This window comes from Carcharodon carcharias, chromosome 18 (assembly GCF_017639515.1).
Source record: "Carcharodon carcharias isolate sCarCar2 chromosome 18, sCarCar2.pri, whole genome shotgun sequence".
Taxonomy (NCBI): Eukaryota; Metazoa; Chordata; class Chondrichthyes; order Lamniformes; family Lamnidae; genus Carcharodon; species Carcharodon carcharias.
In genome coordinates, this window is record NC_054484.1 from 58,207,452 (window position 1) to 58,279,540 (window position 72,089).

At 42.7% G+C, this 72,089-nt stretch overlaps 1 protein-coding gene across 1 annotated transcript; it reads right to left on the reverse strand.

The window, feature by feature from the left end:
* Positions 1-13,406: 13,406 nt before the first annotated feature.
* On the reverse strand, positions 13,407-53,581 carry LOC121290456 (organic solute transporter subunit alpha-like). The gene is made up of 8 exons (XM_041210894.1): positions 53,431-53,581; positions 30,659-30,813; positions 29,676-29,749; positions 28,138-28,296; positions 18,050-18,161; positions 15,685-15,831; positions 14,130-14,235; positions 13,407-13,585 (listed from the first exon to the last, which is right to left on the reverse strand). The coding sequence occupies exons 1-8, from the start codon at positions 53,579-53,581 to the stop codon at positions 13,407-13,409; spliced, it is 1,083 nt and encodes a 360-aa protein (XP_041066828.1).
* Between the last annotated feature and the right edge of the window lie 18,508 nt (positions 53,582-72,089).

A 72,089-nucleotide genomic window follows, 5' to 3' on the forward strand; every position in this document is an offset into this window, starting at 1 on the left:
GGGCTGTACTGGGGAAGGGAGGTATCCCAGGGTGTGTGTGGGGGCACACGTTGATCTGTGCAACTGGCCTCAATGTGGTGAGGGCTGAGGGGGCAGTCTCCAGAGGAGATGAGGCCAGATGGAGTTGAGAGGGTGTATGTGAGAGACTGAGTGGTGATGCCCCATGAGCTGGCAGTGAGTGAGATGCCAGTGAACGTGTGAAGGCCTTGTGAGTGTGTGAGATTAAAGTGTTGAGATGGTTGCCCCACCCTGGTGGCACAGATGAGATCATTCATCCCTTTTCTGCACTGGATGGCCGACCTCTTGTGGTGGCAGAGACCACCTTTGCCATCGCCTCCCAAGCTGGAGTGGTGAGACTAATGGGCCTCTTGCAGGCAGGGCAGGGGTAGAGGACATTGCAGCGGGCCTCCACAGCATCCAGAAGGCATCCCGGGGATAAGACCATAAGATCATAAGACACAGGAGCAGAAATTAGGCCATTCGGCCCATCGAGTCTGCTCTGCCATTCAATCATGGCTGATAAGTTTCTCAACCCCATTCTCCAGCCTTCTCCCCGTAACCTTTGATCCCCTTACCAATCAAGAAGCTATCTATCTTGGTCTTAAATACACTCAGTGACCTGGCCTCCACAGCCTTCTGTGGCAATGAATTCCATAGATTCACCACTCTCTGGCTAAAGAAGTTTCTCCTCATCTCTGTTCTAAAAGGTCTTCCCTTTACTCTGAGGCTGTGCCCTCGGGTCCTAGTCTCTGCTACTAATGGAAGCATCTTCCCCATGTCCACTCTATCTAGGCCTTTCAGTGTTCTGTAAGTTTCAATCAGATCCCCCCTCATCCTTCTAATCTCCATTTAGTATAGACCCAGAGTCCCCAAACATTTCTCATATGTTAAGCCTTTCATTCCTGGGACCATTCTCATGAACCTCCTCTGGACCCTCTCCAGGGCCAGCACATCCTTCCTGAGGTACGGGGCCCAAAATTGCTCACAGTATTCTAAATGTGTCACTGAATCGGGGGGGCTGCTATTTCCTTAGCTTTTGGGGACATGTCTTCACCGGATCAGTCCTGGGCTGCAAGCATTGAGAAGTGTGCACGCGGCAGCAGTTTAAATGCAGGGCCCTGCATGAGGATGTGGCAAGGTAACAAAGTGATGGGCAAATTGGAGGACGCCTGCCAGAGAGACGGTGTGTTTCCTGTGGCTGTATAATGAATGTGGTGGGTATGGAACGATATGGTGTGAAAAGCCGCCATTGCGACTGGCTGGTAAAACAAGGTTTTTCCCACCTGCTACCACACTTTGTGCAAATCTGGGACAATTCTGCCCCTTGTTTTTGCAATGTTAATAGTGCTATGCCACTTGTTGCTTTCAGCATTTTCTGTTTTAATTTTTAGATGAATATTTTATTTGGAATTTTAAAAAACATAAATGTTATGCTTGGACCAGAAATTCTGTGTAGCTGGAGTGAATGGGAAATGTTTTAGTTACATTGGAATTTGATGTTTGGACCATTACAATGCTTTAAGCAGCTACCTGGGGCAGAATTTTGTCCTTGTTAGGCGGGCTCGGCGGGGGTGGGTGGGGGCAGCCGGAAAGCCGACCACAGCCCACTTTCGAGGCCGGAAGGCAATTTCACACTGGCGGGCCAATTAAGGCCCGCCCAGCGTGAAGCATAAGCAGCAGCGCTCAGCGCTGCCTGTGAGGGCGGAGGGAGGAGGGCGAGTGGGCCAAGCGCGAGCTTTGCGCATGTGTGCGAGCGCACGCTTGAGAATCTCCCTGAGGCACAGAGCTGCCTCAGGGAGATGAAGAATTTTCAGAAAAAAAAACTCACGAAAAGTGTAATAAAACATGTCCCCTCATGTTACGACGTCACACGTGACTACGTCACATGAGCAGGGATATGTTATTAATTAAATTTTAAATTTGTTATTTTATTTTTATTTCCTTTAGGAAACCTCATCCCACCCGTGGATGAGGTTCCCTAAAAAGTTCAAAGGCCACTTGGCCTTTTCGCCTGCCCGCCAACCGTAAGGTTGGACCAGCAGCAAAGATTTCTTTTAATAAACTAGTTAAAGGCCTTAACAGGCCTTTTAATTGTCAGCGGTGTGCTACCAACTCTGGCACGTGCCTGCCAACTGAAATATTGTGTAACTGCATGTTGACGTAGAAACGCTCACCCGACGTCAATGAGTGCCATTTTACGCGTGCGCCTGCCCACTGAGCTAAATATTTTGTCCCTGTTTATTTGGTTTTCTTAATTCATTATAGTTAACATATTTCCTTGCATATATAAGGATTGCTCATGAGAAAATTGCTTTCCCTATCATTAAAATTACCATTTTATTTAATTCACTGCATGGAGTTTCTGTGTTGTGAATAGGCCTATTTTATCTGCCCAAAAGAGAAAAATATGTTGGCGTTTTGTATGGCTCAGCTTTTTGTGCTATATTTCAATGATTTGGACTTAAATAGAGAGGGCCTGATTGAGAAGTTTACGGATGATTGATCATGTGGCGGATAGTAAGGGAGAAAGCTGTAGCCTGCAGGAAGAAGGCAGAAAAATGGCAAATGAAATTCAACCCAAAGCAGTGTCAGGTGATGTATTTGGGAAGGGCAAACAAGACAGGGGATTACACAATAAATGGTAGGATACTGAGTTGTGTAGAGGAGCAAAGACATGTTGGAGTGCATGTCCACATATCGGGCGGGATTTTCCGCGCCCACCAGCCGCCAGGATCGTCCGGTCCCACCGCAAGTCAATGGACTTCTGGCTGGGCGCTGCCTCGCCCACGGCGAGTCCCGCCCGCAACAGGGCCAGAAAATCCCAGCCATCCCAGGAGATAGCAGGACAGGTATCAAGGTATGTCGGATACTTTCCTTTATTAGCCGAAGCATAGAATATAAGAGCAGGGAAGTTATGTAAGAATTTTATAGAACGCTACTTAGGTCACAGCTGGAATGCTGCCCATAGTTCTGGTTACTACATTACAGGATAAATGTGATCACACTAGAGAAGGTACAGAAGAGATTTATAAGGCTGCTTCCAGGTCCTTTAGATGTGAGGAAAGACTAGGATAAGCTGGGGTTGTTTTCCTTGTACCAGGAGAAGTTGAGTGGATATCTAATTTTGGTATATAAAATTATGAGGGCCTAGATGGAGTGAATAGGCAGACTGTATTTCTATTAACAGTGAAGTTAATAACCAGGGGTCATGGATTTAAAGTAATTGGTAGAAGGATTGGGGGGAGATCAAGAGAAATGTTTTCACTTAGAGGCTGGTGGGGGCTTGGAACTAACTGAAAGGATGGTTGAGGCAGAAAACCTCATTACATTTAAAAAGTACTTATATATGCTCTTGAAGTGCCGTAACCCACAGGGCTAATTATCAGGAGCTGGAAAGTGGGATTAAGCTGGATAGATATTTTTCAACCAGCACAGATGTGATAGGCTGAATGGCTTCCTCTGTGTCATAAATTGCTATGATTCCATATCGAAGGATAACAAAGATAACATTGTAGTTTATAATGTGCACCAATTGTACAAAGGTTTAAGGTGCGTCACTGTTAGTATTCATAGCCTGCTACATGAATTCAAATTATGTATTCAAATGATTTTTAGATTTTATTACCAGGTTAAAAATTAAAAGTGATAACTTTAATACCTTTCTTGTCCCTTTCAGTTGCTTCAAAATATTTTTGTTTAAAATGTGATTATTTATGTCATCAGTAGATACAATCATTTGGCTTAGGTCTGTCTGCCCAACTTCCCAATTTGTCGCATCTCTTGCGGGGGTGTGGGAGACTCCTGTTTGGCAGCAAGATGCCTTCCTAACCCCAAATGTATTTCCAGTCCTGGGGTCATTTAATACAAGAGTCAGATGCCCAACATTTTTCAGGAGAAAGAGTGGGTGACCAGCAACATGTTATTGAGCAAAAAAAGTGACCTGTTTGGGCAGCCTATGCTTGGTTCTGAAAGTAGCTGAACAGGCGACTATCCTCTTTTTGTCCCAGGTCCCCCTCCGTATGGCCTTGAACCTTATAGTGGTAGAGAAGTGGAATGCATTCAGCTGTAGCTCCACTTCATTCTTCAATGCAGCTTTCTTATAGGGTACATCTATCTCTACCTCCTGACTCCCAACAATTTATTTAATGATATAAAAAATGAGTTTTGGGACTGAAAACAAACAATTCCTTGGCTGAATTAAAATAATATATTCTCACGTGTCGGTGCAGACTCGTTGGGCTGAAGGGCCTCTTCTGCACTGCGATTCTGTGATTCTGTGATAATGAGGTTATTGCTTTTATAAAGAGGATGTAGAAAAATGAAAGTGGATTGGTTGGGTTAAAGAGGTAGTCAGCAAGTGAGTTTTAATATTACACAATTGTGTGTGTCACCATTAGTGGCCTGGTAATTAAATTATTACAAAGATAAAAGCAAAAAACTGCGGATGCTGGAAATCCAAAACAAAAATAAAAATAAAATTACCTGGAAAAACTCAGCAGGTCTGGCAGCATCTGCGGAGAGGAATACAGTTAACGTTTCGAGTCCGTATGACTATTATTATAACAGTCAAAAGATCTATGCTGAAAAAAAATAAACAGTCTGAATAGCAGCAGTGAATTGGCAGTGACTCTGCTGCAGTGCTAATCTTCCAGACTGGCAATATAGCTGTGCTTTGACTGAATTGACGATGCAACTTCTTTAATTGTTCTAGGAAGCGAGTCTGCTAATGAATTGCAGAGCTCCACAGCAACACTCCTTACTAAAAGCTAACTTCACATGTGTCAGACCCCCTGCGGGCTAAAAACAAATGTAAATTAGTTTAAGCTGTTCATCAAATTGCAAGCATAAATCAGTAAAGAGTCAAGAGGCCTGAGCTCTATCCCACTAAGAGGTTTCCTCAGTTAGTTGAGTCTCCACTGAAAGCAGAATAACTGCAGCCTCCGTGTTAAACTTTGTTACAAATTGTATTATTTCTTAATCACTATTAGCTGTAGAAATTCAGCCAGGTTAAACAGCATGTGTGGCGAAAGAAAAACAGAGTTTACAGGCTGAACTTTAGACCCCGAAAATAGGCGGGCTGGAGTTGGGTCAAATGTTAAAATTTTTAAAACCTGAAACCCGATCCCAAACCTCCTCCAATGCCTTCAAGGAAGAGAGGACTGGCAATTAAAAAAATTAGTGGGTCTGGCAGCCTTTACTTTAATCTACTTTGCAGGTTTAACAGTAGTTGGCTGGATTCCCCAGATCTTGAGAAATCCAGCACTTGAAGAGTGACCTTGAAGAAAGATGAGGACAGACTTTGGGAAAAGTTAAAAACAATAACAGAATTACCTGGAAAAACTCAGCAGGTCTGGCAGCATCGACGGAGAAGAGTTGACATTTCGAGTCCTCATGACCCTTCAACAGAACTGGGTGAATCCAAGGAGAGGGGTGAAATATAAGCTGGTTTAAGGGGGGTGGGGGGGGTGGTTGGGTGGGGGGAGAGAAGTGGAGGGGGTAGTATGGTTGTAGGGACAAGCAAGCAGTGATAGGAGCAGATAATCAAAAGATGTCACAGACAAAAGAACAAAAGAACACAGAGGTGTTGAAGTTGGTGATATTATCTAAATGAATGTGCTAATTAAGAATGGATGGTAGGACACTCAAGGTACAGCTCTAGTGGGGGTGGGGTGGAAAGGCTAGCAGGGCATAAAAGATTTAAAAATAATGGAAATTGGTGGGAAAAGAAAAATCTATATAAATTATTGGAAAAAACAAAAGGAAGGGGGAAGAAACAGAAAGGGGGTGGGGATGGAGGAGGGAGTTCAAGATCTAAAGTTGTTGAATTCAATATTCAGTCCGGAAGGCTGTAAAGTGCCTAGTCGGAAGATGAGGTGCTGTTCCTCCAGTTTGCGTTGGGCTTCACTGGAACAATGCAGCAAGCCAAGGACAGACATGTGGGCAAGAGAGCAGGGTGGAGTGTTAAAATGGCAAGTGACAGGGAGGTTTGGGTCATTCTTGCGAACAGACCGCAGGTGTTCTGCAAAGCGGTCACCCAGTTTATGTTTGGTCTCTCCAACGTAGAGGAGACCGCATTGGGAGCAACAAATGCAGTAGACTAAGTTGGGGGAAATGCAAGTGAAATGCTGCTTCACTTGAAAGGAGTGTTTGGGAAAAGTTAAGTGCATTTAGAGCACTGCTTGAGGGCCAGGAATGCTTCAGCCTGGTGCCCATACCCTCACTGTTCACCCACATCAGGCTCTCTTCCCACATATAAGGAACCATGGCGATGGGGATCGGAACCTCCCTTCCACCCCACCCTCCTGAGATCAGACCCCCAAAGTCATGGATTGGCTGTACCTATTCCTGCTGCTTCCCTAGAGCCCTCCCCACCTTACCAGAAGCTCAACCTGTAAATCAGGCTGACTTTCATGCATGGAGCTTGTAAAGGGCTAAAGATATATGCCATGTTAATTGTAAATTCTTTGGGCATTTAGTTGTATTCAAGTGATGAGCATTAAGTGGGGACTCAGCTACTTGAGTTGGTCCAAGTCAAGTGGAATGCCTGAGGTGGCAGCTGTGGCAAAGGGTGGTGCATCCCACAAGGCGTCGAAACAGTCACTGACTAAAGTCACCAAGAAGCCTAAGTCTAAGAACTGGAGAAAACCTCGCAAGCAGAGCTATTCCACTTACATGTACAGGATGCTGACCCTGGCCCACCCTTCCACCAGAATCTCGTCCAAGGCCATTAGTATTGTGAATTCCTTCATTGTCAACATTTTCGAGCATATCGCCTCCAAGGCTTCACACCTCATTCACTACAACAAGTGCCACACCATCTCAGTCAGGGAGATCCAGAGCGCCATCTGCCTCATGCTGCCAAGGGAATTGACCAAACACGCCATCTCCGAAGGCACCAAAGCGGTCACCAAATATACCAACTCCTTTTAGGTCGATCATTCTAAAGATTATATATAGGACCGCACTGAAACTTGGCTCTTTGTGTTGGAGGTGCACAATATGTATTGTGTGCCTCTATAAATAAAAGCTTGTAAGTGTACAGAAACTTGTTTCCAGTGGTCTATCCTTCACCACCTGGCTATCTGAATTCTAACAAAGCAAGAGGCGGTGGCATAGTGATTTTGTCACTGGATTAATATTCCAGAGATCCAGGGTAATGCTCTGGGGACCTGGGTTCAAGTCTCACATTGGCAGATAGTGAAATTCAAATTCAATAATAATCTGGAACTAAGTTCTGATGGTGTCCATGAAACCATTGCTGATTGTTGTAAAAATCCATCTGGTTCACTAATGCCCTTTTAGGGAAGGAAATCTTATTTGGTCTGGCCTACATGTGACTCCAGACCCATAGCAATGTGGTTGACTCTTAAATGCCTCTGAACAAGGGCAATTAGGGGGATGGGCAATAAATGCTGGCCTAGCCAGCGATGCCCACATCCCATGAACAAAAAAAAAATGGAGTCAAAATGTTCCAGCCTGCAGGAAAACATATACTCCTGGGCTTCCCATCTGAAATTTCATCCTGACCTATCTATGGAACCCACCCTGGTTAATATCTGGCCAACATTTCAGGCTGAGGATTCTCATCATCAGGTTTTACAAAGTACAGAGGCAAGGAAAGAGGGAAGGGGAAGAAAGAACAAAAGGAAAGACCTGTGATAGGGTAGAAGATAGAGAAAATTAAGTGGGAAAAGTAATGATGGTATAAGACAAAACAAGATGGTAAAGGGATAAGTAAAGAAACAATGGGTCTAGAGGAGGAGTAAATGGAAATAGCAGAATCAACTGCTGTCCTAAAAAAGGAAGCATATGACCTGAAAAAGTTGAACATGATTGCTGAATTGTTGAGTCCAGAAGGCTGTAAAGAGCATAATTGAAAGATAAGGTGCTGTTTCTTGAGCTTCAGTAGGACAGTGTGGGAGGCAAGAACAGAGATTTCAGAATGGGAGTGAGGTATAAAATTAAAAAAAACTAGTGACTGCAAGGTCGGGGTCATGCTTGCACACTGAATGGAAGTGTTACCCAAAGCAATCACCCAATCTGTGTCAAGGACCATGTCACCCACAGTACAAGTGCCTCCCAAGTTGAGCAGAAATAAAGCACTGGTATTATTATGATCCTTAGCCTGACCCTGGGATGTGGGGGAGATCTGGTTGGGGACAAATAATGTTTTGTTTAAAGTAGATAAAGTTTGAGAGTCAAGATTCTTACTAAACAAATAAAGCCACGAGCTTCCAAGGGTTTGGAACAAACAGAAATAAACTTTACTATACAAGTTCAGAAAGATAAAACAATTTACAATATGTACCTTATACTCTAATATTCAGGGTAAGTAAGAGGTACATGTGAATTAACAGGCAAACTGTGGTCAGACACACCACACTACACAATAGCTGACAGATGTGACCAAAGTAGATTTCATGGTTTCTCAACAACCCACCCAGACCTTTATCACATTGTGAGCCAACCAATCTTATTGAAACTTCATCTTTCTCATGAGGGTTTCCAATCTCCACATTTGAAGATCTTGCCTTGGGATTCTCTTGAAAAGTTGCTCTCGCTTGGATGGCTTCAACAATAACCCATCTCACAGGGTTTCAATTTTCACCTTCTGAGATTCTTTTCCCTTGGATCCCCAAGCACACCCAAGTTTCACTTTCCACGCACAATCTCAGATACTCGGCCATGCCAAGCAGAACACCACTTTGCCCCAGTAGGCCGCAGCATGGAGTCACTAACCTTCAGCTGCCCTTCTCAGATCTTCAGGGGTCCATTCATGCCCACCTTGCTCAAAGTCTGTTCTCTGCAGCTGTTTCTTGAATTCAGAGCCTATTATTCTACTCCTTTCTTTAACTTCACTTAAGGGGACCTATTCTTGTCCCCTGGGCTTATGCCTTGCCTGGGACTTCTTTTTGGGACCTTTCCTTGTCTGGCTCCCTGTTTTGGGACCTTGTCCCTGTCTTTTTCCCGTGTCCCACTCCCTGGGACACACTGTTACCATGGCATACCCTTCCAAGTCAATTGACCTGCTTCTTCACGCCATTCTGTTTCTTTTCTTTTGCACAGGCAAGCAGGACCAGTCACCAGCCTGCTAAGTTACAGGTTGACCAATAGGGATCAAGGACTATCCTCTCTGGACTTTGCTTATGACTCCAGTCAGAAACCCACAGACAGCTGCAGATCAGGCCTGGAGCACAAGCTATGCTACAATGAGAAACATCATTGAGCCATCTGTGCTGCCATGGAAGCTCTCAGCAAAGGCTCCATCATGGTGGGCAGCTCTGTGTTGTTAATGGAGCTGACCACTCAGTCCAGTTTGGACAGTCTGTTCTCCATACTCTGTGCTAAGCCTTGAGACAATTGGAGTTAGATTCCTCCATGCTCCACAACATTATGTGCAACTTCTGTGACAGGTCACTCAGAGCTGCTAACCTTTCATAATAGATGCTCATCAGCTTTCCTTAGTATCCTGGGCCCTGAAACTCAGTACTAGCAGAGCTAGTATGCAACATCACCCTTCAGCAAATGTGGAGTGCTCTCCCCCTGCCCTTGTTCATGGGTTCTTGTGCCTGGTAAAACAACACATGTAGGCACCTCCTTTAACTTAGCCTCTGAAGTACCTGGTTGCAATATCTGAGCAGATACTTTCAGGAATCAGATCGAATGACTGGCTTCTTCATTAGTGTTGTGCTGTTGTTTTCTGTCCCTCCTTGGGCCCCTTTGGCTGGGCAGGCAGCAGTTCTTGGGTGTCTGAAGGCAGGAAATCAAAAAGGAAATTTTGGTGTAAGGGAAGGTGGTGGGGAGAGGGGTGGGAAGCAAGTGATCAATGGTCACATCATCAGCAGTTTGCTCAGCAGGTTAGCTAGCAGGATGAGAATGTGTTGAGAGTTGAAAAGGGATTGTGAAGATGGATGGGTTTTTTGCGATATTTTGGGAATTATGGTGGTATTCCGTAAAGGCGGCTGTGTATGTCCATGATTGATTAAACTGGGGTGGGGCGGGGGGGGGGGGGGGGGGGGGGTGGGGTGGGGGGGTGGTGGTGTGAGGGGTGAAGTTTAGTAGAGACAGCTTGTCTGTGGAAATTGGGAGATGAAGGGGTAAAGGTTCTAGATGCATCCATTTGTAATGAAAGGCTATGGTGAAGTTAAAAGTAAATAGGTTGGGTTTTAAAATTTGCATTAGGTGATAGGTAGGTGCTGAAAAGCTTCAAAAGGTAGTTAAGAAGTGACAATGGACTTTTACAATTTACAAAGGTTTCATAAGTAAACAAGGGAAGGTTATTAAATTGTATTTGACCTCAAAGTGCAGGCTATAGGAAGACATGAAAGATTTATATATTTTGGAAAAGTTGAGCTCAAAGAGGTGCTGAGGGTAATGGAGTCTAAGATGAAAGGAAAAAAAAGATGTTTAAGGAAATAGGTTTAGTTGAGCTGTGGTGGCTAATGCCATGGGACCAGCTGTATGCTGAGAAAAGTTGTGAATTTGAAGCAGTCAACCAATTTCAAACCAGAAAAGACTTTGTTTTCAGAAAGCAGTCTACTTCTGAACTTTCTTGGATTTCCACAGCAGTGTGGAAGAGAGTGAGAAGTCATGTGGTATACTTTATTAAAGTAGCAGCAGTTTTTGCCTTGAGTAATATTACTGGACTTTTATGATTGTGTTCTGACCAAGTGAGGTTTTTTGGGGGGAATGTTTTGTAAGACTGTTTTAAATGTCATTTTAATCTAGTGTGCTTAAGTTATTTTTTCTTGTTAGTAAATCTTTTAATTTTAAAATCCTAAAGAAGTGTTCCTGCGATCCTATGTTTCTGGGATCAGTAGTTTTTCCTCCCTCATTTTACAAATACAAATTTAAAGGTTATGATCAGTAAGACAAGTTTCCCTCTGGGATTTGGCTTGCTCAGCAAATAACATTGGTTGTGGTCATAACAGGGCATAAGACAGGAACATTATATCATCCTCAATGTTCTCAGCAATGCTGGTGACATGGGCTCCGTCAAGCTTGCCCCATGATGTTGAGGTTCATCTGCTCCATGTGGCTCAAGAGATGCAGGCATTCTTGTGCCCTGATGGGTCTGCTCCCTTTTTTGAGTACCACTCCAATGAAGTACTGAAAGAGTGATGCACTGTTGGAGGTACTTTGTTTTGGAATGAAATGTTAAACTGAGGCTCCTACTTCACTGCCTGATGTGCATACAAGATCCTAAGGCACTATTTTAAGAAGAGCAGGGGAACTTTGCATGATCAATATTATTCCTCAATCAACTTCATGAAAGCAATTTATCTAGTCATTATCACATTGTTGTTTGTCCAACAACAGCAGCAATCTTGCTGTACACAATTTGGCTGGCAACTTTCCTGCATTACAAAAATGACTATAATTCATTGGCTATAAAGTGCTTTGGGATGTACTGAGCTTGTAAACATGCTATATAGTCTCTTTCAATCATTAGATTACCACAATTTAAAATAAATTAATTTTATTAACAGACACAAAACTAATGTACAAAGCACAAGTTAAAAAAGTATATATGTAAGGAATGTACGCAAATAATCAAAATATTATACAGTGAATTGGTTGACACTTTTTTCACACATTGTTTGCTCGTCTTTTATTTACAGCCATAGACGTGTTACCCACTTTAATTTGACATCACTTCTTTGCAGAAGACAGTCCTGTTTTGCAGTACATATTTATTTTGCATCAGATTTCAACAATTTGTTCTGTAAAACTGTTGTTGATTTTGATGAAAGCAAATAGATGTGATAATATCAGTTCCCATGATTAGGTACAGTACTACAAAATGGAAAAAAATTAACATTCAATTTTTGTATTAAAAGATCTAATTTTAACTAGCCTTAATATACAAATAATCAGCCTCAGTATGCTGCAATTTTCACATTGAATGAAAAATATGTTTTCAAAGTGCTACCCAATGACAATTATGGCATTTTCAGGTGGCTGAGTATAACATTTCATAGATTTTGCCTCTTACATGCTATTTTGCAGGTTTTTGACATTGGTTAATTATTTTATAAATGTTGCTTTTAGTGTCACAACTCCATAAAAGTAAAATCTCTCAGAACTTTTCCAAGGCTTGAATTTATCGGGTGACTTAGTCCCCACCAGCTCCAGCTATAAATTTGGGGGGTGGGGAGCCTGCATCATGATCCTGATGGCTGCCCACGGCCATTTATCACTGGGAGCAGTGTTAAGTGGCTGGAGGTAGTACTTCTGCCTCTTTCTGGAGGAAATCCCATCTTAGAGAGCTGCCAGCCAATCGGATGGCTACCAGCTCTGTAGGCCCAGCATTGCTGCCAGGAACGGTGGCCACAGTTGGGACTGCAGGCAGTTCACCATGTCGAGGAGCCCTGGCTGACAGTTAAGTCCTGGGTATTGCCAGGATCAAGTTGGCAGGCTTTGGTGAGGGGAGGGAGAGTGTGGTGGGTGGATGAGGGTGTGAGTGATGGGGCTTGAGAGCCAGGTGAAGGTTGTGGGGGTGGGGGGGGTGGGGCAGGGAAGTGGGCAAATGACCTTGTGGTGGATGCCTCAATGGGCCAAGGGGGCCTGTAAATGAGATCCTTCTCCCCATTGCCTCAAACTAGCCCGAGCAGCTAAAGCTGCTGGACTTCCTGACTGGCATCGGTCTCTCCCTGAGTTATGAGGCCCTTAAGTGGCCATAAGTTGGCCACTTAAGGGCCTCAATTATCCTAAAGATTGATGGGCTGCCCGATGGTTCCCTCTGTTCCCATTTAATTGCAGTGGGGGCAGGGGCAGTGTTGATGGAAGACACAGCACCTGCTGTGGATTTTACTTGCCACTGCCACCCACCCCCCCACTCCCCCTCCACACACACCACCACCACCCCCCCCTCCTCCCCCCCCACTCCACCAGCTGCCTTCAAACCCACTAGCAGGGGCACATATAATCCAGCCCTACGGACTACTGATTCATAAATTCCACAAATAACATCTCAAAAAATACTCAAAAGTGATCCGAGAACAAAGCAAAATGAATAAAGGGGCACAATTACTAGGGAAGGCCTACCATCACCTCATGACCTACTAAATATCCCTTCCCTGATCCCTGCTAATCAAAACACTCCTGCAAATATCAATGGCCTGACCGTGGTTCCGATTCCCGGCCTATTTCCCTCCCCTCTACTTCTTTTCTCAATGCTCCCTGATATTACCAGGTAGCAACAAGAACAGCCCCAAGAAGTTGCTAACGGAGACAAAGAGCTTAGTAGAGGCCTCCTGTGTAAGTGTTAATATTGCTGAGAATCAAAGCAAATATATTTGAGCTATTGGGTTGACAGGCTGGCAATTGGAAGAGGCCCAAACGATCACTGAGAAACTATGATATAACATGAATTCTTGCTGTGAAAAAGGTGTTTTATTATTGCTTTACACATGTGAGCTTTCACCTTCCTTTATGGTACCATTCACGTGGTTTTGAGCATCTTGTATTTTTACTGTGGGTTGCATTTCATTTATTTCTTGTAAATTGTATTTCCTCCTGTAGTAAATTTGTGATATCAAAGTGATAATAAACATCTCCATTATGAGAAGCTGCTGGTTCATATCTGGAAAAAATTGAACTGTAATTAGTTAGTTGAGTGGCTTGGCATTTAAGCAAAAGATCTCTATTAATTAGAATAGAGGTTACCTAGGCAATTTGTGCACAAGTTAAATAATTCTTAGCGCAATTTTGTGAGGCTCTGCTGGCATTGTGGAGGATTGCTAGTGGTGAGCACAGGTTGGAGAATAGGCTAGTGTTATAGCCCTATTTCTGACTTGACATTAAAGCTAGAGGAGTCTTGGCTAGTTAAAAAAAATACCCTGTTTGCACATTGAATATGTCAAAAAAATTTAATCTATTTATTTTCAAGCAGGGCTGCAACACATCAAATTACCATAACTATTTGTAAGGTATGTGTTTTTACTCTAACCACAATGAACCACTTAGGAATGTAAGAGTGCACAGGACCAATAAAGAGCATTGTTGTACATCTGTCTGATATCACAAATTAATACTCACAAATAATAACAAATCTAAATGATCTCTCCTCAAGCAAAAATTTAGTGTATTATAGATTAAAAATATAATAGCATCTTTAAATCACATACATGCTCCTCTGGCTGTGGGTGAAAATGGGGGTGCACAGGCTATACCGCCTGCCATTGCTGTTATGTTGATAATTAAAGCTTGGAGTTGATTAAGAATGAATGAAATCTGCAGAAAAAACAATAGAAAATTAAAATCACTGAGTATAATATCAACCATGATAATTAAACCTGTATGATACGCTTTAACAAATTGTAATTTCTCAAGCCAACCAATTATTTTTAACTGATCACTAAACAGCTCAGACAAATGCAGGGTGATCATTATAAGTTAAGTGTACCTTAAATATCCTCTGGGATACATCCTGATGGTCAATCCCGTATACAGACAGAGAGTCTTACATTGAGGAGTGCCTGTACAGCTCAAATTCTAATTATTCAATCAGGTTGCTTTGCAATCCAAATTGGATGTTGTGTACTTAACACTTGTCCTCATAAATGCTTTGCCAATCTTTGAAATGGGGGACTCAAACCTTTGGTGAGTCAAAACCAGATATGAATTGTTAAGCTGATTTATTCACAGACGGCATGTGAACATACAGCATGACAGTCTAAGAAAATTCCACTTAACTCAATCTTAATTGTTTCCTTGAAAAAATTGGAGAATAAGTAATAACCCTGTCCTTTCATGTTCCTTTTCTTTTTAGAATACTTTGAGTTGCAACAACTGGCCTCCTGCATTTCAGCATTCAGCTCTGGATCCTAGGCTTACACGAGGCGTTTACTTATTTTTAAAAACCTGCCCGTCTGTGATCCTTTGCAGGATCATTTGTTCTTTTCTTCTGTGGTCCCTACCAGGGAGAGGATAGACTTGCCAATTCTGGTTGGAGGCAGTCCTGGAGGTTTAGTGATGTGACATTTGACCACATGAACATCTACTTATAAAGATGTACAGAGCGTTATAGAGTCTGCCTTTGAAACCCAGGAGGTTTTGCTTTTCCCTTGTGTCTCCAATTCCTGGGTAGGAGTTGGTATTTCCATGTCAAGGTAGCAAATTGGCTCTGTGGACTTTTACCAGATAAAATTTCACAACAGAGTCAGTTGAAGGAAATTAGGATTTTGGATTCATTCTTTTGAACAATTTAAGTAATTCACTTAAATAAATAAATCATATTGATGGCTATGTAAATAAATTCAACTATTTGTTATAACAGTGTGCGATTTTCCACTTTTAGAAGTGCACAATAGAGCATGGTGGCAGCCTGGATAACCTCCAGTGCAACATAGTGAGGTTTCCATTAATGGTTCCCCTTTAGATATGTTAACCAGTTCCTGTTACGGAAGATTATTCATTTTAGTTTATAGGAAACAGATCTCCACAAATGGATAATGTATTTTTACAATAAACAAGAGTTTTAAAAAAATTGTATCAATCTTATTGTTTTATACACACGTTTTAAAAAGTTAATATTGTATAACTTTGTTTATTTTCTCCAATTATACCATATACATCATATCTAGTGAGGTTCTAATCAGCCTGGTAACTAACATTTGGTCTTTTTAAATAAGAAATAAAAAACGTTGCTTAAGTATCTGCAAGGTGCAGAGTACATTCTACCTTAAAAAGGATGAATTTGGGGATTATCTTCTGATTTCTAAGTTCACCTTTGACTTTGTTAAAAACAATCGAAACTGGCCACAGTGCAACTACTGTGGAGATACCAAGGAGAATGTTAATCCATATTGCAGGTCCACTAGGAGAAAACTGTAAAATAAGAAATCATATACTGTTACATTCAGTGAAAATACACCTAACTATTGTCAGTTCTATACCATAAGTTTGTTTTTATTTATTGCTTTTAATCAAGCATGAAATGGGCAGATTAGACCAGCCTACTATGGAGTAATGGCTAAGCTCCAGTTGGTATATAGACATTACTGCTACAGCGGAGATGGTAACCCATCATAGAGGTAAATGGACAACAGTTTTGAACACATACTGCTATGTATTGGACAATATTCCAAGGTGTGGTATGGTGAAGTTGAGAGTTATTTAGAGGTCTAAGCCAGTATACTGTCATTTTTTTTTCTTTATTCTTTCATGGAGTGCTGGTGTCGCTGGCCCTAAATGCCTTTGAGCTGAGTGGCTTGCTAGGGCATTTCAGAGCCACATGTAGGTCAGACCAGGTAAGGATGGCAGATTTCCTTCCCTAAAGGACATTAGTGAAACAGATGGGTTTTTATGACAATTGATGATAGTTTCAGGGTTACCATTACCGAGACTAGATTCATATTCCAGATAAAAGCAAAATACTACGTTTGCTGGAAATCTGAAACCAAAAACTGAAATAGCTGGAAAACCTCAACAGGTCTGACAGCATCTATGGAGAAAGAAACAGAGTTAACGTTGAGTCCGAATGACTCTTCTTCAGAAGAAGAGTAGAAATGTGATGGAATTTATATTGTTTAAGGTGGGTGGGGAGGGGTGTGGTGGGTGGAGCAGGTAAAGCTAGAAAGAAGGCCAGTGATAGGTGGGGGGGGGCTAAGGAGAGATTGACAAAGATGTCATGAACACAAGACAAAGGGAGTGTTAATGGTAGTGGTAAAGATTTAAAAATGTGCTGATAGTGGTATAAAGGTAAGAAAGCAGAGTGTGTTAATAGCAGAACAAGGGTCAGCACTCTGTGAAAGTATGACGTAGAACAAGTGACAGATGGTCTTTGGGAGGGTGGGTGGTCGTGGAGGGAGGGGGCAGTGGTTGAGAAAGGACAGAAGAAGCAATTAAAGGGATTTAAAAAGTGGGATTAAAAAGGGGATAAAACAATGAATAAAAATTAAAATTACTTTTTAAAAAAGGGATTTAAAAATGGGTGAAGATAAAGGACAGAGTTCATGGTCTGAAGTTGTTGAACTCAAAGTTAAGTCCAGAAGGCTGTAAAGTGCCTAGTCGGAAGATGAGGTGCTGTTCCTCCAGTTTGCGTTGAGCTTCACTAGAACATTGCAGCAGGCCAAGGACGGACATGTGGGCATGAGAGCAGGAAGGTGTGTTGAAATGGAAAGCGACTGGGAGGTCTGGGTCATGCTTGCAGAGGTGTTCTGCAAAGCGGTCATCCAGGCTGCGTTTGGTCTCCCCAGTGTAGGGGAGACCACAGTGGGAGTATCAAATGCAGTAGACTAAATTGGAGGAAGTGCAAGTGAAGTGCTGCTTCACCTGAAAGGAGTGTTTGGAGGCTTGGATGATGAGAGGGGAGGAGGTAAAGGAGCAGGTGTTACAACTTCTACGATTGCAAGGGAAGGTGCTGTGGGAAAGGGATGATGTGTTGGGGGTGATGGAGGAGTGGACCAGGGTGTTCCAGAGGGAATGGTCCCTACAGAATGCTGACAGTAGGGAAGTGTTTGGTGGTGGCATCATGCTGGAGTTGGCAGAAATGGTAGAGGATGATCCTTTGAATGCAGAGGCTGGTGGGGTGATAAGTGAGGACAAAGGGGACCCTATTGTGGTTCTGGGAGGGAGGGAAATGGGTGAGGGCAGAGGCCCAGGAGATGGGCCATGTTCTATGTGTTTTTTTTATTAACTGAATTCAAATTCCATGCTGCCATGGTAGGATTCAAACCCATGTCTCCAGAACATTAGCCTGGGTATCTGGATTACTAGTCCAGCAACATTACCACTACAACACCCTCTCCCCTGTCAGCACAATCCTTTCTTCAGAACACTCTTTACAGTCACTTTTTAATCATCATCACTGAATATGACACTATAGAGGCACCGAGAAATAGTAGTGCGTATTTTTCAAGAGAGAATGACAGCATTAACTCAAATGTGAACTTTTAAAAAATGAACTGCTTAGGCAGCAGCTCAAAAAAAGAGCAAAGTGTGTCAATTTCCATCCTGTAAATTAAAATATCAACTTATCACCAACATTTTTATTTATTCTATCCATGTATTAGCATCTAGCTCAATAGGGAAAAAAACAACATACATCATTCGGGCTGAACGTCCCATTCACCCAAAGGACTAACGTTAAGATCATTAGGACTGGCCGTAAGAAAGCGAGCTGAAATGTTCCCAATTTCAGCATAAACATCAGGCGCCTAAAAAGAAAGACATTAACATATTTAGGCATTAGTTTAAAATGGCAACTATAAGTTGTTAGTTTAGATCTTCATTTACTTTTAACACATTAATCTAACAAATGACTTAACTTGGAACACTCAGAAGCACCTTGTGATGCTTTTTGTAAAAAAAAGACTTGCATTTATATATTGCATTTCATGACCTCAGGACATTTCAAAGCACTTTACAGCTAATTAAGCATGTTCAAAGTGTGGCACTGTTGTAATATAGGAAACACTGCATCCAATTTGTACACAACAAGCTCCCACAAACAGAAATGTTATATTATTTGTAGTGATGTTGATTCAGGGATACAGATTGGGAAGGACACTGGGGATGACACCCCTGTTCTTCTTCAAAATAGTATTGGGAGCTTGTGCCCATTCGAGAGCAGATGGGGCCTTGATTTATTGGCTTGAATCTTGCGTTTTGAGGTCAGACACGTGCCTGACCCGAACCCACGTAAAATTGCGCGAAAAGACATCAGGCATGCATCCCGACGTCATCTCACATGGGTGCGATATTGAGATCGTCAGGTATGCACGGGAGCAGGAGCAGTGCCTGCTGACAATCAATGGGCCAACTAAGGTCATTAAAAAGCCTGCAGACCGCAACTTTACATTGCCCATGAGATTTTTAGCTCGTTGCATGGGCTGAACAGGTGGGCGGAATTCACGTTTCATTAAGTTCTTCATCCAAGGGCAGGATGAAATCTCCATTAGGATCTTAAATAAGAAAATAAATATCTGGGAACAGCATTTTTATGAGGTATGCTTTCAGGTGCTTGATTGTGCTGCATGGATATTTTTTGCGCTTTCTTCTATTATTTAGAGGTCTGCAGCTCCCTGAGCCATCTGTCTGCCTTCAGGGAGCTCAGTGGAAGTGCTCAACTAGACCTGCAGTGACATCAGCACCCACCCTCTTCTCACTCCCACCGGCAGTGCTGAGCCTTTCTCAGAGTGTATTTCACAATGGCTGGCCATTAATTGGCCAGCCAGCATGAAATCGCAGTCATGGGGCAATTGATGTCGAGAGCCTGTTTTCCATCCGCTCCCAGACCCTCCAATTGCGCGCGCCTGACGAGCACAAAATTCAGGCCTATATCTCAGTCGAAAGACGGTATTATTTTTGACATTTGCCTCCTGCCAAGGTAAAAGGATACCAACATACAAATTTGGTATAATATATATAGTTTCAATCACTTAAGCCAGTATTTACCAAAGAAGTACTAATGCCAACAATTCCATTTTTGTGGATTATTTCTTAGAAACATAGAAACATGGAAATGGAGTAGGTTTTTCAAGCCTGCTTCACCATTCCGTATGATCATGGCAGATCCCCTATCTCAATGCCATACTCCCACTCTCTCCCCATACCCCTTGTTGCCTTTAGAGTCTAGAAATCAATTTCCTTCTTAAGTATATTCAGTTACTTGGCCTTCACAGCCTTCTGGGGTAGAGAATTCCACAGGTGCACCACACTTCTGAGCGAAAAATTTTTTCCTTATCAGTCCTAAATCACCTACCCAGTATCCTGAGACTGTAACTCCTTGTTCAGCCACAGGAAACATTAACCCTGCATCCAGTATTTCCAGCCCTGTCAAAATTTTATAAGTTTCAATGAGATGCTCTCTCATTCTTCTGAACTCCAAATCGACTCAATCTCTCCTCATATGGCAAACCTGTCATCCCAGCAATCAGTCTGGTGAACCTATGCTGCACTCTCTCTATGGCAAGTATATCCTTTCTTGGGTAAGGAGGCCAAAACTGCACACTACTCCAGGTGTGGTCTCACCAAGGGCCTGTACAGCTACAGTAAGATATCCTTGCTCCTGTGCTCAAATCCTCTTGCAATCAAGGCAATATACCATTTGCCTTCCTAACTGCTTGCTGCACCTGCGTACATGCTTTCAGGTGATTGGTGTACAAGGACACCCAGGTCCCTTTGTGCATCAACATTTCCCAATCTATCACCATTTAAATAATGCTCTGCCATTCTGCTTTTCCTACCGAAGTGGAAAACTTCAAACTTATCTGTATCTGCTACATATTTGCCCACTTGCTCAACCTGTCTGAATCGCCTTGAAGCCTCTTAACATTCCCCTCACCATTCACATCCCCACCTAGATTTGTGCCGTCAGCCAACTTGAAAATATTACATTTTGTTCTCTCATCCAAATCATCGATATATATTGTGAATAGCTGGGGCCCAAGCACTGATCCACTGACCCCACTAGTCACCACCTGCCACTCTGAAAAAGACCCATTTATTCCTATTCTGTCTGCTAACCAGTTCTCAACCCATGCCAGTACATTACCCCTAATCCCATGCACTTTAATTTTGCACACTAACCTCTTACATGGGATTTCATCAAAAGCTTTCTGAAAATCCAAATACATCACATCCACTGGTTCTCCCTTACCTATTCTCCTAGTAACGTCCTCAAAACTCCGGTAGGTTTGTCAAACATGATTTCCCTTTCATAAATCCATGTTGACTTTGTCTAATCCCATTGATATTTTCTAAGTGTCCTGTTATCACATCCTTTATAATAGGCTTTAGCATTTTCCCTACCACTGATGTTAGGCTAACTGGTCTACAATTTCCTGTTTTCTCCCTCCCTCCTTTTTTTAAATAGTGGGGTCACATTTGCCACCCTCCAATCTTCCTGGACTACTCAAGAATCTAGAGAATTTTGGAAGATGACAACCAATGCATCCACTATTTGCATGGCCACCTTCTTTAGTACCTTGGGATGTACATCATCAGGCTTTGGGGATTTATTGGCTTTCAGTCCCATTAATTTCTCTAGCACTATTGTTTTAGTAAAACTAATTTCCTTCAATTACTCCTTCTCACTAGACCATTGGTTCCCTAGTATTTCTGGGAAGTTATCTGTCTTCCTCCGTAAAGAAGAACTAAAATAGTTGCTCTGTCATTTCTTTGTTCTCTATTATAAATTCTCCTGTGTCAGACTGTAAGGGACCTACATGTGTCTTTACTAATCTTTTTCTTTTTACATGCTTGTAGAGGCATTTGTAGTCCACTTCTATGTTCCTTGCAAATTTACTCTGATACTCTATTTTTTCCCCTCTTAAATCAACCTCTTGGTCCTCCTTTGCTGAATTCTAAACTGCTCCAATTCTCAGGCTTGCTATTTTTCCTAGCAACTTTATATGACTCAACTTTGGATTTTTTTGTACTATAGCATTATTTGCTGCCAGCCCTTGTTTCCTTTGCCTTCCACTTTTCTGTCTGTTTCCCTCTCTTCTTTCTCCCAGCTCAGGTTCCCACCTCCCTGACACTTTAGTTTAAACCCTCACCCACAGTACTAGCAAATAACCCTGCGAGGACATTGGTTCCAATCCTGCTGGGGTGCAACCTGTCCAGCTTGTACAGGTTCCATCACCTCAGGAATCTAAATCCCTCCCTCCTACACCATCTCTCCAGCCAGACATTTATATGGTCTACTCTTTCAATCCTGATCTCACTAGCACATGGCTCTGGAAGTAATCTTGAGGTTCCTATCTTTGAGGTTCTGCTTTTTAATTTATTTCCTAGCTCCCTATATTCTGCTTTCAGGACCTCATCCCTCTTTTTACCTGTGTCATTGGTACGGATATGGGCCACAACCTCTGGCTGTTCACCCTCCCCTCTCAGAACATCTTGCAACCACTCAGTGACATCCTTGACCCTGGCACCAGGGATGCAACATAACATCCTGAAGTCACGTCTGCAGCTGCAGGAAAGTCTATCAGTACCCCTTACGATAGAATCCCCTATCACTATTGCTCTCCAACAACCACCCCACCACCACCCCACCCCCCCCACACCCCCCGCCCGCCGCCAAAAATTGTGCAGCTGAGCTCATGGTGCCACAGACTTGGCTGTTGTTGCATTCCCCTGAGAAACCATCTCCCACAGCAGTATCCAAAACAGAAAATCTATTAGAGAGGAAGATGGACCCAGAGGACTCCTACACTACCTGCCCAGTGCTTATACGCTATCTGGTAGTCACCCATTTCCTTTCTACCTGTGCATTCTTCACCTGTGGTGTGATCACTTCACTGTGCATGCTATTAAGGAAGATCTCAGCATGAGGGATGCTCCACAGTGACTCCAACAGCAGCTCCAGCTCCAAAACACAGATCAAGTAGCTGCACTGGAGACGCTTCCTGCATACATGATCACCCTGGACACTGAAATTGTCCCTGACTTCCCACATCACACAGGAGGAGCATTCTATGTGACCAAGCTGCCCTGTCATGACATACCCTTAAATTGCCCCCTTTTATTTCCTCTAGCTTAAGGAATATTAAATATATACTAGGGACTTTACTGCTTAGACTTTAAAGATTACTTAATCAAAACTAAAGACTAATTTTTATTTTAAAGACTAGACAGTAGCAACCTTGTGCTGGCTCTCAGTCCCACTCTGTTCTGGGGCCTGGTTCCCCTTGCTCTTCAAGGCTACTGCTCCTCTCATGTTATCAAATGCCAAAAGCAAAGGACACTTCTACTTCTACAATCACCCAATTCCCAGCATTCTATTCTAAGTCACACTACATTGGCTGGCTAGGGGTGCTTTATCGACCCCTTTTATCACATTTTGGTTTAAAGTTTGTAAGGTTCCTTTAAACTTTGTTCTTGGTTTTACAGCTGACCTAAATTAGGGGCTGTGCCTGATTTATCCCAATTTTGTTAATTTGGTTTAATTGTTTTAACTCAATATGAGTTACATTGGCTGGCTTTATATGCTCCTAAGACAAAAGCTGGCTGTTACAGGGGAACCAGTTTCAGCTGCTTATTTAATTAACTGAGCCCAACTGCTTACCCAGTGAAACCCTGCTTAAGGCTGGGAACTTTAGAATTTAAACTGTAGATTTCAGTTAAATGCTAACTACAAACATAATTAGATTGTTACAAAAAGATTTTTAAAAAATTAAGATTCCTTACTCACCATCCAGCTTTCTATTTATCCCAATGCCATATTTGTTAAATTGACCCAAGCCACATGGTTAAGTATGAAACTAAACACTTATACTTTTCTTGGTAACAGATTTTTAAATTAAACGCAGCATTACATATCTTTGCTTTCTATCTATTTCCCCCATGTCCCAGCATTCACTCTTTATACTCTTATGAGCATTACAAATAAACAAATGGGCAAATTAACGAAGTAAATTAAATTGATAGCCCCTTAAAGGAACACTGTAACAGGAGCAAAACTCCAAAGGAAACTCATCTAACTAAATCAAAATGTCGCTTTGGGTGTCAATGATGCACTCCAGCTCCTGAGGAAACCCACCAGTCATGCAGTCTCTCTTTATAAATGCAGTATGTAAATAATTGAACAATGTCCTTCAACTCTGTATCTTAACAATATAAAATGGCCTCCTTCTGTATGGAACATTCTATTAACATACCATTAAATATATTCTTTGAAATGACAGAGCGCCAACCTATATATTTCTAACCATTTCACAAAGCCAATGTAAAGTAGCCACTGTGAACTGTGCCAAGATTAGAATCAGTTGATTTTTCCTTTGGAACCAACAGTACACATTGTTTGATGATGATTAACAGCTCACCATATGAAATACTATGTCAGAAGAACCCATCTTTATAACTATGTAACATTACATATCAGTGCATCAGGAGGCTCCACTTTATGGCTTACAGATATAATCAAATTTTGGCTGGGATTATATAGGACCTTAGGGAGCATGCTGGGAGGCCAATAAAGGGCCACTTAAGGGCCTCTTCCTGACACTTGATTATTATCTGGCCGCCCTCCTACAAGCTCGGGGTTTGGGGGGACCCTCCTGGTTGGACACCCTGTGGCCCATGAAGGCCCCCTGGGGTGGGGGGAGCACAGACCACCTATACTGAAAGACATCCCTCCCACCCTCATGAGTGACCCTACCCCCCTCACCGGGGCCTGCCTAAATGGTAGGCTCAAGCAAGCCTCACCAGATTTATCTTGATTCTTAAGGCCTCCTTCTTGGTGGCTGTTCCTGGCCTGCTGCCAGTGGCACCGCTGGGACTGAAGAGTTGCCAGTCATTTGATTAACTGGCAGTTCTCAGGGGCAGGAAAGGGGCAGAAGCCGCAAATCTAGGCAATTAACTACTTGATGAATGTAAAATGCAGTTGAGGCTTCCATGATCAGCTGCCCCCTACTTTCCAGCTAGTGGACCAGGCCACCACTGCCCTGTAAAATTCCGGCTATTACTTCTGATGTGATCAGAACCTGTCAAAATCAGGAATCAAATTTACTCATTATCAAGTGAATGATAATGCGGTTGCAATCACTTTAGTGTATATGGGCCAAGGAAAGCAAAATGCAGGTAATATTTTGACTCTATTGTTGTTCAGTCATCTCTTCTGGAAAGCCCAGTGTGTGTGAACATTAGGTGAGAACAAGATCAAGGTTTATGTGATGCCCTCCTTGGACAAATATCCTATTAATGCTCACCATCTACACTTAGAGGTGAAAAATGATCATTCTGGTAAGATGTCAAAGATTGCCCATCTTCTCAGAACTGCACTTCAATGTAAATATGCTCTCAAAAAAGGAACTGAGAATAGAGCTAAAATAGAGATAAAATAGAAGTTGGGGACTGGAAGACTTTTCCGATATTTTTACTGTCAGCATAAAATATTTCACGGTCAAGTATATTATAGATGAGAAGAAGAGTTAAGTTTTCATTTACAAAGCCCTAATATGTCTTCATCCCCAAACATACAAGAACATCTCACTGCATCAGTGCAACATTCCCATTTACAAAGAGCAATGGAAGTCTGGAACTCGCTCCCAAAATGATGGTGAGGTTGGGTGGGTTAATTGAAAATTTCAAAACTGAGATTGATAGATTTTTTTTGTTAGGTATGGGTATTAAGAGATATGATATCAAAGGAGGGGGTTAAATAGAGTTGTGCTACATTTCAGCCATGATCTAACTGAACAGCATGAGGGGGCTTACTCCTTTTCCTGCGTTCCATTTCAGACATGAAAATTTATCAGAATTTTATTTTTCTGGACCATCAATGGACTAAGTTGGTATCAAGTAGCCTCATTTCAAACAGTTTTTTTTTCATTCATTCACAGGATGTGGGCTTCACTGGGTGGGCCAGCATTTATTGCCCATCCCAAGTTGCCCTTGAGAAGGTGGTGGTGAGTTGCCTTCTTGAACCATTGCAGTCCTTGTGCTGTAGGTACACCCACAGTGCTGTTAGGAAGGGAGTTCCAGGATTTTGACCCAGCGACAGAGAAGGAACAGTAATATGTTTCCAAGTCAGTGTGGTGAGTGGCTTGGAGGAGAACTTCTAGGTGCAATGTTTCCATGCATCTGCTGCCCTTGTCCTTCTAGATTGTCGTGGTTGTGGGTTTGGAAGTTGCTGCCTAAGGAGCTTTGGTGAATTCCTGCAGTGCATCTTGTAGATGGTACACACTGCTGCTACTGTGCATTGGTGGTGGACGGAGTGAATGTTTGTGGATGGGGTGCCAATCAACCGGGCTGCTTTGTCCTGGACAGTGTCAATCTTCTTGAGTGTTGTAGGAGTTGCACCCATCCAGGCAAGTGGGGGGTAATCCATCACACTCCTGACTTGTGCCTTGTAGATGGTGGGCAGGCTTTGGGGAGTCAGGAGGTGAGTTACTCGTCGCAGTCTCTGACCTGCTCTTGTAGCCACGGTATTTATATGGCTAGTCCAGTTCAGTTTCTAGCCAATGGTAACCCCCAGGATGTTGAAAGAAGGGGATTCAGTGACGGTAATACCATTGAACATCAGGGGGTAATCTTTTGTCCATGTTTGCACCAAGGTTGCAATGAGGTCAGAAGCTGAATGGCCCTGGCGGAACCCAAACTGAGTGTTAATGAGCAGGTTATTGCTAAGCAAGTGCCACTTGATAATATTGTTGATAACCCCTTCCATTACTTTGCTGATGATGGAGAGTAGACTGATGGGCGGTAATTGGCCAGGTTGGATTTGTCCTGCTTTTTGTGTATAGAACATACCTGAGCAATTTTCCACATAGCCGAGTAGATGCCAGCACTGTAGCTGTACTGGAACAGCTTGGCTAGGGGTGCGGCAAGCTCAGGAGCACAAGTCTTCAGTACTATTGCCAGAATATCGTTAAGGCCCATAGCCTTTGCAATATCCAGTCCCTTCAGCCATTCCTTTCTATCACGTGGAGTGAACTGAATTTGCTGAAGACTGGAAATGTGATGCTGAGGACCTCTGGAGGGAGCTGAGATGGATCAACCATTCGGCACTTCTGGCTGAAGATTGTAGCAAATGCTTCAGCCTTTTCTTTTGCAATGATGTGCTGGGCTCCCTGATCATTGAGGATGGGGATATTTGTGGAGCCTGCTGTTTAATTATCCACCACCATTCACGACTGGATGTGGCAGGATGGGAGAGCTTAGATCTGATCCGTTGGTTGTGGGATCGCTTAGCTCTGTCTACCACTTGCTGTTTACCCTGCTTGGCACACAAGTAGTCCTGTGTTATAGCTTCACCAGGTTGACATATCATGTTTACGTATGCCTGGTGCTGCTCCTGGCATGCCCTCCTGCACTCTTCATTGAACCAGGGTTGATTCCCTGGCTTGATGGTAATGGTAGCATGGGAGATATGCCAGGTCATGAGGTTACAGATTGTGTTTGAGTACAATTCTGCTGTTGTGATGGCCCACAGCACCTCATAGATGCCCAATCTTGAGTTGTTAGATCTGTTTAAAATCTATCCCATTTAGCATGGTGGTAGTGCCACACAACACGATGGAGGGTATCCTCAATGTGAAGGCGGAACTTCATCTCCCCAATGACTGTACAGTGTCACTCCTACCGATACTGTCATTGACAGATGCATCTGTGGCAGGCAGGTTGGTGAGGATGAGGTCAAATATGTTTGTCCCTCTTGTTGGTTCCCTCACCACCTGTCGCAGACCCAGTCTAGCAGCTATGTCCTTTAGGACTTGGCCAGCTCAGTCAGGAGTGTTGCCACCGAGCCACACTTGGTGATGGACATTGAAGTCCCCCACCCAGAGTACATTCTGCACCCTTGCCACCTCAGTGTTTCCTCCAAGCGGTATTTAGCTGAGGAAGGGCAGTAATTGGTAATCAGCTGGAGGTTTCCTTGCCCATGTTTGACTTTATGGGGTCCAAGTCGATGTTGAGGACTCCCAGGGCAACTCCGTCCGACTGTATGCCACCTCTGATGGTGATGTGGTGGTGTTTGGGACATTATCTGTAAGATATGATTCCATGAGGATGACTATGATGCTCAGGCTGTTGCTTAAATAGTTTGTGAGACAAACTCTTCCAATTTTGGCACAAATCCCCAGATGTTGCTAATGTGGACTTTGCAGGGTTAACAGGGCTGAGTTTGCTGTTGCTGTTTCTGGTGCCTAGGTCAATGCTGGGTAGTCTGTCTGGTTTCATATCTTTTTTGAGACTTTGTAGCAGTTTGATACTGCTGAGTGGCTAGGGCATTCAGAGGGAACTTAAGAGTCAACCTGTAGGCCAGGCAAGGGTGGCAGATTTCCTTCCCTAAAGGGACATTAGTGAACCAGATGGGTTTTTACAACAATCAAATATGGTTTTCATTAGACTTTTAATTCCAGGTTTATTATTGAATTCAAACTCCACCATCTGCCATGGCAGGTTTTGAACACAGGTCCCCAAAGCATTACCATGGGTTTCTGGATCATGAGTCCAGTGACAATACCACTATGCCATCAGCTCCCCCAGTTAACAAAGAGAGCCCGGCTCATTCCATCATTGTAGATTGGATTATGACCCAGATCCTGAATTAAACTGATGAAACATTTGTCACTCCGTCACTTATCAACTCAAGTTCAATAACTCAGAATATACAGTATGTGTCAGTTACAGAAATAGCAGGCCATAGTTCCAAGAACGTTTTTCTCAATCAAATCTACAGCTCACCTTGAAGTCTTTACAGCAGGTAAACATGGGCAGCAGCAACAACAGGGCCCTGTACTAATTGTGACAAGAGTATTTTCACAATGTTTCAGGAAAGCTGCATCACCTCCGAATTCTTCTATCATCATCTCCTGGAACTTGTGGATAACAATTGCAAAGTACCTGTAGAGATAATAAAAATATCCAAGAAATTTATCCTGCAAAATATTGTTCACTTAAATGATTTTGTATTCTTCCTAGTTGTAGCTTTATCCTGAATATTTTAAAATGACTCTGTTACCATGCCCATGAATTTCTCTGGGGGTTCCTGCTCGTCTGCCGCTGAAGAGGGCCTTATGATTCATGCTGAAAATATTTCTAGTCAGTAACTGATAACTGTTAGTCAGTAAAAGAGCTTCCCCTGCGAAGTTCCATCCCACTCATTAATTATTACAATGGATTGTGAGCCCTTTGGAAGATTTCTCCCCTATCATTGCTGTGCATGTTGCTAGCTCTAATATTAATTAAGAGGAGAAATGAATCATGCCCCACCAAGAGCGCAAAACTCCATTGTCAAGAGATATCAGAGCTAACTTGTTGAAAACAAAATAGTTGAAGTTGGCAGAATGGTGGATGTCCACAAAGCGATGGGATGTAAACTTGCACCCGTGATTTCCAAACACCATTGAATTGTCAATCTCACCTGTTTTATTGTCGGGATATGTCAAACTGAAACCTAAAGCTGTCCTTAGTTTAAAGGGGAAATTGGAAAGACATTCATCACTAACTTACTCTTATGCACTTCTTAGCAGCAACATATGTCTGGGAGCAGGTTGTATGCTTGCCTGGCAGAGAACCAGGAAGGGAGGATAAGATGAATGAAATAAGTATTTTGCTAAGAATACTAGAAAATTATGCCAATTTTGTCACTTGGAGGATAATTTTGTGATTCTGTACTCCAAGAGGGGATCCACACTTGTTGAGAGCATGGCTCAGAGAATTAGGTCTGTTGAGTGGTTACCCCATCTCCAATTCAACTTCCCTGCAAGTAGAGCCTCCTAATTGGAGCAGTAAGTTCTGGAAATTACACCAAGGAATAGTAACATAGAAACGTTTAGCGCATTTGTTTGAAATTTTCTTTATTTTAGCACAGATTTTAACCAGTTTAAAATAGTGAAATTACCCATTTCAGGTATATAAACTTTAAAGCTGTACATTACCAATCTCGTTACTAAATGAATCAATTATTATTGTATAGCTCATAATGTAAAGGGACACAGTTGCACATTTATTGGTAGCTCTTATCTGTTGTTTCTTTCGTTTTGTACTTGAAAACATCACATCAGAGGCATTATAGAAACAGAGCTCATCCAATTCCACCTGCAGTGACCATGAACATATTTTTCTTTGTACTAAACTGAAGGGGTTGATTGAAAGGCTCTTGATTCCTTGCTGTAGACAGTATGTAATTTCAAGCCAGTTCCACTTCCCAAAATTTAACGGTAGACAATTAAAATTTAATGTATACTAAGAGCAATAGAAAACTCAAAAGAAATACATACACTGCTGTTGTCAAATCTGTGATAATTGATGCTAGAGGGATCCACATCCCAACACAAGATGTAGATGCTATCACCTGAAACAAAAATATAAAGACATTGTTACTTATTGATTTTTCAAAAATTAACATTCTTAAATGTTGTAAAACAGAGTTTCCAAATACAAAAACAGGATACTGTAGATGCTGGAAATCTGAAATAAAAACAGTAAATATGGAAATATTTAGCAGGTTGCATCTGTGGGGAGAGAAACAGAGTTAACGTTTCAGGTCAGTGACTTTCATCAGAACATTAACTGTTATCTCTGCACGGATGCTGCCAGATCTATTAAGTATTTGCAACATTTTCAGAGTTTCCAAATTGTGTGTATGAAGATACAGTTAATTCCTGAATAGGTATTTGTGAATAGGAAGATGTCTAATGATGTGTAAGGCACAATGATTTTGGCTGATTAGTCACATTTTAGATAGGTAGCTCATACTTTAAAATTTAGCAATTATGTTGTTATTCAGAATCTACTGTTTATTTTCTTTGTCAGTAGCTTCCACTTGCATTGTTATTTAAAATACTATATTGAGCAATCATAAGGAAATTTCAACAGGACATCAAGAGATGACAAGATATTAACATTTAACAGATATGCTTGAAATTTCTTTGTCCTTTACTTTATTGCGGATGTTAATCTGTTTAAAATAAACGTGTTCATATCCTGATAAAATGGATGAGGGGAGAGAGAGGATTTTCAAGCAAACACACAAAGTGTTAATATTCCTCAACTATTTTAGGGTCACAGTTTTTAAAACAGAATTCCAAGTTTTGCCGATACAATTTATGTGACCAGGTGACTTTTCAATATGAAAACCCTTGGGAGAAGTATAGCAAAGTAGAAAAAGGGAGATTTTCGAAACCTAATGGAAAATTGAAGATAATTCCTGAAAACAGGTAGAGGATGAATTTCTCAGCTAGATATTGTCGAATGTACTTACAGATGAAATTCCGCTGACCCACATAATAGTCGCTCTCTGGTTTGTAGCAGGGACTTTTCTTATCAGGTAGATAACTTCCTCAAAATACACAAGATTTGCAATAACAGCCATTAGAGTGAGAACAGTGTACAAGATGATAGTGGACACACTTAAATCTGTGGAAAGAAACATTATTTCAACAAACAATTTCTTAAATGCATTGATAATATTTATTTGTATTTGAATAACTACTAGGTATTGGTTAGGAAATGGCCAATTAATATGTGTTTTATAAACAGGCTGTAGTTTTTTTAATCTTCTATAAGAAGTGGCACAATTGTATAAATATATTTGGAATTTTCCACAGAAATTAGACTTATTACAGATGTATGTTGAGCAGATGCCATATAATACAAATATAATTGGCTTGATCATACCTAGCCATGTCATTATTTTTGTAGTTGTTGACTGTTAATTTGGTACCCAGGTATAAGAGATATCTCCCTACTGAAAGGATTATTTGCATTGAGCAAAACCCTGGTATAAATACTGCAATAGTGGTAGGCAAGAAGTCTGTTATGAAAGAACCATGGGAACAAGAGCTCTCACACTAATGTTTTTCTGACAATTAGCGGGAGAAATTTCATCTCCAGGGTTGCTGCTGTATAGATCTCTTGAATAGAAAGCATGATTATTTTGTAACTGTAAGCACAGGCTGTCTACGCACACTGGAGATCCTTGAACTCCCTACGGATCTGAGAATTTTTTAAGTAGTAGGATGCAATGGTAAACCTCCATATTTCCTCCTTGATGCTGAGGTTCCATGCATCTTCAACTTACACTAATTTTATAGCCAATTGAAAACCCCCCGATGATCAAACAGGTTCAGGAGTGTACGAAAGGTCTGCATGTGCTAAAACCTCCAGATGCCCTATGGCAGGGGTTTGTAAGACTCCCTTCAGTGTTATAAAACTTCCATGGACCCTCTGTAACAATTATTTTATGTTTAAAAGTTAGTTATATAATTAAACATATATATATATATATATAATATATATATTTGCTTTACTTAACATGAACATTTTGCTGGCCTGAGCAACAATTCTGTCAAGACATTGAGGTACTTTCGACAAGCACATGTGCATGTCCTGGTCGATGTTCATCCTAGCTCAGTACTTAGTTTTCACTGGTGTTGTTGCTGAAAATCCAGCTTTACATAAGTAGATTGTACTAAGGGAGGCCACACTCCAGGCATGCAGAGCATAGGAACATAGGAATAGGAGTAGGCCATTCAACCCACTGAGCCTGCTTTTTAAAAATTCATTGATGGAGTGTGGGCGTCGCTGGCTAGGCCAGCATTTATTACCCATCCCTAGTTGTGCCTTCTTGAACCGCTGCAGCCCATGTGGTGTAGGTACACTCACAGTGCTGTTAGGAAGGGAGTTCCAGGATTCTGACCCAGTGACAGTGAAAGAATGGCGATATATTTCCAAGTCATGACGGTGAGCGGCTTGGAGGGGATCTTCCAGGTGGTGATGTTCCCATACATCTGCTGCCCTTATCCTTCTAGGTGGTAGTGATCATGGATTTGGAAGGAGTCTTAGAAGCTGTCTAAGGAGCCTTGGTAAATTCCTGCCGTGCATCTTGTAGATGGTACATACTGTTGCCTCTGTGCATCTATGGTGGAGAGAGTGAATGTTTGTGGAGGGGGTGCCAATCAAGTGGGCTGCTTTGTCCTGGACGAAGTCAAGCTTCTTGAGTGTTGTTGGAGCTGCACTCATCCAGGCAAGTGGAGAGTATTCCATCACACTCCTGACTTGTGCCTTGTAGATGGTAGATAGGCATTGGGGAGTCAGAAGGTAAGTTACTCGCCGCAGGATTCTTAGCCTCTGACCTGCTCTTGTATCTACATGATATATGTGGCTAGTCCAGTTCATTTTCTGGTCAATGATAACCCCCAAGCTGTTGATAGTGGAGGATTCGGTGATGGTAATGCCATTGAATGTCAAGGGGCAATGGTTGGGTTCTCTTTGCCTGGCTCTTGTGTGGCATGAATGTTACTTACCACTTGGCAGCCCAAGCCTGGATATTGTCCTTGCTGCATTTGGACATGGACTGCTTCAGTATCTGAGGAGCCACAAATGGTGCTGAACATTGTGCAATCATCAATGAGCATTCCCATTTCTGACTTTATGATGGAAGGAAGGTCATTGATGAAGCAGCTGAAGATGGTTGGGCCTAGGACACTACCCTGAGGAGCTCCTGCAGTGATGTCCTGGGACTGAGAGCCATTCAATTAACATGGCTGATCATTTACATCAACACCACTTTCCCACGCTGTCTCCACATCCCTTGATGTCATTAGTCTCCATTAATCTATAGATTTCTGCCTTGAACATGCTCAATGACTGATCTTCCACAGCCCTCTGGGGTAGAGAATTCCAAAGATTCACCACCCTCTGAGTGAAGAAATTCTTCTCCTCTCATTCTTAAATGGTCTATCCCTTATTCTGAGATTATGTCCCCTGGTTCTACACTCACCAGCCAGGGTAAACATCCTATCCACATCTACCCTGTCACGCCCTGTAAGAATTTTGTAAGTTTCAATGAGATCACCTCTCATTCTTTGACACTCTAGAGAATACAGGCCCAGTTTCCTCAATCTCTCCTCATAAAACAATGCCGCCATCCCAGGGATTAGTCTGGTGAACCTCCATTGCACTCTCTCTATGGCAAGTATATCCTTCTTTAGATAAAGAGACTAAAACTGTATACAATACATAATTCAAGAAGTAATGCAGATTTCAGTGTTGCATCATAGTCAACATGATCCTACCTCATATAATGTCTGCACACATGCATTGTCTAAAAGGGATCACTAGATGGCATCAGAAATATGAATCTTGCCTAACGTTTTTACTCTTCCAACCAGTTTTAGAGACCAGTGCCTCTAATATTGCTGTTCAATTTAGGACTTCTCAAGCCAGAAGCTCCTATACAACATCTGGCATTGTTTGTGGTTATACCCTGCCTTTACCTGCCTGCATCTATTTTGCATATAAATTTTACATTTAAAGGGGGAGTGTAGTGAGTGAGTGGCATTGTGGTAATGTCATTCAACTAGTAACCCAGAGGCCCAGGAAATCTGCCATGCTTACTGGGTCTGGCCTATATGTAACTTCAGACCCACAGTAATATGGTTGGCTCTAATATGCCCACAGAAATGGCCTAGCAAGCCATTCAGCTTGAGGGCAATTAGAGATGAACAACAAATGCTGGCTTTTCCAATGACGCCCACATCCCATGAAAGAACTTTTAAAAAGTCAACTGTATTTTATGGACGCACCTGAATGCAAACACAAACTCAGAAAAAGCTGCTCATATTAATTATTCATGTGGCAGTGAAAATGTAAACTCAATGATGGAAAGAAACAGAAAAGGGCAATAGTTTAATCTGGAAAAAAGAACAAGTGATTGGATTGAAAAGAAAGGAGCCAGGCTATGAGAAAATAAGAACTGAAACCAATTGACAGATAAAGAGGTGATTTTGTTTGGTTTATTCCCTTTGTTGCATTTTACCACAAAGGTAAATTGAAACAATATTCAGATCCTTAATACAAGAAGAGGTCAGTGGCTATAAAATAATGAAACTTGTGGTCCCGGACAACCGAACACAGATTAAATGTTTGGAAGTGATCATCAGCATTAAAACTGAATTAACGAATGAAAGAGAGGAAAGTGTGCATTTACCTTCCAAGAAAATGGTTGATTAAAAACTGGCACATGTTAAAAACAAGCTCGAGAGAGGATACAACTCATCCAACTTTATTTGTTCTTAAAAGTAGAAGTGATAGTTTTGATATAAAAACAGGAAATTCTGGAAAAACTCAGCAGGTCTGGCAGCATCTGTGGAGAGAGAAACAAGAGTTAATGTGTCAAGTCTAATATGATTCTTCTTCGAAACTGATCAGTTTTGATAAACTTGTAGAAAAGAGTAAATGTAGTGTGTAGGGCAGGGGTAGGAGTAATGGGGAGGTGTTTGCCTATTGAAAACAATCAGAACAGCATTGCTGAGAATACTTCTGGTGAGTGGAGAAAAATCACCAAGGGAAAAACAGCAGTTGGGAAAGATTTTGAAAAAGAACTTTCTGCAGTCAGAGAGAAAGTTGATGAAGTGACCAATTGCACATGGGCAGTAATTTTGTTACACAGCGCTGCCCAGCCTTAATATGAAATTCAGCCAAAGACATATTTAGCTTCATTCCCCTGAAGATCTCTCCTAGTTGTTCTATTGTCAAATATTTTAGCACTTTTGACTACAGCCTTCTCTGCTGCATACTAGTTCTTGCAAGGGCACATGGCCCAACACTTTATATTAACAGTTACGATGCTAAAAGTGCTGATGGGCTGAATTTCATCTCCATAGTGATGCTTCCAGTTTCCTTTGGTGCTACAAAGAGCTAGTGTTGTTTTGATGGGGCATGCTGCACCACCAGCGGCTTCTGGCATGGTGCACCCTGTTGAGAAGGACATAGATGCTGGCATCCCCTGTGTGTATTGGGAGGCTGTAATGGAGGCGATTCGGATGTCACACAGCCCAAACCAGCTGATGTGATGTCAGAGTACCGAATATGGACCACAGAAATTGGCATAAGAGAAAAAGAGAGGTAACCCCAATAATGAAGGATGGGGAAGGCAGCCGAGAGAAAGGATCTTAGCTCAGAAAATCATGAAGAAGAATTAGTTTGGGTGGAGCTAAGAAACAGCAAGGGGCCGAAAACATTGGCAGGAGTTGTTTATAGGTTCCCTAACAGTCGTTGTAGTGCAGGGCAGAGCATAAATCAGGAAATTAGGGACGTATGTAACAATGATAATATGGTAATCAAGGGGGAATTTAATCTACATATAGGGCGGAATCATCCCAGATTCACACTAAGTGCGGTAGCTGGTGGGTAAAATGATGTTTAATCCATGATGGCGGAATTTCATGCTGTATCATCCCGAATCTGCCGCATTATTAATGCAGTCCCGGGAAACACGCCATTTCCATGGCAAGCGAGCTGTCATTCACCTGCCCACCATCACCCCGCCAGGCGCCATATTTAAAGTCCAGTTGCAAGCACACATCCCAGTGCTTCCAGACCACCACTGCTGCACGGAAGACATGGCCCTGAAACTGAAGAAGACTGCAGAACCCAGGTTCAGTGACATGTCCCTCGAGCACCTTCTGGATGCAGTGGAGGCCTGCCGGGATGTCCTCAACCACCTCTCTGGCTGCAAGATGGACAGCAGCAGCACTAACCCGGCTTAGGAGGCAGTGGCAGTGGTGGTCAGCACTAATGCCTTTCAAAAGAGGACAGCCACCCAGTGCTGCAAGAGGATGAATGATCTCCTCCGTTCCGTCAGGGTAAGTCACTCTTCTCGTCATTCTCAACTCACACACTCACAAGCCTATCACACATCCACAGGGCCCTCACTCACTGCCAGTTCAAGGGACATCACTATTCACTCTCTCATACTGACCATCATTGTCCTCATCCCATCGATGGGACCACTCACCACCCACACAGGCCAGGCATACTTATCATCCGGCCCGGCAGGCGTCCTGCTTACACTCTCTCCATCTCTACTCATGCAGGACAAGCTGGCACACAACAACAGGGAGATGTTGCAGGCCGGTGGAGGAATTCTTGAGATCAAGGTCCTCACAGACTTTGAAAACAGAGCCATCCAGCTGGCCAGTGAAGATCTGGACTGGTCCTGTGCTGACGGTGAAGTCAGCAGTGCTCTACCAAGTGAATGCAACATCCATCAGACAACCATGCTGTGAGTGACATGCCCTCTTTCATAGGCCACTGCCATGCACTATTTATTTCCCCTTGCATCCACAGGCACATCTGGGAAACAGCCAAGAGAGTCCATGACCCAGGGCCTCCAACCAAGCACCAAAGGCGCCTCGGAAGAGGAATCTGAAGGCACACTCCTTGAAGTCCTGTCATAGCGTTCACCCACACCCTCCACCAGTGCAGAGACACATACCTGGTGGGACCTAGTTTTAGAGTAGCCCCGGGTTCACAACCTGGTGAGCACATCACACTGTCTGATCCACAGCAGGCAGCAGCAGGGACTTCCCAGGTCCCTAGCACTCGGAGGCCAGAAATTTGCTGAGTCTGAGTCAGATGACGAGCCTCTGGACTCGAACATCATGTCACAGTTGCTGGAGCTGCAGAGGCAAGCTCAGGAACATCAGGAAGGGATGTCCGCTGCACTCCTCAGATTGCAAGACACAATGGAGGAGCTCAGCCACCTTCACTCTGAGATGATAGCACTAGCATGCCAACACACCGAGGTCAACACTGGTAGGGTGGCGGCCGCCATGGAGACCTTGGTCCAGGACATCGCTCCTGCACTGCTGCACGAGCTCAACTTCATCGCTGAGGCCATAGTTGGCCTCCAACAGTATGTATGCGAGAGGGGTGCTGGGCAGCTCAATCTCACTCCAGATACCGCTTCTCCTCAAGGAGTCAGCCAGGGGCCCTGAGGTACCCATGGGGAGGAGGATCAGCAGGTGTGCACTCCAGCACTATCCACCCAGGTGACTCTGGGAGTGTTCTGCCCATCCGAATCCCCTCTTCCTATGACCCCAGCAGCTCCAGCTCCACAGGCCAAGGAGGGTGCCACTGCCATACAGCAGGACCCTGAAAGCAAGCCAGGGCCCTCCAAGTCTCAGACCTACAGGGGACACCTGTCACTGTGGATGTCCGGGAGCACTAAGAAGTAGCAGCAGGCTTAGGAAAGTTAAGAAGATGTAGTTACACAGCCTGGGCACAGGTGTTAATCACTTGTACACACTGTTCACTATTGTCAATAAACTCCCAAGAATGTCTCCCTGCCTATAACTCCTTGTTCTGATGAGCAGTGTTCATGTCATTCAGGTGTGAAACCTTTCTGTACAAGATAAAGGCAGGTTTCTCAGTCCAGGGCCTCTTCCCTGTGCTCTATGCAGCCTCTGGACCAAAGTGATGGTTTGGCTTCATACTCCCTGGAAACGTTACTGATGCCTGCACCTCTTTGGTGCTTGTCATTGCTGCCAGAATTAGTGGGCAGGCATCACAGAGTTCTGTCATTGTCTCTGTGTGCTCTCAGCATCTTTGAGGTGGGGCTGGCCCCATCTCTTCAGCATCTGTGACCACTGATACTGTGCTCCTGAAGAGCACAGGTGCTGAAAGCGGACAAAGCAAGAGATGCTTCTATTTCATGGCTGCATCTCTATGGTATGACCCTGATCACGGAGCGCAAGGAAGCTGCCCTTGGCCAGACAGAAGTCAGACATTTTCAGAGGCTATGTGAAGATTTATGGAGCATCCTCACTGCATGTCGTCATCATCCTCCTACATCTCCATGACAGGAGCAGTCTCACGTTGGGTATTTGCACTGCCATCAGCCAGACTGGAGTCAAACATTCACAGATGTGAAGTGAGGATCTATGGGGACACCTCACTGCATATCGTCATCATCTTCCACAAGTCTAGCAATTATGAGGGCCTCCCGAGTGCTCCTGCCTTGTCTAGCCAGTGCGAGAACCTCATCCCCGGCATCGTCGGCTCCGAGGACCTCCTCATCCTCATCCTCATCGGCATTCTCCTCATCGGAGGAGACGTGCATCTCCTCCTCAGCCATCTTGTCTCCCCATAGGAGTGCCAGGTTGTAAAGGGCGCAGCAGATGACAACGATGTATGATACCCTCTGTGGACTGTATTGCAGGGCTTCACCAGACCAGACCAGGCAGCAGAACGGCATCTTCAGCATCCCGATGGTCTGCTGCAGCATGAGCCTCATTATAGCGTCGCTCTGCTGCAGTCTGAGGCCGCCACTCGGGTGTCATCAGCCATGGTCTCTGGGGGTAGTCCTTATCCCTGAGAAGCCATTCCTACAGCTTCTGTGAACCCTGGAAGATGTTAGGGATCTGTGACTGACTGAGGATGTAGGAGTTGTGCACACTCCCTGCAAACCGTGCGCACACTTGCAGGATGTGTTTCTGGTGCACATGCTAGCTGCACATTCAGCAAATGGAACTCCTTGTGGGTGATAAAGTCCACCCTGTGTTTTAACAGAGATTTGAGTGTCACGTGAGTGCAGTCAATTGCACCCTAAACCTGTGTGAAACCTGTGATTAGGGCGAATCCAATCGCTCTTGCCTCCTGGCTGTCCTGGTCCCAGACAAAATGCACAAGTTGTGAGCCATTGCGAAGGTGGCATCCGTGACCTCATGGATGCATCTGTGGGTGGTGGTTTGTTATATCCCACAGAGGTTACCTGTGGAGCCGTGAAAGGAGCTACTGGCATTGAAATTGAGCCCCCCGGTCACTTTCACAGCCACTGGCAGTGGATGCCCTCCATGTCCCCTAGGCGCCAAATCCTGCAGTAGCTGGCAGATATGACCAACCAATTCCCTAGGTATGCAAGTCAGAATTTTCCAGCCCTGTTGGCATCAGCATCCTGGCAGCCGGGGGTGAACAATATGGCGATAAGGCCAAAAATTGGTTTCACACCGTCATGAAACCAGTTTGCAATCGTCTGTCACGCCCGTCAATGATGGGCCGTGTTTCCCACCGCTGCACATTGGGAACCTAATTTCAATACTTTAGCATCCCGTTATAAGCCTTGCTTGCCGGAATCATCCTCCCACACTGGATCATCCAGGCACATCGGCGTGTATTTCACAACGGTACATAGGCGACATGTATCTGGCAAGTTGCACTTCGCTCGGGACTTCGAGGTTTGTTTGCCTACCTTGCTTCAAGCAGCATTCGCAGTCATCAGCACCAGGCTTCGCAGGCAGCACCATATCACTTATAGGGGGGCTCACAGGCAGCTATAAGATGGGGGTGGCTTTTCTATGGCTGAAGGGCTACGGCTTGTTTGGACACATGGGGTATCCCAGAGTGTGTGTGGGGGCACATGTTAATTTGTGCAAGTAGCCTGAAGGTGGTGAGGGCTGAGGAGGCAGTCTCCAGAGGAGATGAGGCTAGATGGTGATATGAGGTTATGTGCGAGACAGTGAGTGATGATGTCCCTTGAGCTGGCAGTGAGTGACATGCCAGTGGACATGTGATGGCTCTGTGAGTGTGTCAGTTTAGAGTGATGGGATGGTTGACTTACCTGACAGCATGGCTAAGATCACTCATCCTTTTTCTGCACTGGATGGTCGACCTCTTGTGGGCAGAGTTGGCACTGCCCACCTCTGCCACCGCCTCCCAAGCCGGAGTGCTGAGACTGATGGGCCTCCTGCAGATTGGGAGTAAGAGGACATCGTGACGGGCCTCCATGGTTTCCAGAAGGCAACCAGGATGTGTCACTGAATCAGGGGCTGCACTCTTCTTGGTTTTTGGGGCCTTGTCTTCACCTGAGCAGTTATGGGCTGCAAGCATTGAGAAGAAAGTGCATGGCTGCAATTTAAATATGGCGCTTGGCATGAGGAAGCAGCGAGGTAACAGTGTGGTGGGACAATCGGAGGCTACACACCAGCAAGACGGCATGTTTCTTGTGGCTGCATAATTAATGAGGCAGGAAGGGGACAAAACAGTGCAAAAACCTGCCACTGCGGCTGACAATGAAACATCTTTTTTTCATGCCCACTACTGCACTTAGTGCAAATCTGGGACCATTCTGTCCATTGTATTCTAATATTTTATATTGAGTTTGAAAGTGATTTAGTTAAGTCCAAACCTTGGACCTTGAATACAAACATAGCAAACTACATAGGTACAAGAGCTGAATTAGTTAATTAAGATTGGTAGATGAAAATATATGAGGATAGACAAGCAAAGGCTAGCATTTAAAGAATTAATACATAATTTGCAACAAATATGCATTTTTTAAAGGGGCAAATGCCCCAAAGAAAATGTGGTCCAACCATTGTTAACAAAAGAATTGGTATTATCAGCAAAAAAGGAAGAGCCTTATAACATTGCCAAAAAGGTTAGTATCCCTGAGGAATGGGAAGATTTTGGAATCCAACAAAGGAGAACCAAGAAATTGATAAGGAAAGATAAAAAAGAATATGAGAGTAGACCAGCAAGATCATAAAAAGATTGCAAACGGCAGCTGGAGTCACTGTTGTGCATCCGCGAGGCAGAAGACTAGGTGGATGTCACGTGTAGGGAAGTGGTTTCACCGCAGGTCAGAAGCGTACAGCCAGAGATGGAATGGGTGACCGCCAGGCAGTCTAAGAGAACCAGGCAGGTAGTGTAGGAGTCCCCTGAATCTATCCTGCTTGCTAATCGGTTTTCCATTTTGGATGCTGATGGTTCCTCGCGGGAGTGCAGCCAGAGCCAAGCCTGTGGCATCACGGGTGGCTTTGCTGCACACTGGGGGAGGAAGAAGAATGGAAGGGCAATAGAGCTAGGGGATTCCATAGTCAGGGGATCAGACAGGAGTTTCTGCAGCAGTAGACATGACTCCAGGATGGTGTGTTACCTCCCTGGTGCCAGGATCAAGGAGCAGCTGCAGGGCATCCTTCGTGGGGAGGGGCATCAGCCAGAAGTCATGGTCCACATTGGTACCACTGACATAGGTGGGAAGAGGGATGAGGTCCTGAAAGCAAATTTCAGGGAGCTGGAAGGAAATTAAAAAGTAGGACCTCAAGAGCAGTAAACTCAAGGTTAGTCCCCGTGCCACATGCTAGTAAGCATAGGAATAAGAGGATAGATCGATTAAATATGTGGCTGAAGAAAAGTGTGGGGGGTGGCCTCAGATTTCTGAGGCACTGGGACTGGTTCTGGGGCAGGTGGGACCTGTACAATCTGGACGGGTTACATCTAAACAGGACTGGGACCGATATACTCGCAGGGAGATGTTGGGGTGTTGGGGTGGGTTTAAAGTAGCTCGTCAGGGGGGTGGGAACCTGAGGTGTGGCCCAAACTGGAAGAAAGGATAATTGGTAACAGGAAGTAGCAATGAGACAGAAGGCAGGAGGAACAAAGCAGTGCATTGAGTATGCTTCAAATGCGGAATTATGACAAAAAGACAACGTTAAGGGCACTCTACCTGAATGTGCGCAGCATTCACAATAAGATAGATGATCTAAAGGTACAAATAGAGGTAAATGGGTATGATATAATTGCTATTACGGAAACATGGCTGCATGGTGACCAAGTTTGGAAACTGAATAATCAAGGATATTTGATGTTTAGGAAGGATAGACAAGAAGGTAAAGGAGCTGGGGTTGCGGTGATAATAAGGGATGGGTTCAGTGCATTAGTAAGGGAGGACCTCAGGTCGGAAGAACAATGTGTGGAATCTGTTTCAGTGCAGCTGAGAAACAGCAAAGGGCAGCAGACATTGGTTAGAGTTGTTTTTAGGCCACCAAATAGTAATGGTAATGTGGGGCATGGTATTAATCAGGAAATGAGAGAAGCATGTAGCATGGGCAATACAGTAATCATGGGTGACTTAAATCTGCATGTAGACTGGGTAAACCAATTGAGCACCAGTGCTGTGGAAGACAAGTTTCTGGAGTGCGTTGGCGATGGTCTTCTAGAGCAGTATGTTGAGGAGCTGACTAGTGGATAGGCTATTTTAGATCTAGTATTATGTAACTAAAAAGGGCTAATTAATAATCTTGTTGTAAAAGAACTATTAGGAATGAGTGACCACAATATGGTAGAATTTTGCATTATGTTTGAAAGCGAGACAGTTCATTCTGAAGCAAGGGTGTTAAAGTTGAATAAAGGAAATTATAAAGGCATGAGGGACAAATTGGCTGAGGTGGATCGGGGAAAATACAATAAAAGGTGTTAGGGGGAATTAAATTTATTGAAAGAAGAATATAGTAAGAACTCATTGGAAATACCTGAAATCTCCAGGCAGACATGGCTGCTAAGCAAATTAACAGTTGAAGATTGCCAGATGAAACTTGCACAGCCTTGAGAGTCAGTCTGGAGACAAAAAGCATGACATCAAAAATAGATTAAGTATGCTCTTTGACAGATAGGGAAGGGGCAGATTGTTTTAGCTTAGATATGGGAAGATGAACAATGGACAAAGAGGGGGCTTTGATGAAGCACAAGTAGCCTTGAGTTGCAAGAATCAAGGTCCATGTATACATGCCTTAATTCTGATTGGATAGCATAATTATGTATATATGCTTTAGAACAATTGGGTAGCAAAATCATAAGTTTATATACTCAATAGGATAGAGATAGTATGGAACTGGTGTGTTGGTTGCCGATTGGATGTATTCAAATGTACTCAAATGTATTATGATAAGAAAATAGTACAAAAATAATGGAATGTAATTGATCAGGGAGCTGGGTCACCATTTTACGGAATGGTAGCAGCTCCCTTGCATATGCTCGAATAAACCAGTTCAAAAGAAGCCCAAGGCCCGTAGTCACTGCGGAATCAGAGAGCGTAACAGCTCCCCTTCAAAAGGTACGACTGTACATAGGCAATGACTAGTCTTCAAAGAACCATTACATAGATTACAGCACCTATACATTCCTTCAAGGTACAAAAACCCAAAAATATTCAGTCAACTGTGGCTGACAAAGGAAGTTAAGGATTGTATAAGATTAAAAGAAAAGGCTTATAAATGTCAATAAGATATAATAATGTCTATAATGTTATTGGAAATTATTTTAAAATAGAGTTTAGAGGTGTCTGTGTCTATATGTGTGTATGTGTGTGTGTATCTTGATTGGATTAAAGCCAGCTGATCTAGAGGCTTTGCTGTATAGAAGAGAAGTTGGTTTGAAATGTTAATTAGATAAACATGGAGAAGTTTAGAAACATAGGTGTCAAGGAGGAAATTTGCATTTTTAAATCAACCATTCAAAAGAATTTGTGAAATATTACACCTAACCAGCAGAGGGCAAACAATGTGTTTACTTTTTCCAAAGCTTACTAATGAAATTGGCAGTATGAAAGGGTTTTATTGTTAGAAGAGTTCAAAAAACCTAGTGATACAATGAGAATGTGTATTCAAAGAGGAAAATATGTATAAAGGAAGAGAAGGCTGTTGATAAAAAGCAGAGGGATTCTAAAATCTAAAGCCTTCAGCCTGTAAGCCTTAAGCCACTGTCTGCAATGACCCAGGGCTGAAAGAAACTCATTTTTAATGCAACAGTCCAGATTGTGTTTTGCCGGGGATCTGCTTAAATCTATGGGGAGAATTTTCTCCCCATCGGGGTGGTTGGACAGGAGCAGGCATAGGTGCATAGCTGATCGCTGCCTGCGATTGACTGCACGCCACCATTTAATGTGGACAGGCCAATTAAGGCCCGCCCAGTGAGAAGCGCACCCAGAAGCACTGAGCACTCCCTGTGCGGATGGGGGGAGTAGGCTGAGTCGGGGCCTACACTCTTACGCTCAATCTAGCAGAAAACATAAAAACGGATGGTAAAAGCTTCTATAGGTGTGTAAAAAGGAAATGTTTGGCTAAGACAAATGTGGGTCCATTACAGGCAGAGTCAGGAGAATTCATAATGGGGAATAGGGAAATGGCAGAGAAGCTAAATGATTATTTTGTGTCTGTTTTCACTGAGGAAGATACAGGAAATCTCCCAGATTTAGAGATCCAAGGGACTAGCGAGAATGAGGAGCTGAAGGAAATTAGTAAACGTGAGAGAAATTAGCGGACTGAAAGTTGATAAATCCTTGGCACCTGATATTCTGTATCCCAGAGTGTTGAAAGAGGTTGCTATAGAGATGGTGGATTCAGTGGTGATGATTTTCCAAAATTCTATAGATTCTGGAATGGTTCCTGAAGATTAGAAGGCAACAAATGTCACCCCGCTATTTAAGAAGGGAGGGAGGGAGAAAACAGGGAACTACAGATCTGTTAGCCTTATATCAGTAGTAGGGAAAATGCTTGAATCTATTATTAAGGATGTGATAATGGATACTTGGATAATCATGATCTGATTGGGTATAGTCAGCATGCATTTGCAAATTGGAAATCATGTTTGACGAACTTGTTGGAGTTTTTTGAAGATGTTACTAACAAAATTGATAAAGGAGAGTTGATGGATGATGTATACTTGGATTTTCAGAAGGCTTTTAATAAAGTCCTCCACAAGAAGTTGATTAGCAAAATAAAAGCACATGGGATAGGAGGCAATATACTGGCATGGATTAACTAGGTTGTTCTCGTGTTGGCAGGCTGTGACTAGTGGGGTACCACAAGGTTCAGTACTTGGGCCCCAGCTGTTCATAATATATATCAGTGATTTGGATGTGGGGACTAAGTATAATATTTCCAAGTTCGCAGATGATACAAACCTAGGCAGGAATGTGTGTTGTGAGGCAGGTGTAAAGTGGCTACAAGAAGATTTGGACAGTGGGCAAGAAGGAACATGGCAGATAGAACATAATGTGGAAAAATGTGAGGTTATCTACTTTGGTAGAAGGAACAGATGTGCAGAATATTTCCTAAATGGCAAAAGATTAGAAAGTGTAAATGTACAAAGGGACCTGGGTGTCCTTGTCTGTGAGTTACTGAAAGCTAACATGCAGGTGTAGCAGGCAATTAGGAAGGCTAATGGAATGTTAGCCTTTATCACAAGATGATTTGAGTGCAGGAGTAGTGAAGTCTTGCTTCAAATGTATAGAAGCGTGGTTAGACTGCACATGGAGTAGTGTGCAGTTTTGGTCCCCTTACCTCGGAAAGGACATTATTGCCATAGGGGGAGTGTAATAAAGGCTCACCAGTCTTGTTCAGGGGATGGTGGGACTGTCTTATGAAGAGAGATTAGGGAAACTGGGCCTGTATTCTTTACAGTTTCAAAGAATGAGTGGCGATCTCATTGAAACCGAAACAAAATACTTAAAGGAATAGACAGGGTAGATGCAGATAAGATGTTTCCCCTAGTTGGAGAGTCTAGAACCGGGGACACAATTTCAGGACAAGGAGGAAGCCACTTAGGACCAAAATGAGGAGAAATTTCTTTACTTAGAGGGTTGTGAATCTTTGGAATTCTCTACCCAAGAGGGCCGTGGAAGCTGACTCATTGAGTATGTTTAGGGTAGAGATTGATAGGTTTCTGATTAAGAATAATGTAAAGGGTTATGGGGATAGTATGGGTAAAAGGCATTGAAGTGTTTGATCAGCCATAATCATATTGAATGGCAGAGCAGGCTAGATGGATTGAATGATCTTCTCCTGTTCCTATGTTCCTGTGTGCCTGTAGCTATGTAAATAGAAAGATATTAATTAGAGTAACGTGGCTCTATTAGAGGCAGAGATAGGTGAAATTGTAGTGGGAATGAGGAAATGGGAAACAGCAGAAGACAAAAAAATTATGGAAATAATGGGGAACAAAGAGTCTAGTGAGAATGAGGAATTTAAAGAAATCAACATCAGAGATAATACAGGAGGAATTAATGGGATTAAGTGGCAACAAGTCCACTGGACCTGATGACCTGCATCTTAGGGTTTGAAAAGAGGTAGCTGCAGAGCAATGGATGCTTTGGTTCATTCCGGAATTTGTTAGATTCCAGAAAAGTTCCAAAGTTTTAAAATGTGGCAAACATAACCTTGATATTTAAGAAAGGAGAAAGAGAGAAAACAGGGAATTATAGGCCAGTTACCCTGACATCAGTAGTAGTCAAAATGCTAAAATCTATTATTAAAAATGTGGTAATGGTGCACTTAAAAATCCATGATTAAGCAGAGTCATTATGGATTTATAAAAGGGAAATCATGTTTGACAAATCGGTTAGCATTGTTTGAGAATAATTAGTGGGATGGATAATGGGGGAACCAGTGGGTGGAGTGTATTTGGATTTTCCAAAAAGCATTCAATAAAGTGGCACACAAGAGATTATTACACAAAATTATGACTCATAGGGTTTGGAATACCGTATATGTACATATAAAAGTCAAGTTTTTAAGACTAAATTTTTAGTCAAAAAGCAAAGGGCCAACTTTTACAAGAGCAACATTTTGGAGAGGTTGAAATCCACGCTTTCCCACTGCCTCAATGTTGCAGAATTGCCAGGTTGGAGACAGTTCCCACCATCCCTGTCCCCAAAAGTAGCGCAAAAGGAGCCAAAAATGCTTTTATTATTGAATTTTTCTTTATGAATAAATAATAACCTCCATGGAGACAGACTTTAATATCTGTACACTAAATTCAACAAATTTATCAAATTCATCAAAAACAAAAGCCATTTACACAAATTTATATAATTTCACTTGTTTCTTTCACGTTCAGAAAGAAATACTACTAAACAGCAGAACATGCACTGAGCGTTTATTAAAAACCATAAAAATCACCCTCCTCCTTGTCTTCAGAACCAAATAATGCATCCCAGTCTGCTTCTTGAATGGCATCATCATATGGATCATCAACTTCAGCTTTATCAGTGTTGCATTGTGTTGTGAGTGCCTGCATGCCATTGTAATGTAAAGGTGTTCAACAGAGCAAGGGTCAACCTGGGACTGGAGAATAGCACTGCCCACAGTATGATGTATAGAGTCACATGGTAACAGTATAGAGAGAACACTCTAGAAGCAGCCTACCTGCATGGCACCAGCACCATGCATGACATTAACTGGGGTCTGTACATTGTTAAAGATTAACAATAAATGGTTCATGTTTAAACATATAAGTCTCAAGGTCCCATCATCAAGACATCAAACGAACCCATAACTTAACAATCAGCAATCACATCACCATTGGCCATATCATTCCACAAACAATCATCTTCTGTGCCATCAAGTGCATTGGATTTCTTGAATGATTTGACAACAATCTCCATTTCAATTTCATACCAACTTCTACAACCCATTCACACAAGATTGCTAATGTTGAAGCCCAATTGCTGCTTCCCTTAGTGAATGTCTTCTCTCCTCTGGTCATCCAGTTATTTCACTTTTTCTCATGCTACCCTTGCAGGGCTTGTTTAGGCATACATCCAATGGTTGAACAAGGCTGGTTAGACCTCCGGGAATTACTGCAATATCACTGTTTTGCAGCCTAACTACAGCAACAACATCATCGACACGGTGTGATCTAGACCTATCCCATATTAAATGACACTTTTTCTTTACATAATCCTCTTGATTGGAAACTCCAAACTTTCCTCAGCCAAATTTTCAAGCCACCTTCATCCATTCATCCTTTATCATGAATGTGAATGACTATTGCTTTTGGGAATTGCTGTTTTGGGAATATTTTTCTCTTGACCATCACCATTGGCTTAAGCTTAGTCTAATCGGACATACTTGACAACACAACTGTGAATCTTCGCTTTTCATAGCTAGTAGTCTTCACTAACACTGTTTTCTCTCCAACTTTGCCCACTGTTTGTCAAAATTCATGAGAGTCTCATCCATGTTCCCAACACAGGCCAATCTGTATCCATTTTTTTGTTGACGTTTGATTTTAACCGCTGATATATGATAAACTGTCATCAAGATCTGCTGGGAGACACGTGAAATCTTGGTCTTCTGTCACAGTACAAAATTGCTTCTCTTCATAAACCTGGTACACCATCCAGGGGTAGCTTTAAAATCTGCAATGCCTAATTTTCCTGTTGGTTTCAGGGCGAAGATTCAAATAGATCCATGAGGAACAGAACCCATTCTGGTGATTTTATTGACGTATCTTTGGAAGAAGTTTGTCTTCCAACTATGGACACATGCTAGGCTTTCCTCTGTTTGCACATTTATCCTTAGGCATCTGCCTAAACTATGTAGACAGCTTCCTCCGATATCTTGAATTCTCTAGCTGCTGCACAATTATTTGTCTGCTCTGCAATGTCGTCTTTGAATTTGAACTGGGCTGTGTATCTGCCGTTCCTTCTTGATACCATGTCGCCATATTAGAGGGCGGGATTGACAGGAGCACAGCACACACCGGTGTGGTGGTAACCTTGACAGCATGTGTTGATGCGCACAGACACAAGGAGCTGAACAGCCAACTTAAATGCAGTGCTATTCTATGGTTCTATCAAATAGGTTTGCACCAATGTGAGTGTGACTTCAGCGCAAGCGGATGCTAAGTACAGAGATTTTGGTTTTTTTGCTAAAAGTTGGGAGTCAACTTACACATGAGGCATATGAAAAATGAATGACCTTTTGGCTAAAAGTAGGGGGATCAATTTTTATCTGAGATAGACCATTACTCAAGTATATACTATAATATATTAGCATGGATTCAGATTGGTTATTAGACAGAAAACAGACAGTAAGAATTAACAGGACCTGTTCAGGTTGGCAGGCTGTAACTAGTGGAATGCCTAAAGGATCTGTACTTGGGCTTCAGCTATTTACAATTTATATTAATGACTTGGAGGAGGGGGATAAGTGTAACATATCCAAATTTGCGGAAAAACAAAGTTAGCTGAGAAAGTGAGCAAATATAGACAGATTAAGTGAGTGGCCAAAAATATGGGGTACAATGTGGTGAAGTGTGAAGTTATCCATTTTGGTAGGAAAAATATAAAAAACAGAATATTTTTTGAATGGTCAGACTCTGGGAAATGTTTGCGTTCAGAGCATCCTGGGTATCCTTGTGCATGAATCGCAGAAAGTTAAAACGCAGTACAGCAAGCAATTAGGAATACAGATAGCATGTTAGCTTTTGTTACAAAGGGAATGGAGTATAAGAGTAAAGAAGTCTTACTACAACTGCACAGGCTACTCCTGGAGCACTGTCTGCAGTTTTAGTCTCCTTGCCTAAGGAAGGCCTTTCTTCCTCTTGAGGGAGTGCAAAGAAGGTTCATCAGACTGGTTCCTGGGATGAGGAGATTGTCCCATTTGGAGAAACTAAACAGACCAGGTCCATTTCCCTGGAATTTAGAAGAATGAGAGGAAATCTAATTGAATGATATGAAATTCTTCAAGGGCTTGACAGTGTGAGTGCTAAGAAGCAATGTTTTACATTAAATAATGGAATATATTACATTACTAAATTGGCAACTAATTAATTAACTGATCAAATAAATAAATAAATAAAGTTAGTCGGGCATAGCAGGGCAAGAGGTGTGCTGTAACTGCAACATGTAGGTGTTAATGCAGAGCACTGCAATCCAGGATAACCATATCTGCAGTAAGTGTCTGCAGCTTGAGCAACTTCAAATGAGTTGCTGAGTTGGAGTCCTATTGATAGACATTGCGGGGCATTGGGGAGGGGGGGAATTACCTGGGCACTTGTCCTGGGAGGCAGTCACATTCCTTAGGTTAAGTAGAACTTTATTATTGGTCAAAGGTCAGAGGGAAGAGGGTGTGACTGCGAGTCAGGCAGCTATAGGGATCCAGAATGAAGTGATGGAGGAATCTCATCCCTTATCTTTAACCAACAGGTATGAGGTACTTCTGACCTGTGTGGATGAGAACAATGACTGCAGGGCGGATGGGCAAACTGACCACAGCATCATGGTACAGGAAGCTATTCAAAGTGGCTGGAGCAAAAAGGTATGTGATAATAATAGGGGGCACTATAGTCAGGGGGATAGATGCTGTTCGCTGAAGCCATGAAGGAAGTTCTGAAGATCATGTTGCCTTCTCAATGCCAGCGTTAAAGATATTTCTTTGGGTCTGAAGAGAAACCTGGATTGGGAGGGGGAGGATCCAGTTGTCATGGTCCACGTATGAATCAATGGCATCAAGTTCTACTGAGAGAGTTTGAAGAGTTAGGTCCAAATTAAAACACAGAACCTAAAAGCTAATAATCTATGAATTGCTACCTGAGCCACGTGCAATTCACATATGGTCTAACAGATTAGAGAATTAAATGCATGGCTAAAAGAGCGATATGAGAAGAAAGGCGTTTGATTCATGGGGCATTGGCACCAGTATTGGGAAAAGAGCGAGCTGTTCTATTGTGATGAACTCCTCTTAAACTAGGCTGGGATCAATGTCCTGGCGAATCATATAACTAGGGCTGTGGATAGTGCTTTAAACTAAAAGCGTCGGGTTGGTGGAGGAGGGGTGGAGAAACAGATGAAGGAAGGTTTGAAAGCCTAAAGAGAAAAGTCAACGCAACAGAGAAATGTAGCGATTTGGATAAAGACAAGCACAGTCGGACAGGAAGAGACAAAGGGCGGAGTTTTTCATAAATGAGACTAAGTGCAGTGGCAGGCAGTTTTAGCAACGCCCATCCCACTGTCTGGAATGGCAGGAACTCACGCCCGATTCTGCACTTGGAATCTTGTTAATTATGCAAAGGTGCGTATCGGACCAAATCACTCAGTGGGTCAGGAGTTGATTCGTGTAGCTGCCGTCAGCTGGCAGGTTCTTAGGTCTGGGCGCCATATTGATAGGCCAGTCCAACACACAATCTCACTCTCTCCAGCCCACCATAGACGTCTGGCAGCCAGAAGAGGAAGGCCTGATGAAGAAGGCAAAACGCTGCCTAATACACCAGGCCTGATCAGAGAGGTGCAGGCGCAAAGGCAAGTGCTCTATCCCAGGGATGGCTGCAGGAAGCATAGCAACCTCACCTCTCTAGCCTGGGAGGCTGCTGCGGAGCAGGTCATTGTGGCTGGCAACTGTGCCCGAAATGCCACCCAGTGCAGGAAGAGGATGAATGATCTCATCCTCTCTGATGATAAATCTCCTTCAACACCCTCCAATATCAAACGCTCATCATGGCATCATGCACTCAAATGGCTACTCTCTTCAGGGATCTCACACAACCATTAGCGGGGGACACATATCAACATTTGCTTTCTCACCAAGACTTTCATATCACCAGCATCCTATCTATCATTTTGCACACACTCCAGCCTCTGGCCCTTTTTGGGAGGACTCACCACATACAGGGGACATGCATCTCACCCAACTTCTGCTCCATCCCTTCTCATCATATGCCTTTCTTTCTTCTTCATACAGGCCAAGCTGGCACACAACAGGCTTGAGAGTTTGCAGGTCTGGGGAGGGATGGCTGACATCATTGGCTGCACTGAATTTGAGGAGGCTGCAGCTGAGCTGGCTGGGAGGACAGATATCGCTCCTGTAGGGAAGTGGAGATCGGCCTCTCCCACCACTAGTACGGATCACAGTTCTGTCATTTCACCAAATCCTGACAATCACATTGAGTCATGCGCAGCCTTATCTAGCTCATAGTCATTAACTGAAACTCTATTTTCTAGGCACCAGCAGATCGAGACCCCCAAGCCAGTCCAGCACCAGTGTGAGGCCGCAGATTTCATCTGAAGAGGAAACTCCAGAAGAACTGCCATGGTGCTCACACGCACCCTCCACCAACTCAGAGACACACACATCGGTGCAGCACAGCTGTAGATTAGGCTCGGGCTCACTTTCTGGGGAGCAGCTCACTGACACGTCCCTGTAGCAGACAGCCCAAGTCTCCGGCAGGGACAACCCAGGTCTCTGACCCTTGGAGGGCTGCTGGAGCCCAGCCATTGTCTCAGTCTGAGTCTGATGATGAGCCTCTGGAAGCAGACGCCAAATCAATGCTGGAGATGTAACGAGAGATGGTGAAACATCAGGCAGAGATTTGACAGTCATTTAACAGGCTGGAGCGAACGATGGAAGAGCCCTTCCACTTTCTGTTTGATGTTGTGGCTCCGACATGCGAGCACCTCAAGATCATCATGAGAAGGCTGGCAACCATTATGGAGATCTTGGTCCAGCAGCTCTTGTCGGATTTGCGCTTGGCCCTGCACTCCATGGCCACACACCCTGGTGGGCACCATCAGGATGTAGGCTACATGGGGACAAGGCACCTTGACCTCCCTCCAGGTGCATCATCTCCTGCAGGAGTCAGGGCAGGGCCCTCGGGCTCCCACAGGGAGGATGAGCATCAGCCGGACACCCCGGGGGCCTCCTCTCAGGACACTCCAAGGTTGTGCAGCTGCTCACAGCCCTCTCTACCTGTGACCCCATCCATTCCAGCCCCTGAGCAGGTGACCCTTATCAGGCCAGTGCTCTCCAGGCCTCGGGCCACCACAGGACATCCGCCATGACCATCACAGAGCTCAGGATGTAGCAGTCAGCAGGCTGCCTCCACCTCTGCTGCGGATGTCAGGGCTGCACCCAGGCATAGCGGTAGAGTTAGGAAAGTTAAGAAAAATTGATGTCACTTTTGGGTCACGGGTGTGCTATACATGTTAATACTTTGCACTTTTCTTAATAGATTTGATGGTTATGTGAATGTTCCTGTCAACTGAAGGCATTGTGATTTTGTACTTTTGTATCCTCTTATTTTGAGGTTAAGCCTTGCTCCCACTCAGTGATAGTGTCTCACTGCACCATTAACATTTCTGTGATGTCAACCTCAGTTGAACTCATCTCTGCACCCTTGTGTGATGTCAGGGAGATGCATTTAAATCTTTATTGGAAATGTGTGATGTAAGTGTTTCTAACCCTTCTTCCTCAGGGAACACCATTGATGAGGGCAGCTCATCAGCATTGATATTCTAGCAGAATTTCTGTCTCCTCAGTGGCAGTAGGAAAGACGTGCATGGGTGAAGGAGATCCCTAGGCATGTCCACATTTCAGTCACAGCAGTGTTTGCATCATTAGATGGCGGCGAAGGCTTCAGATCTTCTCTCGCATCGCTCTTGTTTCTAAATGGACTCTCAGTTCCTAGAGTGAGCTCACTCACAGGGCCCCATGGAGCAAAGCAAAGATCAAGGCCTGGTGATTCATGGGGCCAAAACAGGCAAGTGTGAATACAGGACTCGTTCTCGCTGCAAGTAGGTAGATATCCCATGAGTTGAAAGAGAATGGCATTGAGGGCTGGGAGAGATGTGACCATATTCCCTCACTTAGCTTTACTCCTCCTGGAACTTGTCAACAATTAAAGTATCATGAGCACATCTCCCATGTCTTCCTTCCTCCATGATATGATCATGCTCAAATGGACCCTCAGCAGCCTCATGAGGTTTCCGGACCTCTGGATTTTCATCCTCCGAAGAGCTCTCATCCTCCTCTAGTTCAATCTCTGGCAGGGGTTCACTTCTTTCCATTGTAGATTGTGAAGGGCGCAACACACTCGATGATGCAGGAATCCCTGCTGGGGGTGGATTGGAGTGAACCACCTGAGCGGTCCAAGCATCGGAAGTGTATCTTCAGAAGCCCTTTGGTTTGCTATATAAGGGAACGCGTGGAGCTGTGAGCAGCGTCGTACCTCTCCTCTGAATGACTCTGAGGGCGACGTACCGGTGTCATCAGCCAGCATTATCCCCAAGCAGCCATCCCTGCAGATACAATGGCCCCTCGAAAATCTCAGGAACCTGGGAGTGACTCAGGATGTAGGGATCATGGCAATTCCCAGGGCACCGTGCACAAATGTGCAATATGTGTCTCCAGTGATCACACTCCAGTTGAATACTGATGAAATGATAGCCCTTGCTGTTTGTAAACCTTCAGGCCTGCTGTCATGGAGCCTGTATAGCCACATGGGTGCAGTTTATTGCATCCTGCAGACTTGGGAAGCGTGAGATGGCAGCGAAACCGGTGAATCTTGAAGCCTGAGTAGCTTCGTCCAGAGCAAACCTGACATGCTGCGCCTTCTTGTAAAGGGAATCTGTGACCTCCTTTATGCATCGATGTGTTACAGATTGAGAGATACAGCACAGGTCCCCTGTTGATCCTTGGAAAAAACCAGAGGCCAAGAAATTGAGAGTTGCGGTCACCTTCAAAGTCATTGGCAGGGTATACCCTCCAACTCCATGTGGAGTCAGGTCTTAATAAAGAATGTGGCATATGTGATGTACCAGAGCTTGGGACAAGCGCAGATGTGCACAGTGTTGCCTCTCACTCATTTGTAAATCGGAGACTCTTCTATGATAAACCCTAGGTCTCGTGAGTCACCCTGGCTGTTTGGGTCTCTCCTCCTGATGCTCCTGTTCATGCTCTGGCTCTGCTTGACCATGACCCTCCTGCTAGAATTGCATGCAGAGTCACCTCTCCCTCCTTCACCTCTTCCATTGCATTAGGATCCTGACAAAGGCAGCAATGAGCCCTGGAACCATACATTATTTTGCCTTGTCTCTGAAAGGAAACATTGAAGACATTAATGACTCAAGGAGCAAGAAATTGAAACTCAGAAGATGACACATTTGGAGACTGTAAGGGTCCATAGTTTTTCCTGTCCTACTTGCATGGTGGCTGGTGCTGCCTTGTCCCTGAGTCACTAACACACACATTGAGGTGACCAAGATGGCCTCACAAATATGTAACATTTTAAGCCCTGCGTGGGATGCTAAAGTTTCAGTGAGATGAGTACCCCAACTTAGCTCTGTGCTCCAATCTCTGATGTGGCATATTAATGACCAATCAGTTGCTCATGGTCCATGAGTGGATTCCCTTTGGCCCGTTGGGAGTGTCAGCTCTGGTGAAAATGTGACAGGCCTTCATTGATGGGATGCCTTATATAATACAGCTGTTATTCCTTAAATATTGCCTGCATTCACAAATTCTACATTCCTATGTGTTACTCTTAAGATGCAGCGACTGTGATGTGAAGCCATTGAGTTCTGAGTAGCCCTTTAACAGTGCAAATGAAGCCATTGGCTTTCAGTGGCTTTCATGACAAGGAGGTCTTCCTCCTTTCTTTCTAAGCAGAGTCCTGCACACTCCTTGGCAAAAAGAGGTTAGAGAGCGACCCCAGAAAGGCCTCCCTTGTGTTCGCCCTTTCCCCCTCACTGCCATCCCACAGCCTTCTCTCCCCGTTGCACTCCTCGTGTTCATCAACCTCACCCTCGCCTCACAGTCCATCCCCAGTTGAAATGCTAGTTTCTGAAAGTGGAGGCCCACATGAGTACCACAGCACAGTTCCTCAGGACAATGAAAGCAAAGAGAAGGAGCAGTCCAATCCTACAGCCCCAGCACAGCAGCATTCATCGCAACAAGACTGATGCAGTGCTATGGCTAGTAGGCTATGTATGTTCCACTCATCTCAAAGTTACCAGCAAACTGAATTTAAACTTGTGCATACCACCCCTTTTCAAATGAATTTTAGGCTGACATAAGTTCCTGCCGGCAAGATTGGAAGGCCTGGCAAGATTCCGACGAGCAGCTGTTTCATTGAACATTCATGACATGTTAGTGAATGCAAATGGCGTTCGCGTCACTAGTCAGCAGGACAGCCAACCCGCCAGAAACCCACCATCGGGAGAATTGCCGCTTGTTTTTACGACAGCGGATTTGCAACTTTTTGCCAGCTGCTGCTTCTCTGCCCCTACCCGCCACGAAACTCGCTGTGGGCGGGATAGGAAAACTCTGCCGAACAAGTTAAATAGTAACTGTGCAACAGTGAATAAGGTCCATGCAAAGAGTAATGATAAAAGAAATACAATTAAAAACTTTTTATCTCAATGCATGAAGCACTCATAACAAGATAGACAAACTAGTGACACAAATAGAGGTAAATGGGTTTGATATAATTACCATCAAGGAGATATGGTTGAAGCTGACTGTTAAGGACAGGGGAGAGGCAGGCAAACTATACTTATTTCCTCTTACCACCTGTCCGTAAGCAGAAGGCATTTTGAATTCGTTTTAGAAAATAGGCGATGGCGCATTTGCCCAATCCCCCGGTTGTGGTGGTCCAATTTGCTAATAATCCACCACAAACTCGAGTTAGGATTAAGTCAGAAGATAAGTTTATTTTCACACTCAAAAACTCGGGGAAGGAGTATTCACAAAGTCCCTTTCTAAACACACACACTCACACAGAGTAAAGTGGCAATAGAAAAATTGAGTTTTACTGTACAAGGACCACAGGAATTAATATTAGTTCACGTGATTTCGAGAGGCCTATGTCAGAGTCCAATGAGGAATTCTTTCATGTAGGAATTTGAATTCAGCTGGCTGAAGGCTGGAGTTGTAGTATTTGCTTTTCAGTTGGTGTTGACCGCAAGATGAAGTAGGTACTGTAACGAGCTCCGATACTTACCTTAAGTTGAGTTTGTGAGGTGCAGTTCAGGAACTACATTTCCAACTGGGCCTCAGGCCTTCTGCACATGTGCCAGCTGGGAAATAGCCACACATGCGCAATTAGTGTTTTTTTCATTCTTTTGGCCGAGAACCAGCCCTATGTACCTGCACAGAAGAGAATAAGTGAAACAGCGATAAACTGCAAGTCAGGTGACCTGGAACTGGAGCACCAATAGAGAGAAGGTGTCCCAAGGAGCAGGACATGGGAAGGGGGACAGGGAGAAAGTCCAAACCAGGGGGAGAGACAGAAAGAGGTCCCAGAAGAAGATCCCAGGCAGGGGCAAAGACAGGGATCAGAAACAGGTCCCAGAATACAGTCCCAGGTAAAAGACAAGGACAGAAATCAGAAACAGATCCTGTTAAATAAATTTGAATAGAAGGAGCAGAGAAATAGGCTCCAAATTAAAGAGAACGCTACGGGGAACAGACTTGAATTGAAGCTTCAGAGAAGCCCAGAAGATCCAAGAGGACAGCCAAAGATGGATGAATCTGTACTGCAGGTTATTGGGACAAAGGTACCCTTTTGGAGCAGTGGTGTTATGATTGGCACAGCCAAAGATCTGAAAGTGTGTTTGGAAGGTGAAGCTTGAGTGTATTTGGAGATGCAGGGGGAAGGAATCTTGGAAGGCGAGATTGAAACCCTGGAGGTGGATCCTTGTCGAAGCTATCGGAGTGGAAGCAACATTTGGAGAAGACTCCAAGACAGGATCTTCAAAATGGAAATAAAAACAAAAAACTGCAGATGCTGGAAATCCAAAACAAAAACAGAATTACCTGGAAAAACTCAGCAGGTCTGGCAGCATCAGCGGAGAAGAAAAGAGTTGACGTTTCGAGTCCTCATGACCCTTCAACTGAGTGAATCTTAGGAAAGGGGTGAAATATAAGCTGGTTTAAGGTGGGGGGAGAGAAGTGGGGGGGGGGGGTTGTAGGGACAAGCAAGCAGTGATAGGAGCAGATAATCAAAAGATCTCACAGACAAAACAACAAAAGAACACAGAGGTGTTGAAGGTAGTGATATTATCTAAACGAATGTTCTAATTAAGAACGGGTGGTAGGGCACTCAAGGTACAGCTCTAGTGGTGGTGGGGTGGAAAGGCTAGCAGGGCATAAGGCAAATGGAGATTGGAAACCAACATGAGAAAGACAGAGTTTCAGTGAGGCTGGTTATCTTACAGTGTGACGAACGCCTAGGTGGGTTGTTGAGGACTCCATAGAATCTGCTTGGGTCGCATCCGTCATTTACTTTGGAGTGTGATGTGTCTGACCACAGTTTGCCTGTTAATTCACATGTATGTCATACTTACCCTGAATATTAGAGTATAAGATAGATACTGTAAATCGTTTCTGAATTTATATGGGTCAGTAAAGGTATTGCTGGGGTAAAATGAATAGTGTGATTTGAATCCTATTCTTGTGTTTGTATTGATATCTTTCCAATCTTTTTGTCTAGTGTATTATAGTTCATTTTTCTTCTTCAATAAATGTTTTATTATTTGTGTTAAAAGTTCAGCGGCAGACTCCTGTGAAGTTGTTCACTAACTTTCCTCCACGGTTTCTAAAAAAAAATAAAGTTAGAATCTATCAAGCCAGGTTTCACTCTGGGATTTGACTTTATTAGTATTAACATCTGCTGGGATCGTATTATGCAGAGACTCAGTTAGTTCTGTAGGCGATGGTACAAAATATTCCAGCAGAGACAGACTTCAAGATGCAGGCTGTCATTCTGCCTGGGTGGGCCTACTTCTTGGCTCACCAGTTGGATGTTAAACAGCAGACTGTGAGGCCCAAAGATAAAATGTTAAAGCTGTCCAAAAGGCCAGAGGATTGGGTCTGTGACATGGCCTATTAATGGCTAATTGCAGATTAACAATTAGTTTCTGTGCTTCTGGTCAGAATTCTTCCTTAAGAGAGAGAGAGCGAGAGAAATGAGGTGGTTATTAGCCTCTCTTCCAGTATAACAAGTTTTGATCTCTCTTTTGTGATAGTTCAGGATGGGGATCCAGTTTGTCTGCACTTACTCTATTTCTGTTGATTACAGGGGGGGCCTTTAGAATTAAGTGTTAGATTCTACAGGCTTGAGAAAGGCTTGTCTCTTCTGGTGATGATTCTCAGACAAAAGACCAACCCTGTTGTCAGGTGACTTGCAGCAGTCATTTTTTTTGGTTCAGCATAAAGTCTCTTTTTAAAAGGAGCAATAAGGATAAAGTTTTGAATATACAGTGTTAGAGTTCTTCTCATGTTGTAGGAATCCAACAGTGACCAAGGTTGGGAAATAAATATGCCAGAGTACATAATATTTCAAAAAGACAGGCTGAACTTAAAACGAGGAGGAATAGTCCTGATAACATATGATCCTGACTCAGAAGATCAGGAATCAGTATGGGTAGAGATTAGAAATCATGAGTGTCAAAAAATGCTGATTGCAGTAGTTTACTGGCCCCCTAAAAGTAGTTATACCATTAGACAGCAATAAATAATTGGAGCTTGTAACAATGGCAGTGTAATAATCATGGGCAGCTTTAAGCTTTATATAGACTGGACAAACAAAATTTGCAATGGTAGTTTGGAAGGTGAGTTTGTAAATTTCATGCATGACAGCTTCTTAGAACAACATGTTACAGAACCAATTATGGACATTTTTTTTTAATATCTAGTATTATGTAATGAGGCAGAATTAATCCTCTGGCAAACAATACAATTGAATTCCATATTAAGTTTGAGAGCAATATATTTGAGTCTATAACAAGAATGTCAAACTTAAACATAGCCAATTACATAAATATGAGGGGGGAGCTGGATATGGTTCACTGGCAAATAGACTGAAAGGTATGTTGGTGCAAAACATTTAAAGAAACAATTCAAATTGTTCAACAAAAGTATGTTCCATTAATCAACAAAAACTTAGTGAGAAGGATTCATCTGTGGCTTACCAGGGAAATTGAGGATAATATTAGATTCTTTAAAAATTATAATGTTGCAAAAAATATTAACAAGCCTGAGGGTTTTAGAGTGTTTTAGAAATCAGCAAAGGCAACCAAAAAGTTGATATAAAGGGGGAAAAAGAATACGAGTAAACTAGTCAAGAACATAAAAACAGATGCTAAGAGCTTTCACAAGTATATAAAAAGGAGAGTAGCTAAAGTAAACATTAGTCCCTTAGAGGCAGAGACAGAAGAAATAATCATGAGGAATGAGGAAATGGCAGAGACATTGAACAAATATCTTGTGTCTGTCTTCACATATGAGAAATAGAGGGTAACCAATGGGACAAATAAGAGCGAGGAACTTAAAGTAATTCATATAAGTGGAGAAAAAGTTTTTGAGAAAGTTAAGGGATGAAAAGCTGACAAACCCCCAGGACCTGACAATCTATATCTTAGAGATCTAAAAGAAGTAGCGGCAGAGACAGTGGGTGCACTGGTTATAATTTTCCAAAGTTTCCTAGATTCTAGATAATACGAGCGTATTTGAAGTTAGCAAATGTCACATCACTATTCAAGAAAGTACGGAGAAAGAAAACAAGGAACTACAGGCCCGTTATCCTGATATCAGCCATCAGGAAAATCAATTACTGGAATCAATTACTAAGGAAGTCTTAACAATGTATTTAGAAAATCATAATATGATGTGAGAGTCAACATGATTTTATAAAAGGGAAATTCTGTCTGACAAATTTATTAGAGATTTTTGAGGTTGTAACTATTATTGTGGGGGTTGCAGTTGGCTCAGTTGGCTAGATGGCTAGCGTGCAGTTAAGAATAATGCCAACAGCCAACAATACCTTCTGGCTGAGGTAGACTTGGGGCCCGCCTTCTCACCTTGCCCTGTAGTAAAATGATGACATAGGTCATGGTTTTGCAACCACAATAATTACCTGGAGAAGAACTATTAGGATAGAGAGAAGGGATCATTCATCTAGGACTGAGATGAGGAGAAATTTCTTTGCAATTATTTACTCCAGTGGGCTGCTCTGTCATTGATTATATTCAAGGCGAGAAAGAGAGATTTGGGAAGCAGGCAGGAATGCGCAGTGAAGTCAGAAGATCAGCCGCGTTCTTACTGAATGGTGGAGCGGGCTCAAGAGGATGTATAATCAGCTCCTGGTCCTATTTCTTAAGTTCTTATGAGAATGTTTAGCTATTTGTGGTGTTTAAAATTAAATACTTGGTTATTTGTGTATGATTCTCTAAAACCTCCATCTCTGTAACACGGCCTGATTCTGTCCCATCCTCAGGTCATCTGCTGCAGAAACCCTCAACCATGCCTTTGTTATCTCTAGGCTTGACTATCCCAACAGAGTCCTGGCTAGTCTCCCATCTACCACCCTTCATAAACTTAAGTGTATCTAAAACCCTGCTGCCCAAATCCTAACTTTCACCGAGTTCTGTTCACCCATTATCCCTGTGCTCATTGACCTACATTGGTTCCTGGCTGAGCTATGGCTCAACCCTCAAATTCTCAACTGTGTTTTCAAATCCCTCTATTGCCTTGCCTATCCTTATCTGTGTAATCTCCTCCAGCCCTAAAACCCTCCAAAATAACTGCACTCTACTAATTCCGACCTCTTGCTCAACCTTAATTTAAGTTGTTCCATCATTGATGAGGTCCTAAGTTTTGCAATTCCTTTCCTAAACTTCTCTGACTTTCTGTCTCTCTTTCAGCCTTTAAGACACTATTTAAAACGTACCTCTCACTGTGCTAACATTTCCTTATGTGGCTTGTGACAAATTTTGCTTGATAACGTTCCTGTGAAGCATACTGTGACACTTTACTATGTTAAAGGCACTATTTAAATAGAAATTGTTGTTTATTCTCAAATATTTAACAAAAAAAAATGTTTAAGAAAAGCTAACACTTCATATCACAACCACTTAATAACAGCCATTGCACTGTAAGTAAGAAATTCATTGCATAAAGTCATTTTAGACCATATGATAAATGTCACAGAAATGCAAATCTGTTTTTCTTTCTTTCTCATGAAAAAAATCCAACCCTCTATTAACGTGAACTTAATTTCAATGATGTATTTTTGACAATGTCTTGCGAAACTGGCACCATTGTGTTATAACACTGGAACTTAGGGAATAGGAGCAGGAATAAGCCATTCGGCTCCTCGAGCATGTTCCATCATTCAACTAGATCACGGCTAATCTTCCAGTTCAATGCAATTTTCCCACACTATCCCACATCCCTTGATATCTTTAATATCTAGAAATCTATCAATCTCTGTGTTGAACATACTCAATGACTGAGCTTCCACAGCCCTCTGGGACAGAGAATTCCAAAGATTCACCACCTAATGCAAATTCCTGTTCATGCTGTATTTATAGGTATCCCATCTTAGCTTGTTCATCCCCACTTCAAAATGCCTGCTTTTATACCTAACCCTTTGATGATTTAAACCTTGCAGTCTGACTGTCTTCAGTTAAAGTAAATTAGTCATACACACCTATACACACACACACACACACACACACAAATATACACACAGCCCCCACAAGCCTGCTTCATAGCATCCCACCGTAATATTGGAAAAAATGATATTTTTCTTTAAATTAGGGAGAGCCAATGGATGTGATGTATTTAGATTTTCAGAAGGCTTTCGACAAAGCCCCGCTCAAGAGGTTATTAATCAAAATTAGAGCACATGCGATTGGGGGTAATATGCTGGCATGGATTGAAGACACTAACGTTTGTCAAACATGATTTCCCTTTCGTAAATCCATGTTGACCCAGCCTAATCCTACCATTATTTTCTAAGTGTCCAGTTATCATATCCTTTATCATAAATTCCAGCATTTTCCACACTACTGACAACAGACTAACAAGTATAGTTCCCGTTTTCTTTCTCCCTCTTTTGTTACATAGTAGGGTTACATTTGCTACCTTCAAATCTGTAGGAACTGTTTATTTATAGAATTTTGGAAGATGACCACCAATGCATCCACCATATCTACAGCCATCACTTTCAACACTCTAGGATGTAGAACATCAGGTCCAGGAGATTTATCAACTTTTAGTCCAATTAATTTCTCCAATACTTTTTTACTAATACTAATTTCTTTCAGGTCCTCAATCTCGTTAGTCCCTTGGTTCTCCATTATTCCTAGGAGGTTTTTGTATCTTCCTCCATGAAGACAAACACAAAGTATTTGTTTAGCTGCTCTACCATTTCCTTATTCCCCATTATAAATTCTTCTGTCTGTTCCTTTAATGGGCCCACATTTGCCTTTGTTAATCTTTTCCTTTTTACCTACCTTTAGAAGTATTTACAGACCATTTTATGTTTCCTACTAGTTTACTTCCATATTCTATTTTCTTTTTCTTTATTAGTCTCTTGATTCTCATTTGCTGAATTCTAAAATGCTCCCAATCCTCAGCCCTCCTACTTCTTGGCAATTTTATAAACCTCTTCCTTTGGTCTAATGCAATCCTTACTTCCTCTTGTTAGCCATGTTTGGGTCTATTTTCCTACTGAGTTTTTGTGCCTTAAAGGAACAAGAATGTTACCAGGGTTCCAAGAGTTAGATCATAAGGAGAAATCACATAAAACAATCTTGCATTGCTTGGAATACAGAAGGTGATTTGATTGAGGTTTTTAGGGATTTGAAAGGAATTGATGAGGTAGATAGAGCGAATCTTTTTCAATTGTTGGGGAGGCTTAGCCAAGCAAAAGTAATCTTAAAAACTGGGCCAGACTATTCAGGAGAGAAGTTAGGAAACACTGCTTCAAGCTGAGGATGGTGGAATTGTAGAACCTTCTTAATATGCATTAGATTCTAAATCAATTAATAATTTTAAATCTGAGATTGGCAGATGTTTGTTATTTAAATGTATTAAGGGTTATGGAGCCAGGCAGCTGGATGGCATTAGGATACAGGTCAGCCATGACCTTCTGAAATTCCGAACAGGTTCAAATGGTGATATACTGGGAAATGTGGATGTACAAAGGGATCTGGTGTCCTTGTTCACCAGTCAATGAAATTAAACAGACGAGTGCAGCAACAATTAGGAAGGAAAATGATATGTTGGCCTTCATTGCGAGAGGATTTGAGTTCAGAAGTAGGAATGTCTTACTGCAGTTGTGCAAGGACTTGGTGAGACCTCACCTGGAGTATTGTGTGCAGTTTTGGTCTCCCTACCTAAGAAAGGGTATACTTGCCATCGAGGGAATGCAGCGAAGGTTCACTAGGCTGATACTGGGGATGGCTGGACTGTCATATGAGGAGAGATTGGTTTGACTGGGCCTGTATTCACTAGAGTTTAGAAGAATGAGAGGGGATCTGATTGGAACGTATAAAATTCTAATAGGGTTAGACAGACTAGATGCAGGGAGAATGTTTCCTCTGACTGGGGAGTCTAGAACCAAGGGCCAGAGTCTCAGGATATGGGGCATGCCATTTAGGACGGAGATGAGGAAAAGTTTCTTTACGCAGGGGGTGGTCAACCTGTGGAATTCTCTACCACAGAAGGCTGTGAGGCCGGGTCGCTGAGTATATTCCGGAAATAAATTGATAATTTTTTGGATATTAGGGAATCAAGGGGTATGGAGAGAAAGTGGGAATATGGTGTTGAGATAGAGGCCAAGAACATATCGAATGGTGGAACAGGCTCGAAGGACTAAATGGCTTGCTCCTGCTCCTCGTTTCTATGTTTCTATGTTAAAGGGTTAAATGGCTTATTCTTGTTCCTTTGAAGCTGAAACACAGTACTAAAGTTAGGATGTGACTGGAATACTTTTAATAACACCATAGCACATGAACTGCTCAAGAGGCTTTGGCAGTTTTGTTTCTCAGCCAGCTGCTAGAAATTTGGGCCACCATTGTTGGAAGCATTATTTCTTTTATAGTTACAAAGGAGCATCCCCACAACAACAACATGCATTTATATATTGCCTTTAAAGTGGTAAAACATCCTAAGGTACTTCATAGGAGAATTATCAGACAAAATACGACAGGAGTAAAGGACGTATTAGGGCAGATGGCCAAAGGTTTAATCAAAGTGATAAGTTTTAAGGAGTGTCTTAAAGGAGGAAAGAAGGCACAGAGGTAAAGGGAGGGAATTTCAAAGCTGGGGGCCTTGGCAGCTGAAGCCATAGGCATCAATGATGCAGTGAATAAAATTGGAGATGCTCAAGAGGCCAGAATTGTAGAAATGCAGATATCTCAGAAGTTGGGAGGAGAATACAGAGACAGGGAGTGTGGAGCACTGGCAGGATTCAAAGCCAAGGTTTATTATTTTAAAATCAAGGCATTACTTAATCGAGAGTGAATGTAGGTGGGGCTTGGTGCAAATTAGAACACCGGCAGCAGATGTTTGGATTACCTGAAGTTACATAGGGTAGATCATAGGAGGCAGGTCAGGAGTGTGTATTAGAATCTTGAAGTCCAAAAATAACAAAGGCATGAATAAGGTTTTCAGCGGCAGATGGGCTGAGGCATAGGCAGAGTTGGGTGATGTTGTGGAAATAGACAGTCTTAGGGCTGTGTGTTCAGAAGTTCATCTTGTAGTCAGATATGATACAAAGTTTGAGAACAGTCTGGGTCAGCCTCAGACTGTTGCCAAGTAAGAGGGTTAGAGTTAGTGGCTAGAGAAGGGAGCTTGTGGCAGGGACTAAAGATGATGAACATAAAAACAAAAGAACTAGGAGCAGGAGTAGACCATATGGTCCCTTGAGCCTGCTCCATCATTCAAGATATCATGGCTGATCTTTACCTGAATTCCTGTCCAATCCCTATACCCTTTGATTCTTCAGAGTCCAAAATCGATCTATCCCAGCCTTGAATATACTCAATGAATGAACATCCAGAACCCTTTGGAGTAAAGAGTTCCAAAGATTCACAACCCTCTGAGTGAAGAAGTTCCTTCTCATCTCAGTTTTAAATTATTCTGAAAGTTCTAGACTCTCCAGCCAAAGAAAGCAACCTCTCAGAATCTACCCTGTCAAGCTCCCTCAGAATGTTATATGTTTCCATAATATCACCTTTCATTCTTCTAAACTACATGGGCTAGAGGCCCAATCTACTCAAACCTCTCATCATAGGGAAATCCTTCAAAGCCAGGACTTCACTGCACTATCCCAAGGCAAGTAGATATTAGATAAGGAGACCAAAACCCTGCACAATATTCCAGGTATGGTCTCACCAAAGTGTTTTAAGATTGAAAAGCAGAACTTTTAAATGGTGAGAAAGGTTTGAATTTGATGTCCAAGGGATTAGGGTGTGTTCATACAAGACATTCTTACACTTTTACTCCAGATTCCCTGCAATAATGGTCAACATTCTATTTGACTTCCAACACTTGCTGTACTTGCATGCTAACTTTCAGTGTTTCTTGTACGAGGACACCCAAATCTCTTCAACGTCAAATTAAAACCTTCCTCACCATTTAAAAATTCTGCTTTTCTATTCTTCCTACCAAAGTGAATAATCTCACATTAAATGCCATCTGTCACCTTATTGACCACACATTTAACTTGTCTATATTCCTCTGCAGCCTCTTTGTATTCTCTTCACAGCTTACATTCTCACCAAGCTTTGTATCATTAGCAATTGCTGCTTTGGTCTTCCCAATATTTAGTTGCATGAAATCTCTGCTCATCCAGCACTGGATGCCAGACAAGCAGTGGAAGCATTGAGAGATGCTGTGGTGTGGTAGAGCTGGGTGTTGTCAGCATACTTGTGGAAACTGATACTGGGCAGGATATTATGAGGAAGCAAATGGATTGTCCCTCCAGAAGCAAAGCTGATGTGGAGCCGACCCTCTCCATACCAGCCCATCCTTCAGCCAGGAGCAATCAATACTAACTTCAATAGCCTTTTCCTTGTCCATTTCTGATTTTAAGGTGCATTCATAATCACAGTCACTCTCATCCTCCATGATTTCTATTTACTTCACAATTCATCATGTTCTCTCTCCTCTGAGTTCACTGCCCTCTTATCCTCTCTTAATTTCTCTTTCCATATAAACTCCCCAACCCAGATTCACAGCCATCCCCTTGATCTTGTCATTTCATAAGGCCTCAATATTCCCACTGAGGCAATCACAGATAAGGCCATCTCTGATATCTTCCTCGTATCGCCCTCTACCCACCGTAAGCTGATCAAAGTTATTAGAAAATTTAAGCAGCTGGGCAGATCAGAGATCAGACACACAGGAAGTGTAGTCCAGTGCAGAATCATAGTCTTGATGCCAAGAGAATTCAGAAACTTGGAAGCCAAATTTGAGAGAAGATCTGGTGCTCCCAAAACAAAATCAAGGTTTGGAGTTTAAAGTGACAATTCAAATTAGCAGTTAAATTGTATTTAGGGCTAAAATCCTCCCACTATGAGAGCCAGAAAACTTTAAATGGTGGAAGACAGGGGCCAGGGAGGTGAAAGGGCTAAGGATGATTCTGGATTGGCAAGGATAGAGGTACATGGTAAAAACCACGGCTGACCACCCGGGAGCAATCTATACTAACTTCAATAGCCTTTTCCTTGTCCATTTCTGATTTCATGGTACATTTACAATCCATAACTTCAGCATCAGTGTGAAATAAAATCATTCTCAGTTAGGTTTAAAGGGCCGAAATCACACCAAAGTGTAACAGCAAGGTTGCCTCCTCCAGGTGGCAGTGTTTTGATCAACACAGACACCAGATTCAGACTGCATTTACAGTAACTGTAGCTAAACAAAACCACCTCATACTGACGTTACCATTGTAAACGAATCCTAACCATATTATGGCATCATTTAAAGAACTGTAAGATACAATACTGACAACATAGAGGAGTTTAGTTAACCCTTCACCTGCTGTATAAACTGCAGTAAACTTTAGCAAATGCTGCGATAGACAGGTTAAGGGTTCATCTACATACAAAAATCTGAAAAGGAAGGAAAAGAGCTGGTCCTGAACTCTTCAAAGCTAAAATGGTAAACCATAGAACCATAGACGATGTTACTGCCGGCTGACTGGGTGGATTTACTTGTGCCAGTGGAGCAAAGTTCAGCAGCAGCTACATTCCCGTCTTAGAGAAGAGAAAGTGGTTACTTCAGGGAAGAGACCGAGAAGTTAGCAGTGTCTGTTAGCTCAGAAAGCCCGTGGGGCTTCTTCTCACTGCAGCCCCAGAACGGTCCACTCCCACCCTGTCCATCAGCCCCGCTCCTCAGTCCGTGCCGCCTGCGGCATCCAGTGTTCACTGAGGCGGGGGACGCAGCGGCTCGGCCGCCGGCTTCACATCCCTCAGACTTCAGCCCAGGACCCGGCTCTTTGCTGCTGTACTCACTGTGCGAATTCCCAATCCGCTTTACATCGGCAGTTGAAGTGCCGGCACCCAGACTGAGAACTGGAGGAGTTAGCAGGATCTTCATTTTCTTTCTCAATTGCTCATTCACAAACCCCATTCTTCGTGGATTATGCCGGCAAAGATTGAATTCGAACAAATTTGCTTACTTACTCTTTAAAATATCCACGGCTTTGGGTGGGTCGGAGCCGCAGTAAAAGTCCAGGCTCTGGTTTGCTCCGTCAGTCATCTCTCCAACACGCACACTAACTTTCTGTTAGGATTCAGAAGACGGACTGAAACCTCAAGCGCCGCTTTCCAAACCGACCTGGCTGTAGCTGCACAGTGTGAATCTACTGCAGCTCTCCACGCACCTTGATTCATTCTTGGCTCTTAGAAGTTCACAACTTTCCGGGGGTAAACATCAAGTACAAAAGCTCTGAGGCAATCTTGAGATTAGAAACACTTTTAAAACTAAAACGTCAACATCACTGGAAAAGTCCAGATGATCCAAATGCAATGGCCAGTAACTATCAACACCCATAACTGACCACGTTAGTGCCAACAGATTGCCTCTTGATTCATAAAGCTCTGCTCAGCGATGTTACAGCTAACTCAAAAGTAACATTGAACACGACCCTTCAAACTGTCATATAATCGTTTTTGAATGCAATCTGATTTAGTTTCAAAGATCCTGTTTTACCTTAGTTGTTTTTCGTACTCTGTATTCAAGGATATTCATAGATAAGTAGTTCTTACTGAGGGCAAACTGCAGTTTTCAGAAGTTCACATTCTTCCGAAGTTAAATATCAAACGCAAAGGCTCTGAAGCAGTCTGGCAATGCCGCCTCTCCCAGCAGCTAAAGAAGTCCAGCAGGAAAAATACAGGTGGTCCAGGTGCAATGGCCGATAGTGCACTATATCCCAACACCTGTAACTATTCTAGCACTATAGCTCTGCCTGGTGGTCTTTCTAGTCAATTAATTTTCCTACAACTGCTTTTTAACATGGAAAACATAATATATGGTGCAGGAGAAGGAGAAAGCCAGTTAGCTCCTGGAGCCTATTCCGCCATTCATTAAGATCATGGCTGATCCAATTGTGGCCTTAGCTTCACTTTTCTGCCTGACTCCATAACTCTTGACTTCCTTGTCAATCAAAAGCCTGCCTAACTCAGACTTGAATATTTTCAATGACCCAGCCTCCACTGCTCTCTGGGCTAGAGAATTTCAAAGACTAATGACCCTCCCAGAGAAGAAATCCCTCCTCACCTCTATCTTAAATAGGAGACATGTAATTTTTGAATGTGTTCCTAGTTCTATAGTCCTCCAACAGGGGAAACATCCTCTCAGCATCTACCCTGTCAAGTCCCTCAGAATCTTAGATGTTTCAATTAGGTCACCTGTCATTCTTGTAAGCTCCAATGAGTATAGGCACAACCTACTCAATCTTCCCTCATAAGCCAACCTCTTCATTTCAATCAACCTAATGAACTTTCTCTGAACTGCCTCCAATGCAAGCATATGCCTCCTTAAATAAAGAGACTAAAATTGTACTCTTGGTGTGGTCTCAGCAATGCCCTGCACAGTTTGATACTCCACCCCCAGCTTGCAATAAAAGCCAACATTTGCCTTCCTAATTAATTGCTGTACCTGCAAGTTAACTTTTTGTGACTCACATACAAGGACACCTAGATCTCTTTTTACCTCAGCATTCTGCAGTCTCTCTACATTTAACTAAAATCCTGCTTCTCTATTCTTTCCACCAAAGTGAACAACTTCACATTTTCCCACATTATACTCCATCTGCCAAATTTTTGCCCACTCACTTACTTATCTATATCCCTTTACAGACTCTTTGCGTCCTCCTTACAGCTTGCTTTCCCGTCTATCTTTGTATTGTCAGCAAATTTAGCTATAATACATTTGGTCCCTTCAAAGTCATCGATATAGATTGTAAATAGTCGACGCCCTAGCATTGATCCCTGTGGCACTCCACAGTTTGTCAACCAGTAAATGATCCATTTATCCCAATTCTCTGTTTCCTGTCACTTAGCAAATCCTCTATCCATACTAATATATTACCCTCACACCATGATCTTGTGCAGTAACATTTTATCGAATGCCTTTTGGAAATCTAAACACACCACATCTACTGACTCCTCTTTATCCATCCTACTTGTTACATCCTCAAAGAACTGTATTAAATTTATCAAACACAATTTTCTTTTCATAAATTCATGCTGTTTCTGTCTGTTTGTATTGTGATTTTCTAAATGTCTTGCTACTACCTCCTTAATAATGGATTCCGGTATTTTCCCAATGGTAAATGTTAGGCTAATTAACCGAAAGTTTCCTGCTTTCTGTCTCTCCCCCTTTCTTGAATAGGGGCATTCCATTTCTGGTTTTCCAATCCACTGGGACTATCCAGAATCTAGGGAATTTTTGAAGATATCCACCATTGCATCTGTTGTCTCTGCTGTCACTCCTGTTAAGACCCTAGGAGGCAAGCCCATCAGGTCCAGCCTTCAGTCCCAATCACTTTGCTAGTACTTTTCTCTAGTGATTATAGCTGTTTTAAGATCCTCCCTCTTTTTTGTCCTTTGATTATTTTATCATTCTTGGGATGTTTTTGTGTATTTTAACATGAAGACAGATACAAAATATTTGTTCAAAATCTGTCTTTTTCTTGTTTCCCATTATTAATTCTCCAGGCTCATCCTCTAAGGGACCAATGTTTACTTTAGCTATTCTCTTTGCAAATGTATTCAAGAAAGGAAGAGGACAAAGAAGGAAACTATAGGACAATTAGCATAACATATGTCATTGGGAAAATGCTGGAATCCATTATTAAAGTAGTAGCACAACATTTAAAAAATCATAATATAATCAAGCAGAGCCAGCATCATAGGATGGTGACAGTGCAGAAGGAGGCCATTCAATTTATCATGTATGTGCTAGCTCTCTAAAGGAGCAATTTACCCAGTGCCACTCCCCAGCCATTTCCCTGTAGCCCTGCACATTCTTCTTTTTCAGGTTTTACATGGTTTAATTAAAGGAAAATCATGTATGCAAAAGTTATTTCTAGCTTGCTAGTTTACCCTCATATTCTAATTTATCCCTCCTTATTATTCTTTTAGTTATCCTTTGCTGGTTTCTAAATTTTTCCCAATTCTCTGGTCACCACTAATCTTTGCAGCATTGTATGCCTTTACTTTCAATTTGATACCATCCTTAACTTCCTTAGTTAGCCACAGATGGTGCATTCTTCTTGAAAACGACATTCTCTGATGTTAATCTAACCAGGTATTTTCAGCAAATAAATGCAAATAGGGCAAAGTTTTGCAATGATCCCATCCATTATTACCATCTTTTCTTTATCTTTATTTACTCCAATTCCCTGAAGCATATTGTAAAAATGAAATTACACGGAGTATCAACCTTCCTGCCATTCTGTGAAAGATATGAAAATTAAGCAGCAGATATTTTTTGCTCTATGGTTTAACTCCAAGTCTGGAGAATGGCTGTTGTAGTTCTAATATCCAAAAATAGTACAAAAGCATGAACCTGATAATCAGGTACCTGTTACCCTAACATTGGGTTGAAGGAAGAATATTTAGGATTAAATTACCACATCTGAGGGTGGGGAGGTAGCTCAAGTCTTGTGGAAGCATGGAGAATCTATAGTTCACCATTGCATTCTCCATGAAAATGTCTCAGCCAATCAGAGTCAACTTACCAAGCAATCAGCACCCCTTTTCCTCCTGTTGTATAAATTGTTGTGACCGTTTGAAATTTGGCATTCTTGCTTTTGTCCTGATGAGTGCAAGATGAAAAGCTTCAGCAACATGTATCCCTTCTCAGCAATATTCAAGTTATATACTACCAGGCCTTGTGGAGTTGTTAACAAATTGTCCAGATGTATTTGGAACTGGGTGACCGGTGATAAAATGGAAAATATTGAGAAAAAGTAACCATTGATGCACCACAAGGATGATTTCTACACTGCCTGCTATTAACAATCGTGGTGAATGATTTGGGATCAGTTGTAACTTTGATATTATATTTTCTAATAAACTAAAGGTCATTTGGGCAGGTAATAAGAAGATTAATAAGATTCGCTTCCGAAAGATTTGGACCAATTATGAGATAGATTTTCATGTTGACAACTATTGGATAATGATGCAGAAAAGGGGGACTTAATTATATAAATATATTAGAGATAATTCAGAATAGTCTTTTTGGGATTAATCCAGGTCTCAAAGACTGAAG

Coding starts and splice junctions, on each gene's coding strand:
- LOC121290456 (XM_041210894.1), bottom strand. CDS start 53,581: ATGGAAAGAAGTGAACCCCTGCCAGAGATTGAACTAGAGGAGGATGAG. Junction 15,832..18,049: donor GGACGTTCAGCCCGAATGAT/GTATGTTGTTTT, acceptor CTTATTTTACAG/TTTTCTCCTAGTGGACCTGC. Junction 13,586..14,129: donor ACCCACAGCCAGAGGAGCAT/GTATGTGATTTA, acceptor AATTTTTTCCAG/ATATGAACCAGCAGCTTCTC.